The sequence below is a fragment of the Prenolepis imparis genome, unplaced genomic scaffold, assembly GCF_030444845.1.
Source record: "Prenolepis imparis isolate NDT839.2.m4 unplaced genomic scaffold, iyPreImpa1.0 SCAF_10, whole genome shotgun sequence".
In the NCBI taxonomy this organism is placed as follows: Eukaryota; Metazoa; Arthropoda; class Insecta; order Hymenoptera; family Formicidae; genus Prenolepis; species Prenolepis imparis.
Genome location: NW_028141168.1, coordinates 3,385,366 through 3,452,546, shown reverse-complemented (window position 1 = coordinate 3,452,546; position 67,181 = coordinate 3,385,366). Strand labels below are relative to the sequence as shown.

General features: G+C 37.7%; 2 protein-coding genes, 3 long non-coding RNA genes and 2 pseudogenes across 7 annotated transcripts; 6 read left to right on the top strand and 1 right to left on the bottom strand.

Moving 5' to 3' along the window:
- The first annotated feature begins 20,349 nt into the window (after nt 1–20,349).
- On the top strand, nt 20,350–20,889 carry LOC145941444 (uncharacterized). The gene has a single exon (XM_083047556.1). It carries the CDS (start codon nt 20,350–20,352, stop codon nt 20,887–20,889), a length of 540 nt encoding a protein of 179 aa, XP_082903682.1.
- Nucleotides 20,890–22,859: 1,970 nt separating this feature from the next.
- On the top strand, nt 22,860–23,444 carry LOC145941443 (uncharacterized). Its single transcript, XM_083047555.1, has one exon. It carries the CDS (start codon nt 22,860–22,862, stop codon nt 23,442–23,444), a length of 585 nt encoding a protein of 194 aa, XP_082903681.1.
- A 1,754-nt stretch (nt 23,445–25,198) lies between these two features.
- Nucleotides 25,199–39,587, top strand: LOC145941442 (uncharacterized; annotated as a pseudogene).
- A 1,277-nt stretch (nt 39,588–40,864) lies between these two features.
- On the bottom strand, nt 40,865–49,407 carry LOC145941441 (uncharacterized; annotated as a pseudogene).
- A 6,254-nt stretch (nt 49,408–55,661) lies between these two features.
- Nucleotides 55,662–56,390, top strand: LOC145942192 (uncharacterized). 3 transcript variants are annotated; one of them, XR_014426329.1, is made up of 3 exons: nt 55,662–55,765; nt 55,857–56,163; nt 56,241–56,390. It is a non-coding gene; the product is annotated as an uncharacterized LOC145942192 (long non-coding RNA). The 3 variants fall into 3 exon arrangements; XR_014426328.1 differs by having other exon boundaries at nt 55,684–55,957; nt 56,039–56,142; XR_014426327.1 differs by having other exon boundaries at nt 55,684–55,957; nt 56,039–56,163.
- A 143-nt stretch (nt 56,391–56,533) lies between these two features.
- On the top strand, nt 56,534–57,040 carry LOC145941651 (uncharacterized). The gene is made up of 3 exons (XR_014426194.1): nt 56,534–56,580; nt 56,689–56,814; nt 56,907–57,040. It is a non-coding gene; the product is annotated as an uncharacterized LOC145941651 (long non-coding RNA).
- A 691-nt stretch (nt 57,041–57,731) lies between these two features.
- On the top strand, nt 57,732–58,684 carry LOC145942202 (uncharacterized). The gene is made up of 3 exons (XR_014426337.1): nt 57,732–57,877; nt 57,957–58,303; nt 58,538–58,684. It is a non-coding gene; the product is annotated as an uncharacterized LOC145942202 (long non-coding RNA).
- The last annotated feature ends 8,497 nt before the right edge of the window (nt 58,685–67,181 follow it).

Sequence of the window (67,181 nt, the reverse complement as noted above, 5' to 3'; positions counted from 1 at the left end):
TGTTAATGGCTGTTTGCGATAGCAACTATAAGTTTGTGTTAGTTGATATTGGAGCAACAGGACGACAAAGTGATGGAGGAATATGGTCGAGGTCTACTATGGGTGAAGCGTTTGCAGCGGGTGAATTGGATATACCACCTCCAGATTATGTCTTCAAGGGACCTATTTTGCCATACGTTTTAGTAGCTGACGAAGCTTTCCAGTTAACCAATTACACGATGCGGCCATTTCCTGGAAAGGGAGGTTTCACAAAGGAAAAACGTATATTTAATTACCGACTCAATAGAGCGCGCCGTATGGTGGAATGCGCGTTTTTTTAATTCTTTCTTCTCAGTGGAGAATATATAAGCGACCTATCAATACATCGATACAAACGGCAGAAAATATAGTAAAAGCAACAGTTGTGTTACATAATTTTCTTCGTCAAAATACTGAGGATGTTAATTGCTTTCCTGAAACTACTAATAATGTTATGGATATTCCAACATTACCTGAAATGGAAATTGCGGCATTTAGAAATTTAAGCAATGTTGGCAGTAATACTCACACGCGGGAAGCATCTCATATACGAAACATTTTTGTTGATTATTTCAATAATGAAGGTGCTGTTCCGTGGCAAGAAATGTTCATATAAAGTATAAAGTTAATATATTTTCTAATGTGTCATTTTTTTATAAAAATAAATTGTCAAGTACATTTAATTTTTAGATTTTAGATAGGTTTAATGTAAATATGTAAATATCATTAAAAGTAAAATATAATAAAAGATAGAAATATTTGTAAGAGGTAGTAGAGATAGAATATAAAGAAATAGAACCAAAAGAAGTCTCTATTGTTTGGAAATTATTATATTGCTTATAATGTTTATATTGTTTCGTGATTGACGTACTGTTTTTCTACTTGTAATGACATAACAAATACTATTTAATTATTTGGAAAAAAAGTTTGTAAAGGTTCTATGAATTTTATTTTGTCATAGTATTTTACATATGTAAGAAAAAGTATATGCATATTAAAATAAAATATATTTTTATTTTATAAAAAACATGTTTTTATAAGCTTATAAAAAATTTATATTTTAATTAATATTATTTTAAATATAATTAAAACATTTTAAACAAAACATTAATCATAAAGAAAAAACTTATACTAATTATCATATTAATTATAAAGAAAAAAAACTTAAAATTTAATTATGACATATTCATAAAGAACACAACAGTTTATCACAATCGTTGTTTATCTTAAAAGTAATTTTACTTAAAATTTAATTAAGTATAAAATATTCATAAAGAACACAACAGTTTATCACAATCATTGTTTATCTTAAAAGTAATTTTGCGAGAGTAATTATCAATTATGTAATTATTAAGTAATTGAAAGTTAAATAATTACAGTATAAAATATGAAAACGCAACATAAATTTTAAAAACACAACATAAACTTACTTATTCTTACGTAATTAGTCTCCTTTTTCAGAAGTTAATTGCAATAATTTTAATGCAAAATGGAACCCTTCGTTGTCTGGAAAATCGCGTAATAAGTTTTGTATTACATTTATTATGTTACTTATATTGTCTTGTGATTCACGTGATTTTTCGACTTGCAATGATGATGCATCTATTTTTATGGGTTCTTTCATGATGCTTGATAACGTTTCTAATATGTCGCTATTATTGGATTTCTTTCGTCGTTTTTGCATGTGAACAGAATCTTCTTCGACTTCTGATATTTCACTTGTTGAAGCACAATCACTGCTTTTACTTGGAACGTTTGTAGCAGCACTGAAATATAACACAAAATTTACATATAAAAATATAATAAAATATTTTGTTACACATATTATAAAAATTAATAAAAATATAAAAAAACAAAAAAATTGTCAATAAATTATTAATAATTTAAATTTGCTTTTAAAAAATTCCAATAATTACTAAACAAAATACATAGACAATATTTGAATATACTAACCTATAAGAATCCTGTGGATCATGTAGGAATTTCATGTAATCATACCATTTCCATTTGACAGGCTTATTTGAGGCTGAACCACTTTTTTTCTTCATAATATCATTACGGATACGCATATAGGAATCTTTAAGATATCGCCATTTTTTGCAAGCAGCATCTGGTGTTAAAATTCCTATAAAACAAGTTAAAAGCATACTTCGATAAAAGAGATAAATAATTAAAGTAATACATACCTAAATAGAGAGTATTAAACTTATCATTTAATTCTTTCGAGATATTCTGCCAATGCGTTGCAATTACATCTCGAGATCTTTTTGCAAGTGGCAATGTATGATCTCATAATTTTCTCCTCTTTTTTACATTTGATATAAGGAGCTCTTCAATATCTTCTGCAATATATATATATAGTTAGATATATTAATTTATTTTGTATTAAATATATAGATATAGTGATATTACATATAAAATATTTATTTTATCGAACTAAACCTACCCAGTTACCGAGCTGAGGCCGAAGCGTACTCGACCTCTGCTGAGCAAATCTCAGCGCTCGCTGACATCCGGTCTCCTGTTCCGAACGCCTTTCCGGTTTCGAGGTGGAAGCGTGCTCCGCCTCTCCCGAGACTATTTCGGGAACCAGATCACCGCGCTCAATTCTTCTATGTGCACTGGCCCCAACGGGTGGAGCTCCGCCGCCTTCGCCGCGCTTTTCGCCAGTGCACTCCTACACACAATCCATAAAAGACGCAACGGGTGGCCGGAACACGCCGCCCTGCTACGCCACGAACCGCGTGATTACGATTAAAGCCGCAAACAACTGAATTATAAGCGCGCCGCCCGACCGCGCTCTCTTCGATATATCGAAGAGAGCGGCCTCTCGTCGCACCGCGCCGACCCCGCGCCCAGACGCAACGTCAACACGACTGAGCGGCGACGAACACGCACACACACACACACACTCACACACCTACACCTCGAGCTCGTACATACAGGCATTGCGCATCCGGGGAAATAAACCGTGTGCCGCAAAACACAACACCATTGTATTTCCGATTAAGCTCACGCTCGAAACTGATACACGCATACACGCACAAGCGCACACACATTTATGCACACTTGTATATACGTACACCACAGTAAATATACTTCTTATTTTCTTTTATACACCATCGGCGTTCTATACTTAACCCTTTCTCGAGCCCTGATCCCGGTTGACTTATCCGTGTCTCGCGAAAGCGGTAGTTACAAATTATGTAAATTAATTATTTGTTATTAATGTGTTTATATAAAATTAATTATTAGTTACTTTAAGATACATTGCAATAAATTAATTAAACACTAAGCTAATAATAAACAAAATTAAACTGCAATATTAAACGTACTCCGTACATTTATGTTGCAAATATTTTTATATTTTTTATTAAATTAATTATTTAGTATTTTAAGATACATTGCAGTAAATTAATTATTTGTTACCTTAAGATATATTACAGATAGATACATTGCGGTAATTTAGAAATTTAGCAGCGCCAAGTTTTTTTAACTACAATTTTTTTATTTTTTTTATTTTATATTAATTTTTAATTTTTGCATAAGTTTTTAATTTTTAATTTTTAATTTTTTGTAAATTTTTAATTTTTAATTTTTGTGTAAATTTTGTTTTTTATTTTATATTATCTTATTTTATTAAACATTTTAGAATATATATAGTTATTGGAATGTATACATATAATTGTTTATTTTATATTATTTTATATAATTTTTTATAATAAAATATATCTCTAAGATGTATTATATAAATAGTGATGTGTGTATATTACAATTGTGCTTAGTTAATTATAAAATAACTCTATTTTAACTATACCCTACTTTAATTATATTGTAATTTATTAGATATATTTTTTTAAATATTGAAAATAATAAAATAAATAAATTTTAACATAAATTTTTATTTATTTGGCGCAATTTTTTGATATCATTATTTTTTTTAGAAATATTAAATTTTACAGCATAAGTTTTTGTCAATTGACAGAATTTTGTTATGTATATTTTTTTTTTCCTAGAAAATTATAATTATTATTTTGTACAATTAAATTATATTGTATAAAATTAAAGTGACATTATTTTTTAGAGCAGTTTTTTTTACAGTAATTTAAAAACACTGTTTTCTATAACACTTTCACATGGCGTGTGGACTTGGCGCCCTTTTTTATACCTTTTTTTAAAAGGTAAGCTTTTTTAAAGATATACTTTTTTGTAGTATATATTTATTTATACATTTTAAAATAAAAAAACATTTAAACATTAAACATTTAATAAAGACATTTTAAAATAAAGAAGCAAAGAACCCGCCACCGCCCCCGTCATATTTCATCAAAATATAACGGTCCTCTTTGCTTGTGGTATGCGTATTTATTCTAGTAACAAGAAAGTTATTTTTTTGTAGTATAATATTACAAAGTCCTGCTATTTTTTTTTCATAAATATATATTTATATAATAATTGCAACTACTTTCTTCTAACGCTGCAATCCTACTATTTCTTTCATCATAATTACTTTCTTTTTACGCTATCATCCTACCAACTTATCGACAATTACATGAAAGAAATAGTAGGATTAAATAATATTGCAAATATTATATAAATATATACATATATAAGAAATAGCAGAATCTACATTTTACAATACTATTACTACATACATGTCATGCGAAACAATATTACATATAATTGATACATATTTCTTTCATAATAACAATCACTTTTTTTTATTACGCTGCCATCCTATTATTTCTTCATAAGTATGTAATTGTTGAATTTTATATTAATTACATACTTATAAAGAAATAATAGGATGATAGCGTAACAAGGAAAAGTGATTGTTATTACGAAAGAAATATAGTATATCACACATATGTGGTATGTGTATTTATTCCAGTAACAAGAAAGTTATTTTTTTGTAGTATAATATTACAAAGTCCTGCTATTTCTTTCATAAATAAATATTTATATAATAATTGCAACTACTTTCTTTTAACGCTGCAATCCTACTATTTCTTTCATCATAATTACTTTCTTCTTACGCTATCATCCTACCAACTTATCAACAATTATATACTAATGAAAGAAATAACCTGTATGAAGTTAGCTCCCCATTTTTTTATTTTAAATATTTTTTTACTTGTTCCAGGTTGTTCTACGTTTGTTCTATATTGTTCTAAAGTTACATGTCTAAAAAAACGAAAAGAGCGATGGAAAACACAAAAAAACGGTTTTTTTAAGTGGCCCCCCATTTTTTAAAAAATCCAAATTTTCTTGTTGTTCTGGATTGTTCTAATTGTTCTAAACATTGTTCCAAAGTAATAATTCCCCCAAAGTTGTATTTACAAAAATATAGCAAAAATTGTTTTTTTAGTGGCCGCCCATTTTGTAAAAAATCCAAATTTCTTTGTTGTTCTGGATTGTTCTAATTGTTCTAAACATTGTTCCAAAGTATTAATTCCCCCAAAGTTGTATTTACAAAGATATAGCAAAAAATAACATTAAGCGCTCACACGATATTTTATGTTTATAGCTATCGTTATTATTTTCTGACCACCAAATTACATATTTAAGCTGAAAATGAATAGAACAACCAGGAACAACTGTTAGTTTTGCAAAAACAAACATATAAAGGGCACTTTACCCTTGGAGGTAGAGCATTATTCTGTGTTTTTTCACCGATAACGTCACGCTAGCGATACCGAAATGTAGAACAATGGCATTTGAGTCCAGAACAATCAGGAACAACTCTTAATTTTGCAAGAACAAACATATAAAGGGCACTTTATTCTTGGAGGTTAAATAATTATTCTGTCTTTTTCCACCGATAACGTTACGCCAGCGATACCGAAATGTAGAACAGTGGCATCCAGGCTTTTTTTTTAACGTGGTGAAATCTTCATGGATACCCGCCTCTCTCGGGGAAGATTGGCGGGTTATGCCGGACTCTTACCGGCTAGAACAAATGCGTAATGCGACAATTGTCCAGCGAAGCGCTGCAAGTATCTCCCCCACCATTCCTTTTTCCCCACTACAGTAGTAGGGAGAAAGGAATGGTGGGGGAGATCTTTGCAGCGCTTCGCTGGACATTTGACAATTGTCGCATTACGCATCTCTCTATGCCTCATGAGCGAATGATGATCTACTGTTTTCGTTAGCTTTCCGAGCATTTGTGACGTGTGATCTGCATTTCATATCATAAATTACCGGTCATGAGTGACCAATCTTGATCGTTTGGACAACATACTTATTAGAAAAAAATATCGTTTTGCAGCATTTTGTATACAATATTGCCTTCGTTTTCTATCTTTTAGAAAATTGTTTGATATGGCTACGCACGTAAAAAATATCTTGGATATTATTTCATCCTTAGATTTTGATGATATAGCAAGTCCTTGTGGCAAACCCATTGGTCCTAAATCTGAAATTTATCAAAAAATTAGCAATATTACTAAGCGAAATCCTGATACTAAGCACTTAAAGCACGAAAATATATTTACGTAATTTTACAGAAAAATAGATATGGCATATGGGACAAAATTTAAAAATTTTTCAATTTCGAGATTGGTTCATCAATTATCGAATCAGATCAAGATATTTCTTTAAATAAAACCAATAGTGATCTTATCACTTTTAATTTAAACTTGTCTTATAAACTTTGGTTAAAGATAGCTCCCGAAGAGGTATTCTATGCGGATAGTGTTTTAAAGGAAAGAAGGTATAATGTTTTATTACGCAAGGTATGGACTGACGAGTTATATTCACAAATATATGCCGTAACGAAACTACCATGTCCTTTAACTTTTAAACGTTGCAAGATATCTGGAACTGGTATTTTTTTAACTGTATCAGGTCGATGTCCAGAATGTGATTGTATTTTCAAAGGTTGCGTTATTAATAAACCTTTAACGCAAACTGATATAACGATGGAATGTGTAATTGAAAATTTCGACGATTCAATTACACATTTAAAAAAACAACAATTAAAAGGTGAAAGAAGAATTAAAGTTTCCAAAGAAATGGTCGACGCAAATATTTTTCCATGTATGTGGCGCAGAAAGGAAACCGACAAACTTATGAATTTTGGTGACAACGAACCAGCTCATTTACCAAATGTTAATGTTTTACGTAAAGCAAAAGAACAAAGACAAAATGCAGATTTAGGAATATCTGTTAGTGATCCAATAGAAAGTATAAAGCGAATGAAGTATAATATCCATGCGGGACACATTCATTCAATTGGGTTGGATCCATTTTTTGTCCATTATTGGACACAAGAACAAATGGCAATATACCTTCAATATTCAAATTTTATTTGTGTCGATGCTACAGGATCGCTGGTAAAAAAATTAAAGTTACCAACAAATGAATTATCTTTGCACATATATTTATACCAGATAATGGTAGAAACATCAACATAAAAAATGCCCGTATTTCAAATGTTAAGCGCGACCCAAAATACTAATGCGATCATGTACTGGTTTAACGAAATAATTAGAATAGGTTGTACTCATAAACAAAATTTCCCATATCCAAACCAGCTAGTTTGCGACTTCGACAAAGCATTGATGGGTGCTGTAGCAAAATCGTTTAGAAGATGTAAGAGTTTAAAAGATTATTTACAACAATGTTTTTGTTACCTTATTGAATTACCTTATAGTTTACCATCATGCCTCATTCGTTTAGATATATCGCATTATGTACATTTAATTTCCCGATGGAATAAATTTAAAAACGTACATCCACGAGTAAAAACATTTTATATGTTAATCATGGGACACTTAACGAAAGTAACTGATTTTCGGGAATTTGAAAATATCATTAGATCCGTTATAATACTTTGTAATAGTGAAGGCTGTGGACTAAATAAATCTGAAAGTTTAGCTGAACAATCTTTAAAACACTTACACGGTATAATTAAGGGTAATGTGTGTGTGTGTGTGTGCAGCTATAAGTAATATAATAGAAAATAAAAACATTGTTAAAGATATTTCAGCAGCGGAGGCGTTACTTTCTAATGACAAAGGTACTTAAAGTTTTGAAAAGAATACTATTAGTAACTGGTTAAATGTTTTATTCGAAGATTGTATAAATGCAGTTACTTCTACTCCTCAAGGTGAGGCAATTAATTCATATTATGCTCCTGCTATAACCTCTAAAATTAAAAATCTATTGCATTATTTTCCATTATATACGAGTACTATGACAAATGCGTTTAAACTTGAAAAAGTACATGTCAGTTCATCCGCCGTGAAATCGGAATTTAACGATCTTAAGCATCGCATATTAAGAAATGAATGTCGACCGATGCGCATTGATAAATTTTTAAGTATCCATATAAAATCATTCTCAGGAAAAGCGAAATTAGCTGTAGCCAAAAAAGAACTAGATTTGAATTTAAATAAAGAACAAGTAATTTGTGAAATAAAAGAAGATAAAGGAAACGCTTGTGAGACCAATAACAAGGATATTAATCACGAAGAATCATCAAACATTTCATTTCATCAAATCGAAAATTTTGATTTAAATAAAACAACATCTGATGAGAACAAAGAAAATATGTATGATATAAAAATATTTCCAGTTTAGAAACACCGAACCATTCTTCGTTTGATGAATCTCATGATTTGTTATTGGAACAAAATTGGAGAAATAAAAATGCTCCTAAAAAAATTAGACGAACATATCTCAGTGTTCGGCCCGATTGGAATATCACGGAACTTAATGAAAAAAATGTAATTGGTATCAGTATGCTCCAAAATGGAAATTTATGTCCCTCAATAATTGCAGAAAGAGAGAGAAAAATAAAAAATATTTCGTGCAAAATACGTGTGGATTCGACAGTCTTTTTCATATTTTAGCTTCTGCAAGTATACATAATTCATTCCGACAAGTGATTGAATCGAGTTCCACAAAAGCTTTTGAATTTTAAAAATTATTTTTAAAAACTGGTTCGAGTAAATCAACTTACAAGAAAAGAGCAGAATTATTACGTGAAATAAAACATTTGGTAAACGAAAATGTGCCTGGCGTCGTAGTTATTGACGCAGTTTCGAACATTTCTCATCTTTGTGTACAATTATTTAAGGATGATTTCAGCTATTATCTAAATAAAACTTGCACAAAATGTGAAAATGTTGTGGAACGCAAAGGAACCATTTTGCCAATTAATATTGACATATTGAAGCAATTTGGACATGAAAAATTACAGAATGCAATAGATGAATATACTAATACATTAAACAAAAAATGTAACAGTAAGGTTAATATAGACATACAATACGGAGATGTAATATTTATTGAAATTACGGATGGAACAAATCAGAAAACTATATTACGTAATTTTAAAAATGATTTAATATTAAATAGAGCACGATATGAGATAGCAGGAATAATTAATTATGAAGGAGGTACGACTATAACATCTGTAGGACATTACACGGCATTTGTAAAAATTAATGAGTAGAAGGAATTTGATGATTTATGCAAAAAATCAGTACATGTTATAGAAGATACAGAGATAAACCCGCAAATATGTATATACGTAAAAACTTAAACACTTAAAACCTAAAATAAATTGTGACGGGACAATATAGAGTTGTCCGTCACAAGGGCCGAGAGGCTCGATCGGAAAAATTGACGGGATCGCTACTCTGCGATTTAGCGAGAGAGAGAGAAAAGGAAAGCGCTTCGCGCGCGGAGTCGACCGCGATTTCGCTGCCGCATGATTCGCGCTCTTCGGAGATTCGGGTAATGTGTGCGATTACATTATTGTTCGGCGTATTTGGAGTATGTAAAAGGCGGAGGGGATGGTCGGCGGGTCTCATCCGGGGAGGCACTCACGAGGAAGAAGAGTTACGGGACGAGTGGAGGCCTATTAAGAACAGCGAGCACGCCAGGTGAGCAAATAATAATCGAGGGTTAATTACCTTAAGTAAAGGAACAGAAGCTGCCGCTCATATGTAAAATTTAATTCAGGAGCCAGAGAGGGAGGAAGATGGGGAAGGCCACTCCGTGCGCATGTAGCGCAGGAGCCCCGACACGGAGCGACGGCGCGAGATCCGGCGATCGAACCCGGCGGCGGGGCCCGGATGGAATAAAAAATCGACGAAGGAATCGAGGCAAGAGACATCCGGTGCACCAGACGGCCGGGACGGATCCACCGTTCGCTGCTGCGAGACATTCCTCTCGGCACCCTCGCTCCCGACGGATAACACACGACGGCGCATCACGAGAGAAGAATGTTAAAGCGCCCCGGCCCTGCGAACAACCACGGCCGCGAGACAGCCCTGACCTCATTAGCGCCACGCGTGGCCTAATTTCGCATCAAACCACCGGCATGGCTCCTGAGGGCCTCCCTCTCGTCACTGTCCCGAAAACGAAGGTGGAAGCCTACCCGGTGAGAAGACGTCGTCATCCCCTTCGTGTAGACATCAGATAGCCGGTAAGGGTGAGTCGACGGAGACCTCGAGGCCACCGGTGGTTCGTTGCCGATAATCGTGCGTCTTGTAACGACGAGACTTTTGTCAATTCCGTTCGCGACGTAGTTACGGCCGAGGGGTCCGGCGGCTTATTCGAGCCGCTCTATTCCGCGAGTACTCTCTCTCCGACATCCGCCGACAGTCCGAACCGTTAATAATTTAAGGATTACGTCCACGCTGAATAGTTTTTGAGTGTAAGGCATACGTGTTACGGTGCCGCGTAAAATGTTGGCGAGCTCATGGAAGCAAGGGTTGTTACAGTAATTACTAGAGAAAGTTAGTGCGGGAGATTCGTGCGATTAAGCGAAAACTATTGTAATCGACTCCCGACACGACAGAAATCATATTCGCGACCATATTGAAGGAATTATCCTAGCGTATTATTTGAGTTTTATTTTGGTTTGTGTAAAGGTCGCGCGAGTCACGAAATTGCGGCGTGAAATACGATACCTCGCCGCGTGCCGCGGTCTGGTTGCCGCGTGGATAGTGTGTGATTTCGTTGTGACGGCACGCCGCAACTTTAAGAACGAGTAAATTCCGCGATTATATATCGACCTTCAGCGGGATCTAAGGAAGTCGGAATTCATCGGAGTGCGTTACGTAGTAATCATCTGGCCGCTAATTAGCGCCGATGCCGAGTGCCGTATCGACTCGCGCGGGCGGAAGCAAGGCGATTGCCGACGCATAAAGAGATTTTCGTTGCCGGAGTATAGCCAAATTCCGTATCAGAGAAAAGATTTTGTCGGGATATCGTCTTAGAGCCTCGTGATTAATAGCGATCTCGTTGCCTTCGTCCCGCGTTCGATACCCGAAGCGAAAAGATCACAGTCCGAGTAGCGTGCGCCTTCGACGGGGGTCGGTATATTAACCGCCCGACGCCCACCTAATCCTGTATACAGTCTTTGTCTACTCTTTCATAAAACTTTATTCTATTCGTATTATAGTCAGCCTAGTGAATTTCGATAACTGCCCACGTTTACGAACCCAATACGTTCCCGGGAACGAGCTAGTTGGGGAGAGTGGTCACTCTCTCGCCCGCAGTAAAATAACGAAGAAAACTACTTGATTAGACGCAACGGACGAAATCGAGGACAGGAATTGTTTTTTTTTTTTTAGCAGTGCGACTTACGCACCTGGCGCCCTGGCATAGTTGTGCATTACCATCTCCGTAGACAAAATCCTCGATTACGTAATTCGCGTATGTAACGACGGTTACAAAATATATAAAAAATAAAAAAACGTTAAAAATAGCTAAAAAAAAAAATAATAATAATTACAAAAAATAATAAAAAAATAATAGTTATTACTAATCGATTTTAGAATATTATAATTTAGTGTAAGTATAGTCATTACTAATCGATTTTAGAATATTAGAATTTAGTGTAAGAGTTGTTCTAATTGTAAGCTAGACTTTGCGCCGGCGCAAACCTGAAGCATGCTCGCGCGTTTCCGAGTGACATGCAAATATGCGCAAGGCGCAGTGGGGTTTTAGCCGGTAAGAGTCCGGCATAACCCGCCAATCTTCCCCGAGAGAGGCGGGTATTCTTAAGGATTTCCCCACGTTAAAAAAAAAAAAAGCCTGGATGCCACTGTTCTACATTTCGGTATCGCTGGCGTAACGTTATCGGTGAAAAAACAGAATAATTATTTAACCTCCAAGAGTAAAGTGCCCTTTATATGTTTGTTCTTGCAAAATTAAGAGTTGTTCCTCGTTGTCCTGGACCCAAATACCATGGTTCTACATTTCGGTATCGCTGGCGTGACGTTATCGGTGAAAAAACACAGAATAATGCTCTACCTCCAAGAGTAAAGTGCCCTTTATATGTTTGTTTTTGCAAAACTAACAGTTGTTCCTGGTTGTTCCATGCATTTTCAGCTTAAATATGTAATTTGGTTGTCAGAAAATAATAACGATAGCTATAAACATAAAAATATCGTGTGAGCGCTTAATGTTATTTTTTGCTATATCTTTGTAAATACAACTTTGGGGGAATTAATACTTTGGAACAATGTTTAGAACAATTAGAACAATCCAGAACAACAAGAAAATTTGGATTTTTTAAAAAATGGGGGGCCACTTAAAAAAACCGTTTTTTTGTGTTTTCCATCGCTCTTTTCGTTTTTTTAGACATGTAACTTTGGAACAATATAGAACAAACGTAGAACAACCTGGAACAAGTAAAAAATATTTAAAATAAAAAAATGGGGGGCTAACTTCATACAGGTAAGAAATAGTAGGATTAAATAATATTGCAAATATTATATAAATATATACATATATAAGAAGTAGCAGAATCTACATTTTGCAATACTATTACTACATGCATCTCATGCGAAACAATATCTCATATCAGTGATACATATTTCTTTCATTACAACGATACACTTTTTTGTTACACTACCATCCTACTATTTTTTCATAAATATATAATTGATGTAAAATAAGGAAATGAATGAAAGCTAATAATATAATAAATAACGTAAAGATATAATAAATAACGTAAAGAGAAAAGTCATAAAGAATATGCATTTTTAATAATTGCAACTTAAAGCACTCAATGCTATGAGTTATAAAATTCTTATGACTTTCTTTATAATATCTATTATATTATTATTAGCTTTTATATTTATTAACTTTCTCATTTTATACGAACAATTTTTCGTATACTATACAAGAAATTTTCTACTCTTTTAATCATCAAGCGTTAAACGTAACCTATGTACATATGTCAAAACTGACAACATAATAACCTAACATCATAAAGTGACATGGAGTGACATTAACGGAATCTTATAGCGAATGCTTGAACTGGACATTTTCTCGCACATGCGCATTGAGAAGGTCGACGACGATGACCAAAACTTGAGTGAATCAAATTTTAGTAAAAACAAACTCTACATCTTAATATCTTCGTTTATATAATAAGTAGGGCAAAAATAAAGACATTTTCCTTATATAATTGAAACCCAAGCTATCAATTAGGCCTATCAAGAATTCAATTAGTCCAGCCGTTCTATGAGATCTCATAATATGAGATACTCTCAAAAGTCCAACTCGCGTATAGATACACGGACTGCCTCATGGTCGCTACGCATGGGCTCGCTGCGCGTGGTCTTGGCGCGAGACACTACCGTGTCTCTTGATATACAGCTAGCGGAATATTGTACAACTGCGTTTAGATTCAGCGCAGGTATGTATATGTAATAATAATACTGCGAGATTTGGTTCTGGCTTTTAGGGCGAAATATTGAATCTTAGATACTTTATAGCGATTTTCTAGAGTTGTTTTTGTTAGTATAAGGAATTGCTTTAATTAGAATAATTAAATCGTGTATAGATCCTACAGAAGTGATAATATAATCCATAATATCGCTGGTTTTATTTCTGACTTTTTAGGTCAGAATACTGAATATTGATACTTTTAAAACACTGTTCTGGAAACTTTATCGTTTATATAATGTCTTGTATTGATCAAGGTAATTGTAAAACCGTGTATAGATCCTAAGGAAATGGGAAAATAATCTATAATATAGTAAGTTTAGTTTTTGACTTTTTGGGGTAGAATATTTAATCTTAGATATCTTATATTGTCGTTATAGAACTGTTATGGTCTGAATACGGACTTGCATTAATTGGAGCAAGTATAAAACAGTGAATAGATCCATCGGAAGTGATAATATAATCCATAATACTGCTGGTTTCATTTCTGACTTTTTAGGTCAGAATACTGAATATTATATACTCTTAAAACGCTGTTATAGAAATTTTATCGTTTATATAATGTCTTGTATTGATCAAGGTAATTGTAAAATCGCGTTGAGGTCCGAAGGAAGTGGGAAAATAATTCATAATATAATAAGTTTAGTTTTCGACTTTTTGGGGTAGAATATTTAATCCTGCAGAAGTAGGAATATAATTCATAATATTGTGAGATTAGATTTTGACTTTTTGGAGTAGAATAATGAATCTTAGACATTCTTAGTGAAACTTAAGTTTTCATTATATTATGGATCTCATTTGTGGTTCTTAGTATTCTTAATAATATTGAATATGAACTTGAAATGTAAGGCCTTAAGCCTCATTCTCAGGTATATATCTGAACTTTCATTTAATGTATAATAGTGTTAAGGTGTGTTTATAAAATAATTGATTATAGTTGATACTTAATCATCAGGATTGTAATATAAGGTTTTTCATGTATACGAACTGAACTTGCATATATATAGTATAGTTTAGTTTAGTTAAACTTATCATAGACAATATTATTAATTATTTTGCGTTATTGGTTGTGAATGTATTTACAAAACTATTTAATATTTTGTTTGTTTTCTTACAACTCAAGAATGGGCTTGTGTACCCATCTCTGGCGCTGGGGGTCATTGTAATTGTAATGTTTCTCTCCTTTAGTGCTGTTAAAAGTTTTAGGATATTTAGTTTTTAGTTTTATCTATTATTAGGTTAATGTGCACGGGTAAATATAGTATATATACTGTGCGCTCCCTATATCTACAAGACTGGGTTCCCCCTTATTGTATCAAACAAAGAGCGTTGGAATCCTTTGGTAGAACAGGACATCTCTTTCTTTTCTCTTTAGAATTATTCATATTTTAGATATAGTTAGTTATAAGTTATCATAAGCTCTCGCAAAATGTCAGAACTATTAGATATAAAAGATTATATGGATAGGCTCCTCACGCAGGGAACTAGTGCGTAGGAGCTTTTGTAGAAAGCTCTTAGAAGTCTTTATCACTTAGAGTTAGCCCCGGGGATTTGTTATAATATGCATCTCCGTTGCAACATATGTGCTATCACTGCATACGTAAAGTTAATTTATGATTATGAACAGAAGATGGAATGTGCAAAGAATTACCTTTCGCATAGTGTTAAGTTATATGAAGTGCGTGTTAGCGATCTGAAAATGGAGAACAGTATAGTTAGAAGCCTGTCATCCTCCCCTGAGGGATATCCCTTAATCGACATGGACGGAAGTGGATGCCCTCTTCCTCTTCCTTCTACATCCAGGGAAGAGAGGGTGCCTTCATTTCTGAACATCTGGTGGATGTGGCTACTGCTGTTTTAGATCGTTCAGAGGTTGTTCTGTCCAACTTTAGCAGACAACTCTCTGAGAAGAAGGAGGTATTAGAGGAATTGGATGTCAAACTTGACATGGTCATGGACGAGGCTCTTCGGTCTCTGTCAGGCAGTGAACTTAGTAAGATCCAAGGTTCAGCAGAAGATGGGCAAACTCCTGTGGCCGTCAATGATAATCCTAGGGGAGGGGCACCCCGAATTAAAACCCAAAAACTATTGATGAATATGTCAGATAATATTGATCAAACTTCCGAGGAGTTCGGTACCTCGGGCCGGCAGGGTAGTGTGGTACCCGACACTGCCCGGTCGTCAGCAAGCAAGGGGAATCTCTGTATGGGTGCAGCATGCGTGCAGGGAGATTTGGCTACTGCTGTTAAAAATCTTGAGGAGGACACGACATCAAGTTTTCAAGGTGTGGATAAGGCAACTATAGAAGATGAACATCGTTGCCCTTAGTAAGAGGAAAGCTCCCTCTTCTCCGGAGGATAGCTTGACGTTTGGAGGGTAGATGACAACTCCTAGAAGATCGAGGAAAACTAGAGTCATCGAATCTAAAGATGATAGTGCGGATATTTAGACTGCTGGTACTGAAGAAGAAGAATCGGAGATGGAGGCTCAGCTTTCGGCTTCCTCTCCTGAAGAGACAATGGTTAGGAGAAGTACGAGGCAATACAATAAGACCTCTGCAGATTTTAGTGGACTTATCGAATCACGTAAAAAGAAGATAAATAAAGATGGTAATACGGAGGAGGAAGAAGAGATTACGGTGCGGTCTTCATCATCGGAAAGGAGGGAGAGTATAATTAGACCTATTGTGGATGCGGTAGTGAGATCCGGCAAGAAGGACAACACAGACTCTGATCTAGATGAGGTCAGTCTGTTATCTGGCAGATCAGTAGGACACAAAAGATCTGGAAGATACTCTATGGAGTCAAATGAGGATACTGAAACCGAATGTTCACCCAAAAAAGGTAAAGGTAAAGGTGGTAAAAAGAAAAAGGCGAAGGATAAGGCTTCTAAGAACCCGATAGCCAAATCAAGGAGAAAGAAATCTATTCCGGAGGTGGTTTCTAAAGACGAGGTGAAAAATGAATTGGAGTTTACAAGAGGAATGTGGCTAGATATGGATGGTGCCAAGCTTGGTGCCAAGCTCGATGCTTGGACTACCTGGCGGAAATGCAGAGGCAGAGGTCTCTATGCACTAATCTGTCCGGTCCGGTCGATGGCAAGATGAAGAGCTGTGCGGAAGTAGCAGTAGAAATCACCAAGGCTATGATTGAGAGAATGGAGACGGTCAGTGACGTATTTACGCTGCGTAGCGAGAATTTCAAGCTCAGAGAAGAGTTGGACGAACTGAAGCGCAAGGAAAAGGCGCGAGACAAGGAGATGCCGGACCTTCGTAAATTAATTATGAATTTACAAAGGGAGAGATCCCTGAAGGAGGGAGACGAACCCTTTCCAGCTCTTCTCCCTCCTGAGACATTTAAGAAGAAGCCGGGGAGCCCAGAAAAGAAATCCGATAAGGAAGCTAAACGGAGGAAGCAGCGGGAGAATGAGCTCTCTAACCCTGTTCTCGATACCTTGCAGCAAGAGGACTTGCACATGGAGGTGGACTATGATGGCCCTACCAGTGCGAACTATTCGCAGGACATAGACTGCCATAGGGGGCCGGGGGGCACTTCATGGGCCCCAACAGTGATCCCTCCTAAGGGAGACAAAGGGATAAGTAACCCAGTTAAGGACATTAGGACAAATATTAGTGGTAAGTCTAGAATAATAGAAAATAGGCAGTTAGTTCCTCCCTATCCCCCGCCTGGAGTGCAGAGGGCCGCGAATGAGTGGCTAGTGGTAGGAAGGAGGGTAAAACTCCCTCGAATCAGAATAAGACTTAAAATATAAAAAATCAAGGTTCGTCACCTAGTACACCGACCTTAACTAAAAAGCTACCAAATAGGCGCGAAAATAGGCCAAGTGTTAGTTCAAAAAAGCAATAAAGCAGAAAAACCTAGTTATAAGCTTGTTAAACCAGCTGTAATAACAATTACTGTGAAGCCTCGAGGGGCTTCGTACGCGGAGATACTAGCGAAGGCTAGAGAAAAAGTGTCTCTTGCTAGTCTCGGTATCCAAGATACAGTCATTGGAAGAGCGATGAATGGTGCCATCGTCATCGAGGTCCCTGGTCCTGAGGGAAAGGAGCTTGCTGGTAAACTGCATACCAGTCTGTTGGAGGCGATTGGTGATGAGGCGAGAGTCGACAAGCCGGTCGCCATGGGAGAACTCAGGCTGAGGGGAATCGACCCGTCTACAACGTCGGGGGAGATTCGGGCCAATTTGCAGCGACTTGTCGGCTGTTCGTACGATAAACTTAGGATCAGTGGGATTAACACCATGCGCGATGGCATGAGTGTAGCATGGGCTAACTGCCCCTTAGAAACGGCGGTCAGAATTGCTGAGAAAGGCTATGTGACACTGGGTTGGACGCGGGTGAGGATAGAATTACTCAAGAAGCGTCCAATCTAGTGCTTTAAATGCTGGCGTTTTGATCATGTGCGGGGTAACTGTCGATCGGAAATTGACAGAGCGGGATCCTGTTTCCGTTGCGGACTATCTGGCCATTTGGCTGGTAATTGTAATGCGGGCGCACCTAAATGTGTAATATGCGAAGAAGCGAGTAAGGATCATAGGCATAGATTGGGCTCTCCTCAATGCTTAGTGAATCAGGGGTTGCCTAGTGGGAAGAGGGGCGGGGTATTGTTGGCGGTGTCCTTAGACATCTCCAACGCCTTCAACATCCTGCCCTGGCGCCGGGTCGGGGAGGCCCTTAAATACCACAGGATACCCCCGTACCTGGTTGCCATCCTCAGGGACTACTTCCGGGACAAGGTACTGGCCTATACGGACAGAGATGCCGAGAAGCAACGGCGTCGTATGTTGTGCGGGGTTCCACAGGGGTCCGTGCTGGGCCCCATTTTGTGGAACCTAGCGTACGATGTCGTACTTCGGATTGCCCTGCCCCTCAGATGTCATGCAATCTGCTACGCAGATGATACGTTGGTGATGGTTGGGGGAAGAACGTGGGAGGAAGCGACTGCGCGAGCCAACACGGCGGTGGCTCGTGTCGTGCGGCTCATCAAACGAATCGGGCTTGAGGTGGCGCCCCGAAAGATAGAGGCTATGTTTATGCACAACGGATCTCATGCGGCGCCGCCGAAGGCCCGGATCGTGGTGGAGGACACCCCTGTGGAGGTGGGGACCCACATGAAATATCTGGATCTACACCTGGATGGCAAGTGGAGTTTCGGCGAGCACTTTCGTCAAATCTCCCCAAGAGTTTAAAAGGCAGCGATGGCGCTGTGTCGCCTGCTGCCCAATCTCGGGGGCCCTGATGAAAGTGTTCACCGGCTCTACGCCGGCACCGTCCATTCCATGCTGATGTACGGTGCCCCGGTATGGACGGAGAGACTGGGAGCCACCCGCAGAGCAAAAGATGCAATGCATCAGCTGCAAAGACGGGTGGCGAACAGAATCTGCCGGGGCTACGGTACAGTCAGCTGGACGGCCGTTGGGGTGCTCTCCGGAGTACCCCCAGCGGAACTGCTCGCCCGCATGTACGCCGAAGTTTATCGGCGTACAAGGGCGTACCAGCGGGCGGGCATTCCGGTCACGGACGGTGTGCGGCGGGCCTTAAGGGTCCACACCCGGCGGGCGTTGATCGAGGAGTGGACTGAGAGTCTACTTGACCCACGATTGCCTGGTCAGCGCACCGTCGGGGCCATCCAGCCCTGTCTAACAGACTGGTTGGACAGGGCGAGAGGGTGTGTCACCTACCATATGACCCAGGTGCTCACAAGCCATGGATGTTTTGGCGAGTACCTGGGTCGTATACAGAAGGAGCGCACGACACGATGCCACCATTGTGGCCACGAGCGGGACACCGCCCAGCACACACTGGAAGAGTGTGTTGCCTGGGCGGGTGAAAGAGCCGAGCTTGTGGACACAATAGGAGGAGACCTATCACTGCCCGGTGTCGTCAGGGCGGTGATAGGGAACGAAGAGGCCTGGAAGGGGTTCTCCTCCTTCTGTAGCACAGTTATGCTGCAGAAGGAGGAGGCCGAGAGAGAGGGGGAAAGAACAGGACAAAGACGGAGAGAAATGGAGGGAACGGAGGACAGTGAAATGGAAGAAGAGGACGGAGAAGAGGAAGAAGAAGAGACATACGGGGGCGTTCCACCTCCTGGTCCCTCGGTTGTGGGCACGCCTGCTGGCGGGGGGCTGTGGGGGGGCGTCCCAGTAACACCCGCATCAAATTCGAATGCGAGATGAGGTTACCGGGTGGAAGACGGAGACGCATAAGTCTCCAAAATCCCCCCCGGTGGCCTCTCGGGTAACTGGGGGTCGGGGAGGCGGGGCCGCGCGATGGCGGAGGGGAAGGCCGCTCCCGCGGCCTCCTCCCGAGAAGGAAAAGGCGGGGGGCGTGGAGTCGGCATGGGTTTCCAGCATCCTCCGCGCCCCCTACCTAAACGCCCGAGAAGGACACCCGCTGTGGTTTTAGTGCGGTCCCCTTCTGTGCCCCATCACAGGGAAACTTCGGTTCTCCCTGGGATGGGGAGAAGGAATCCCACATAACCCTTGCTCTCTACCCGGAGGGCAGGGGTACCTCTTGGAGGTTTCCACAGCGTCAAAAAAAAAAAAAGGGGTTGCCTAGTGGAATTCAGCCTGTCAGGAGGGTGCAGTCGGAATCGGCTGAGGGGGCCGTTTACAGTAATGTGGTTAATGATTAAATTAATTCAAATTAATTTAAATCGTAGCTGGGCAGCCCTTGATCTGCTTAGACAATACATCGCAGAAGTAAATGCGGGGCTAGGAATAATTTCTGAACCACCGAAGAGCACTAAATGGGCTAACACATGGTTCACGAGTGAGGATAACTTGGCTGCCGTTCTTTGGAGGCCGGAGAGCCTTGGAAATGTAATATGTAGACTGATAATTAATAAAAATAATTTTGTCGTCGTGAAATACGGAGATGTAAATGTTATTTCATGCTACATTTCGCCTAGTACCCGCATTGGGAACTACATTAATTTCTTGGAGGATTTAAGCGATAGTATGGGCAAGTTATCCGGCCCTATACTGATCGGTGGAGATTTTAACGCCAAATCGGTATCTTGGGGTTCTTCGGTCACTGATAAAAGAGGCGAACTGCTTGAAAAATGGGCTGCGACATACGATTTGCGACTACTAAACTCTGGGGTGACTGCTACATGTGTTAGACCTCAGGGCTCTTCGGTGGTTGACCTTACATAGGCTACTTCTGGTTTGGCGGATAGAGTTTTTGGTTGGACGATGTTTGATCACATCGAATCCCTCTCCGACCATCTGTATATCGAGATCAAAATTAAAGATTCGCGATTTGTCAGGGATAGTACCACGTTCATCAAGAAAAGGTGGAATTTCAAAAGATGGACGTGGATCTCTTTAACACAACCCTAGAACTGCTTGCAGATGCGCAAATTAATGATGAAACCAAAGAAGATCCGGAATAGTATGGCTAAGTGGTTAATTCAGGCTATGACAAATGCGTGTAACGGCGCCAAAGGTCTCGATCAATAACGGGAAGCGACAGTATACTGGTGGTCAGAGGGGATCGCTGAGTATCGTAGTATTTCGGTAAGGGCCAGGAGGCGTTGGACCAGAAGCAAACAGAGGGGAGACGAAGCGAATCTCATTCTCAGTAAGAGGAGGGACTATAGACAAGCGAAGAGAGATCTTAGGAATGCTATAAAGAGGGCAAAAAATGAGTCATGGAGGGAATTGGTGGCCTCAATTGACAGGGGGGCCCCCACGGGTGAGGGGCTTGCCATATAAATTGGTCATGAGCAAGCTTCGCAGATCCAGCCCCACCCTCTCTGAGACTTTGAAAGTCGATATTCTTCGTAAACTGTTGGATTCCCTTTCTCCGGCATGTAATACTTACAGGAATGTCCCGGTCCCTGTGGTTGAACGGGTCGATGAACTTAACGTTAATGTTATAGAGTTACGCGAATATGTTAAGAGGCAACCAGCAAAAACGCGGCTCCCGGGCCTGATAATTTAAAGGCCACGGTATGGAAGAAGGTCTCTTATGCGGTTTTCGGTCATATTGTAAATATTTTCACACTCTGCTTAAAAAGGGGGATCTTTCCGACAGCGTGGAAGAAAGCAGTTTTAGTTTTGATTCCCAAGGGTCCTCTAAAGATACCACAGGTTAAAGCTCGTCCAATTTGCTTATTGGATGAACTTGGTAAAACCTTCGAGAGGATAATTGCCACGCGAATTAACATATGGTTGGAGGAGAATCTTGAGCAGTCGCTCTCTAATAACCAATATGGTTTCCGAAGATCGAGATCCACGGTGGATGCTATTATGAGGGTTCGTGAGTTGATCCATCCAATCATGGAGAACGGGGGCTTCGCATTGGCGGGGCTGGATATAGTGAACGCTTTTAACTCTATGCCCTGGCATGTGATTTTAGATGCAATGATTCAAAGAAGAATGCCTGCGTATCTTTGCAGAATAGTAACTAGTTATCTCTCTTCGCGGTTTATCGTCTACAGAGACTTGGACGGGCGTGTTTTGGAGAGAGCGGTAGGAGCCGGTGTTCCGCAGGGGTCGGTCTTAGGGCCACTCCTGTGGAACTTGGAATTCGATTCGGTTTTTAGGCTTAGGACTGAGGAGGGTTGTCATATAGTGTGCTACGCTAATGATACTCTCCTCATTGCCGAGTCTGACAGATTGTACGATTCCATCTTAAATATTAATGTTATGGCAGCGAGAGTAACGCGACACATCACCGGATTAGGCTTAACGGTGGCAGAGGCAAAAACAGAGGTTGTTCTGTTTTGCAAGAAAAAGCCGAGGGTCATGCCCTTGATTAGAGTTGGTAATACTAGAATACAAGTTAGAGATTCTATAAAGTATCTTGGGGTTATGCTGGATAGCCATTTGGAATTTTAAATGTCATCTTGGCTACATAGAAAATAAAGTTGCGAAAGTTTCTAGAGCGTTATATAGATTAATGCCAAAATTAAGAGGCCCGGGTGAGAGGAAGCGCCAACTCTACTCAAGGGTGTTGACCTCAGTAGCGATGTATGCGGCGCCCGTTTGGGGGAGAGCGTTGTCCGCGTCACCGAACAAAATACTCCGGTCATTGCGTAAAGTACAGCGCACGGTGGCTATTAGAGTAATCGCGGCCTATAGAACGGTGTCTTTCGATGCTGCGACCTTATTGGTTCCGTATGCCACCGTGGCCTTTAGAAGCGACCCTTAAAATTAGGATCCACGAAAGAATCAATGAACTTAAGCGTCGCGATGCTTTGACTTCAGAGGCGGTACTTGATATATGCAAAGAGGAGGGAATCCTTCTTACTAGACAATGGCGTGTGTCTCTTAATAGGCCCGGTATCTGGGGATTGAAAACGGTTGTCCCTGTGAGACAACACCTCCAACGTTGGCTCGGCAGAAAATTTGGCGAGATTACCTTCCACGGTGCCCAAATGCTGACCGGACACGGCAGCTTTGGGCACTTTTTATGGAGGATCGGGAGGCGCGACAGTGCCGAATGTTATCATTGTTCTTCCAACGATGACACGCTGGGACATATCTTGGCGGATTGTTCCGCATGGGACAACCAGCGTAACCAGATGATTGCGGAGTTAGAATTGGATCCTCTAGAAGAGGTGACTCTGGAAAGCGTCATTGATCGGATGTTAAGAAAAAAGGAACATTGGACATCCTTTATCGAATACGCCACTTCGGTGCTGAAGACGAAGGAGGAAGAGGAGCGACGGCGTGAGAGACTCTCCCTCTCACCACCACCTTAGGCCCTCCTTTGGTATGTTTCTCTCACTATTAATCTATTTTAACCTGTTTTAATTTCCTAGTTCCTTATCCTATTCTATCCTATACTTACATTTTTCCCTATTTCTATCCCTACTTTACTCTATTTTATTCTATAAAGTGATAACTCATCATTAGTTGGGCAGGTGGCATGAGCGGGGTAGCTCGTGTCGCCATTGCACGTCCAAATAATGGTGGGCAGGGTGCTCTGGCATTGCACGTGGTGCTGGAGTACCCTCATTTCGATTTGTTTTTGGTCGACCAGGATGTTGCCTGCCCTGGTCAGTACTTAGAGTCGCGTTTTTAGTTTGTGCGCGTTTAGCGCAGCCGCGAGGCGGCCTCCTGGAAGTTATGCGCGAGCGGTTCCCGGGGGGCCGTCGCAAGCGGTCAGGATACCACCGGTATGGTTTAGTTGGTAGTCGGTCGGTTAGCGGATGCGTCACCACCGGAGTCCAGCACTACACGAAGCTTCCCCCGAAGTGGAGGGTGTCAATCAAGATTGTGATTCCACACCGACAAAAGAAAGAGAGAGAGAGAGAGAGAGAGAGAGAGAGACTTTCTCGCGAAACTCCTCCTTCTCGTTCGGGACGCCCGTGTCCGGGCATCATGGCAGCACTTATGACGGGGAGTTTAAATAATATCCTTCCAAAGGTCTCTGTTCCCGGCGTTGTGTATGCACTCAGACACGGTGGAGCCGGTAAGCTTCCTTGTCTAGTCAATGTATCTTAAGGTGGATCGGTTTCTGGGCCTTCTGTCCTCTACCATACCCTGCACGACTAGTCTTTCTAGAGTGTTATCGCCTCGTGGCACGAGGTGGCCGAAGTATTTCAATATGGCTTTGTTAATAAACGTACTTAATCTCTCCTGGACATTGAGTTCCGCCAGGATCGAAGCGTTCGTGCGTCTCTCAGTCCATGGCACCCTCATCCCTCATCCTGAACATCTCAAACGCATCAACACGTCGTCGGTCTGTCGCCCTGATAGTCCAGCTCTCCGAGGCATACGTTATTATAGGGAAGACCAAAGACCTTACTAATCGCGTCTTGGTGCGCTTCGATATTCCTTTTTCCCTCAATATGCATGTCATCTTTGCCATTGCTGTTTTGGCGAGTGTGATTCTGCGCCTAATTTCTCCCTCACAGTCGCCGGTGCTATTCGAGCCCCAAGGTATACCAAGCTTTCCACAATCTCGATTCCGTTAATGCTTTTGTAGTTGGATGAGCTTTCGTTTACTCTGTCGATCAGCAATATTTTGCTTTTCGACGCATTTATACTGAAGCCATGTTCTTCACTTGCCTTGCTTATTTTCTTCAGCAGCTCCGCCAGTTCATCTTCAGAAGCGGCTAACAGCGTCGTGTCATCTGCGTATCTAAGATTATGGATTTTCCTGCCGTTTACAGAGATCCCCCCGTTCCAGTCTCCTGCAGCTGTACGGATTATCCATTCTCCGTAGATGTTGAACAAGATTGGCGACAGGATGCAGCCTTGTCTCACTCCTTTCCCGACTTTAAAGGTCTCCGTCATCCGGTCCTCCACTCTGATCCTGACTTCATTGGATAGGTATAGATTGCGGATTAAGCCTACAAGATGTGCAGGGATGCTAAGAGTTATCATAATATTCCATAGTTTCTCCCACTTGACGCAGTCGAAGGCCTTTTGGTAGTCCCATATATTAAACTTTCTCAGCTTTTCGATTTGACGAACATTTATTATTTGTTCTCTCGTTTCTTTCCTAAGCATGAATTCGGCTTGTTTTTGTGGGATTTGTGGGTATATGTATGTTTTGAATCTTTCGTTAATGATCCATAGCAATATTTTGCTCGCATGCGAAATTAGGGCGATTGTTCTTTAGTTAGTATGTTCGCAAAACTTATATAAGACTAAAAGAAATCTTTAATTCAGTTTGTAGAAGGTACAATTTTCTTTTTTTAAATTTCTATTTTATCGAAATTATGATTTGTAAATAATAATTTTGTAATTTTGTATTTTGTAATTTTATTGTTAAGATACATTTAATATTTAAATCTTAGGAACATATTATCTCTAATATATTTTTAAATATTGTTAATATTTTTTTGAAACTTGCTTACATATTTAGCAAATGAGTTTGAATTTTTGTGTTTTTAATTTTAATTTCTTGATTTTATATAATTTGTATAAAACGAATTTTATGTAATACTGTTATATTATATGGCTCATTAATTTTATAGTTTTGTATCAATACTGTATTATACTTACATCTCTTTTTTTATAGCAACCCAGATGCAGCACAATATATGAGTTTTGCATCTATAAGATGTAGCATGCATCGTGAACGTATAAAAAGCCGACCGTCCGTACCTGATACATTAGCATTATCTATACTAATATATAAACAGGTAAAGTTTGTTCCATTGTTCGGGGTAATCTCAGAAACTACTGAACAGATTTGAAAAATTCTTTTACTGGTGGATAGCTTAGATCTTCCTGAGTAACAGCTATGTGCCGTCGTGTTAGCCGAGCAGTAAAAAAAAAAACGTGTGCAAAGTCGTACAAAAATGTGTTTTTCAAGCTCCATATTCTAATTTAACGTTTAATAGCTCCATAATAATAAGCTCCATATGACTACTGATGAAGATGAAACTAAATAGATTGGTATTCATGTTATTGATATTTTATAAGGAATTAAAGAATACTTTGAAGGAAAATATTTTTGGGTTTACAATTCAATGTTATTAATTATTAAATTAAACAAATTCTTTATGTACAAAAATAAGTGTTATTCTATTATATAAATTAAGAAATATTTTTAAGAAATATTTTTATTTTTAGCGGCTCTCAGTATTTAATAAATAAAATAGATGTGATTTTTACAAATCCGGCCAAACATTCTATTATAATTGATTTAAAGAATTAAAAGTTATAATTGAATTATTTAATACACACACACACACAATTAAATTAATTTTTAATTAAATTGTTAGAATAATTTTAGTCAAATTTAAGAAAATTAAAATGACAATTGTATAGGTTCAAATCTATGATTAACATATGATTACCATGCAAATTAATTTCCAGATTAATATCCAAAATATAACCCTGGATATATAATAAAGATTTATTTTGTATTTTAGTGATGTTTAATGTTAATAATAAATTTTATCTTTTGTAAAAACAATTAAAAAAGCTTACTATAGATCTGTTTGAACGCACGGCAAGCATTTTTGAGGATTAAAGTGTTTCTCGCGAGAGCTTTACATTTTCTCAGTTAGTACCGCCATTACACCGATGGCTTCGCGGCGAACTGTCTGTGGCGTCTCTCTTACTGATTACCGACTCCGTTATATATTCGTAGTTACCGACGAAGATTGTATCGATTTATTTGCAACTAACTTCACTTACTATATGTTATTCATTTATTTATTATGACAACGTTATTCATTCTTTTATAAAAAAACATTATTCTTTCTCTGTATTTTGATCCATACAAACGTTTATACAATTATTAAATATTTGTTATAAAATAATTAAAGTCTAGTTATTTCTCCCGAATTCCTCTACATGTCTTTCCGTAGTCAAGAAAAGGAGGCATATAAGGCGATCAAAGAGTTCTTTCTTTTGGGATGGTAACGTGAGAAAAGAAATTGTGCGTATACTTACAATGTTTTTAGAGGTCTAATAATGTTTTATGCTTAATGAGTTTTAATTTATCTCACTTGCACAGGCTTAAGTTTTGAAAATTATTTATATATGTTGATTATATCGAAGCATCTCTGGCATTAGTGATACTGGCATCAGTGATAGAACATCGCGTCGGCATTCGCGCGAGCAGGCAGTACGTGTAGTAGCTCTTATCAAGCGAACATGTAGTAGCTCTTTTTAAGCGAAAATGTAGTAACTCTTTTCAAGCATTCAAATAACATTTATAGCAATAGAGATTCTTTGTTTTCTGTGGAAATATTTGTAATTCGAAATGCCTAAAAGAAAATCACAGCTGTCTAAAAAAAACTTCTGATGCCAGGCGTATGCATTTAAATAGGCTTAATGAAACAGAAGAAGCACGAGAAGCTCGGCTCTCTCAAAATATATTAGCATGTTCTTCTCGACAAGCTATGGAAGATTCTGATGAAAGGGAAATACGTTTACAACAGTCAAGTTTACGTATGTCTAGAAAAAGAAAACATGAATCGAGTGTCGAAAAGTCGCAGCGTGAACGTGCCGCTAACTCCAGAATACGAACTTGCATTAATTTACGCAATTCAAGATCCGCGTTCGCATATGATCCGAACATTAACTATGCTAAACAAACGGATATACAAATAGGTAAAATGGATAGTCTGTGCAAACTGCCATGCGAAAAAATGGATTGAAAAACCAAACAGCTTTTGTTGTGCTGGAGGGAAGGTAATGTTTCCAGAAATTTTAGAACCACCTCAACTGATTAAAGACCTCTTATTAGGGTTACATCCATTATCAAAACACTTTAAATAACATTAGAGAATATAACATGGTATTCCAGATGACGTCTTTTGGCGCTAAAAAAAGTCTGTGAGAACAACTTCATGCCCACTTTCAAGATCCAAGGCCAGGTGTATCATTTAATTGGTAGCTTATTTCCGGAACAAGGCAATAGTCCGCAATACCTACAAATATATTTCATTTCAGATGCTGATCAGCTTTCACTGAGATCTAATATTTCTTCAAATTTGAAAATCGAATTAATCAATCAATTGCAAAGATTATTACATGAAAACAACATATACATTCGCAGTTTTAAATATAATTTTGAAAATAGTTCTATAACTGATAACTTACGATTAATAATTCACGCTGATCGCATCCCACAAAATGAACATAGGGGGCGTTACAATTCATCTACCACGAACGAAGTTGCTGTGCTATTAGTAGATGAAGACAAAGGTCCAAGAGACATTGCGCTACACCAAAGGGATGGACAACTAAAAAGAGTCTCAGAACTACATCGTGCTTACGATCCTCTACAATATCCTTTGATGTTTATTAAAGGAGAAGATGGTTACTACCTTACAATTCCACAGCAAAATTCCCGAAATAAAACCGTATCATGTATGCAGTTCTACGCATACAGATTAATAATCAGGCCAAATAGTTTCAATACCCTGCACTATTTTGGAAATTTATTTATTCAGTATTGTGTCGATATGATGGCTAAAATAATTACGGAAAGATTAGACTTCATTCGAAGGAATCAACAAAAGTTACGAACTGATAACTATTATACATCTATTATACATATATACTATTATACATCTATTATACATATATATCTAAAGGCCCATCTACATAAGACGCAAAACGCGGGTTGCAAGTCGTAGAACGCAAAACTCAAGACAAATATGACAAAAATATAAATATAAATATAACAAGATATATCCTAATTGAGGTTGCTTCGACACAGAACGCGAAAGATGAAATGCCTAACTTCTGTGTATTCTGTGTATTGAAGCATGCGGCCTGAAATACGTCATGCTGCGTCAAATCTTGCGATCTGCGACTTGCGTTTTGCGTCTTATGTAGATAGACCTTAAGAGATGCCGTTAACGAGGATGCAAACGTAAAAGCTGCTAATATTGGTCAATACGTGATATTACCTTCGTCATTTACCGGCTCTCCGCGTTACATGCATGAAAAAACTCAAGATGCTATGACCTATGTCCGCAACCATGGCCGACCTGATTTGTTTATCACTTTTACATGTAATCCTGAGTGGCCAGAAATAAAAGAAGAATTGTTTCCCGGACAGCGCTCTTTTCATCGACACGATATTATTTCAAGGGTGTTCCATTTAAAACAAAAAAAATTGTTGAAGTTGCTCACAAAAAATGAAATTTTTGGAACGATTAAATGTTATATGTACAGTGTTGAATGGCAGAAACGCGGATTACCTCATAACCATATTCTCATATGGCTTGAATCAAAAATACAGCCTGACGAAATTGACAGTGTCATTATTGCAGAACTACCAGACAAGGAAAGAGATCCCATTTTGTATGATATTATTTTAAAAAATATGATCCGTGGATCATGTGGAGAATATAATACATCTTCCTGCATGAAAAATGGGATATGTTCTAAAAGATATCCTCGCAGTTTTATTACTGAGACTAACAAGAGATGATGGTTATCCCATGTATCGGCGGAGGGATCCTGACCATGGTGGATATACTGCAACATTGAATATTCGCGGAAAAACGGTAACTATTGACAATAGATGGATCGTTCCCTACTCTCCCGTGTTATCTCAATATTTTGAAGCTCATATTAATGTTATATATTGCCACTCAGTTCAGGTCATAAAGTATATATGCAAATATATAAATAAAGGCTCAGATCAGGCCACGTTTTCCGTACAAAACAAATACGATAAAGTTGAAAACTATTTGAATGGACGTTATATAAGCACATCCGAAGCTGTGTGGCGGTTATTACAGTTTCCTATTCATGAGAGATATCCGACAGTGCACTTAGCAGTACATCTTGAAAATGGACAGAGGATGTACTTCACGTCAAATAACATGCGCCAAATAGCTGAAAATCTATCAAAAACTACACTTACAGCATTTTTAGAATTGTGTAACTCAGATGACTTTGCAAAGACATTGCTCTATCATGAAGTCCCACAATATTACACGTGGGCCAATAACAAGTTTACTCGAAGAAAACGAGGGCAAAATGTCGAAGGGTATCCCGGGATAAAAAAAGATACTGCAATAAGATGAGTTTATAATATACATCCAAATCAATCAGAATGCTTTTACCTTCGGATGTTACTGCACCATGTCCGTGGACCTACGTCATTTGAATCTTTAAGGACTGTAAGTGGAGAAGTAAAAGAAACATACCGAGCGGCTTGCAGAGACAGAGGTCTTTTAGAAAACGACAAACATTGGGAAAGTACTCTAAGGGATGCAGTAGTTTCTCAATCTGCCCTTAAATTAAGAGAGTTATTTGTTATTATATTATTATTTTGCCAGCCATCTGAACCACTTAAACTATGGGAAACTTTCAAACAAGATCTTTGTGAAGATATACTAAACAGGCCACGTCATCAAAATAACGATTTTACTATGCCATTCACAGAAAATATTTACAATGAAGGTTTGATTCAAATTAAAGACAAACTTTTAGAGTTAAATAGTAAAAACTTAACTGAATTTGGTTTACCGCCATCTAATCATTTAAACCATAATCCTTTGGAAGCAACACTGAGACGGCCATATGACAATAATCAATTAAATGCTTGCATCAAAGAAAATTACCCTAAGTTAGTGCCGGACCAACGTCAAGCATTTAATATGATACTGGATAGCGTCGACTACAACGAAGGAAAGGTATTTTTCATCGACGCTCTTGGAGGTACTGGCAAGACATTCCTCATAAATCTTATATTAGCCAAAGTTAGATTTTCCGGTAAAATAGCTTTAACTGTTGTTTCGTCAGGCATAGCAGCAACGTTATTAAGTGGTGGAAAAACATTCAACTTTCAAATTACCCCTAAACGTATCTGTACAGCAGGAAGCTGTTTGCTCCATACGTAAAAATGGACCACTTGGTAAAGTATTACAAGAGGTCTCTTTAATTGTGTGCGATGAATGCACAATGAGCCATAGGGCACACATGGAAGTGGTCAATCGAACACTCCAAGACTTCAGACATTGTAACAAATTAATGGGTGGTGTAACATTTGTTTTCGCAGGCGACTTTCGCCAGACATTACTTGTAATTGCAAAAGGAACCCGTGCTGATATTGTCAAAGCATGTTTGAAATCTTCGGCAATATGGAGTACTATTCAGACACTTAATTTGCGAACCAATATGAGAGCTCATCTAGGAGGGGGAGATAATGATTTTTCTACACAGACACTGCACCTCGGCGACAGCAATATTCCTAATGATAATGGCTTTATAGAAATTGATCAAAAACTAGGACATGTTGTAAACAGTACAACTGAATTAATTATGAAAATTTACTCTAATGACGAATGTTTATTGCAGAAAAATTACAAATGGTTATGTGAAAGAGCTATTGTATCTCCAAAAAACGAATCTGTGAACGACATTAACGATATCATTTTGAAAAAAATCCCAGGGGAGAATAAAGAGTACAAATCGATCGATACTGTGGTTAACATGGAAGATACAGGACATTATTCCCAAGAATTTTTGAATTCTTTAAATCCGTCTGGCCTGCCACCACATCGTCTGATTTTGAAGATTGGCACTCCAATTATGTTGTTGCGTAATTTACATCCACCGAACTTATGTAATGGTACCAGACTTCAAATCAAAGAATTGCGTAACAATATCATTGAAGCCACTATACTTACCGGCCCCGCAGAAGAACAGTTAGCATATATTTCACGCATACCGATGATCCCAACTGATTTACCCTTTTCCTTCAAACATTTACAATTTCCAGTGAAAGTTTCTTTTGCACTAACCATCAATAAATCACAGGGACAAACTTTCAAATTTGTAGGCATAGATTTAAGAAAAGAATGTTTCTCACACGGCCAACTCTACGTTGGTTTATCTAGAGCAGGAAACTCTAAAAATCAATATATTTTGATATCAGAAGGAAATAAAACAAAAAATATAGTATATTCAAAGGTGCTATAGGTCTATATGTACATAAGTACATATATAATAATATTAAATTCCTCTATAGATCACTTGATAAGGACCTAAATCTATGGTCGAAACGTCGTGATGTTTATTTAATAAATTATATTTACCAGTACGGTCGAGAGAAGTCGCTGTTATTATTATATAATAATATTAGTTTAAGTATAGTGTAAGAATAATAAAAACAACTTTCAATAAATAAAAACATTTTAAAAGCAAACTATAATAAAAAAAAACACAAAAAACTGTACACTACAAAAACACTTAAAAATTTTTAAAAACACTAGAAAAACCTTAAAAAATTTACATATGTACTTTATTAGTAGTTTAAGTACAGTATAAGAATAATAAAATTATAAAATTAAATAAAAACAAAGCTAACCATAATATTGAAAAATACACATAAATAAACATAACAACTTAAAAGAAATTTGTTGACATTTGTTTCATTTATTACAGAATTGTTATTTTCTCATATTTGCCCATCCTCAAAAATCCGCACATACCGAGCGCGCGAAACGCGCGAGGATCAAACGCCAGCTAGTTATATAATATTTTACAAAACTCTAATATAATGCAAAATATTTATAAAGAAAGCATAACTACAATTGATGGAAAAACTGCAGTTATCTTATCAATCGATTATTTATTTCAAGCATTATCTTCTGCTACTGAAATTTATATGGATGGAACTTTTTCTGTAAGTACGACTATCTATTGTAATTAGAAAGTTCTATGTAAATTTTTTATAAAGAATTTTATAAAATATTTTAACAGTAGGCCAAGATATGGTAACATATAAAGCTGTTGAGTTTAATTATAATAATTATTTTACATATCTTTCATAAGGTTCTTCCACGTAAGCCTCATATTGCCCAGCTTTACTCTGTACATATACGATACATGGATACGGTAAGATATTTATTTTAATCATTCAGTTTTTTATAGCATTGTGAATAGATAACGAAAATAAATACCTAGATCTTTTCAGGGTATTGCAACAATATTCATATTATGTGAATCACGGACAATAACTTTGTATAATGCTTTATGGGATAAAATTAGAATTGGTACCACAGCTTGAACAAAATATTAAATTTATTATGAGTGATTTTGAAATGGCTGCAGTCAAATCATTAAACAAGTTTCCTAGAACTAAATTAACTGGATGTTGGTTCCATTTCAATCAAGTATGTATTAAATTCCTCATACATATTACTATTCATTAGTAGTATATTAGACAAACGCGCGCGTGCACAGTAAAAATAATATACTATTAACACATTCGCGACCGCAGACGTAGTCCTGTCATTTAAAAATTGATTTTTATTTGTTTAATGAAGATAAATATCAGATAAGATAAATATTTCATCAATTATCATATTAAAGAATATTACTAAAAAATATTATGAATAAATATTAAATTTTATTGTTAAACTTATTCAATTTTATTATTATATTTGTTAATTTAATAATACATTTTATATTTCAAGTTATTAGTAGATACCATGTAAAATTACTATGTAAAACTAATCTTTAAAAATTTATTAAGCTTGTCATAGTCAAATTATTGTATTTGTTTTCAAAAAAATATATTTAATTAATTTAGACAGCTCTTTCAATTTTAACATTTCCAAGAAATTTTATTAATTTTTTCAACTTGCACTTATAATTTGCACATTTATTTTTTAAACAAATTTTAAACAACAGATAATTATAAGTATAATAATATGAAGTAATATATTGTGCATATCCTTTTAAGCAGAACTTTACGACCCTTAGTTAGCTATAGACATTTGAAAATTGTATGTGGTCCTCAGTTAATGGTCTTGCTCTAAAACTGTTGGCCGCGAATGTGTTAAAAGAATGTATTAAAGTATAGTAGAATAAATTAAAATATATATTAAAATAAAAGAAAATAAAGATATATATATATATACCATGTATAAATATATATAGAAAGATATAAAAATATATATGGGGTGTTACAAAAATCTTTAATTATTTAAAAAAATAAGCATTTGTGAAAAAGTATTTCATATGAAACTTGTAAGGTTTTAAGTAGCGCATTTTTATTATGATCTTTAATAACGTGAAAGTCACCTTTAATTTCTTAAATGAAATCCAATATTTTTTATTGCATATTATAACCTTTCTTGAGATTTTTTTAAAACACTAATGAAATATTTTTCCATTAAATACATTTCAAGTTATAAAGCTTGAATGTTTCAGTATTTTGACACAAAATATAAAATATTTTAAAAACATTCAATTTTTGGTAATCTTATCTTGATACTTGTTATGCATAGAGTAATAAGACTTAGTGTTAAAAGATGAAATCAAAGAAGGAATTAGAGGACAGGCAGAGATAAAGAAGGAGTTGAGAGAGCTAAAGGAAGAGTTGGGGGAGAAGGAAAGAAGATGGGAGTCGGAGAGGGAAGAGATGTGGAAAGAATGAAAGAAATGGAGAGAAGGATAAAGAAAGCGGAGTCTGAGAGAATGACAGGCAGGATGGAGGAGGGTAGGACAGGAGCGGGAGGAGAAAGGGGAGGGGGTTGAAGAGTTAACTGAGAAAATGAAGTCGCTATAGTGGAAGCTGGAGAGGAAGGAAAGGGAGGAAAGAAAAAGGAATATCTTAATAAAGGGATTAAAGGAGGGAAAGGAGGAGATAAAGGATGAGGTGGGGAAGCTGTTAAGTGAGATAGGTGTAACAGGCGCGGAAGGACGGATAGAGGAAGCTACGAGAGTAGGAATAAGGAATAAGAAAGGGTCGGGCATGGTGGTGGTAAACTTAAAGAGAGAGATTATGGAAAAGAAAAAGAGATTAAAGGGGAAGGACGAAAGAATAGAGGAGGATCTTACATGGAAAGAGAGGAAGATGATGTAGAGGTTAGGAGAAATAGCAAGGGGTGAAGAAAGCGAGGGCAGGAGAGCATGGGTAAAATATGGGAGAATCTGGAAAGAAGGAAAATGATGGAAGTGGGATGAGGAGAGAGAAATGTTAACGATGGAAGGAAGAGAGGATAGGGGAGTAGGGGGGGAAATTAGGAAAAGAGAAAGTTAGGAGAGGGGGGAGGCGATGTTAGTGGAAGATGCAAAAAAGGAGGGATAGATGATGGGGGAAGGGAGGGTGTAAGAGGAAATAAAGGAGGAGAAGGAAAAACAGGGATTGAGGAGAGGGGATGGAGAACGAAAAAGTATCAGATGAGGAATGGGGGAGAAAAAGAGGAGGGGTGGAAAGTAATATTCTGGAATGTGGCAGGTTTAAATAATAAGGATGCAGATTTTTGGAAAGCAATAGAGGAAGGGGATATAATATTTTTACTAGAGACATGGGTGGATTCACGGGGTTGGGCTTCTCCCAAGATAAGGGAGAGGTTGCCGAAAGGATTCAGATGGGATGTGCGATACGCGAAGAGAAGAAATAGGAAGGGAAGAGCCATGGGAGGGATTGTGGTGGGGATTAGGAAGGGGATAACAATAGAAGTCACGGCGAAGACAGAGGAGGAAGGGGTTATGGAAAAGATAGTAAGGCTGGGGAAAGAGAGAGAGAAATGGAGGAGTTTATATAAATGGAAATATGGAGGAAAAACTGAATAAGATGAGGGAATGGATGGAAGAGCAAGGGGGGAATATTAGAACAATGGTAGGAGGGGATTTCAACGCGAGAATTGGGGAGTTAGGGGGAAAGGTTGAGGAGGGAAAAATAGGGTGGGAAGGGAAAGGGAGAAGGTCAAAAGATTTGAAGGTAAATGGGGAAGGGAGAATGCTGGTAGGTACGCTGAGAGGAGGTGGGATGGGAGTTATTTAATGGGGGGATAGAAGGAGACGAAGAAGGGAATTGGACATATATGGGACCGAACGGGAAGTCGGTAATAGACTACGTAATTGGGAGTGGGGAGGTGAAGGAAAGAATAGGGAGCCTGGAAATGGGATGCAGGATAGATTCGGACCATATGCCATTGATAATACGAATAAAGGGGGAAGGAGTAAGAGGGGGTGGAGGGAGAGGGAAGGGGCAAAAGATGTGGATTTGGTCCGAGGAAGGGATAAGAGAGTTTAGAGGGAAACTAGGGGAAATTCGAGGGGAGCAGAAGGAGATAGAAGAAGATTGGGGGAAGATGAAAGAAAAAGTATTGGGGATTATAAAGGATAGTAACGGGGCCGGGGGGGAAAGAAGGTAAAAGGAGGGGGTGGTTTGATAAGGAATGTAGGGAAGAGAAAAGGAGAGTGAGGAAAGAGTTGAGGAAGTGGAGAAGATAGGGAGGAGAAGGGATAAATTATAAAGACGCGAAAAGGAACTATGGGAAATTATGTAGAGAGAAGAAGGAAGAGGAGAACGAGGAATGGATAAAGAAGGCAAAGAAGCGAAGACGGAGGGTCAGGCTTGGGAAATAATTAGGAGAGAAGGGAGGGGAAGAAGAAAAGCGGCGGGGAAAGGAATAGAGATAGGGGAGAGTGGGATGTATATTTTAAGGACCTTTTAGGGGGAGTGGAGTCAAAGGTTATGATGGGGACGCATGGTGGATTAAAAACGGATGGGGAAGAGGAGTTAAGCAGGGAGGAGGTGAAAAAGGCGTTAGGCAGGGTAAGGGATAAAAAAGCTGTAGGAGTAGATGAGATACAGGGGGCGGTCTGGAAGTACGGTGGAGAGGGAATGGAGAAGTGGATCTGGGATACATGTGACAGAATATGGAAGGGGGAGGGGTGGATCAAGGAGTGGGGTGAGAGGTTGGTTGTACCGATTTTAAAGAGAGGGGAAGGGAAGGAGGTTTCGGATTTTAGAGGGGTTACGCTGGCGCCGTCGTACAAAGTGTACGCCACGGTGCTGGCGGAGAGATTAAGACAAGACGTAGAAGGGAGGGGACTGATTCCGCCGAATCAAACGGGGTTTAGGAAGGGGATGGGAACGATGGATAATGTGTATGTGTTAAATTATTTATTAAATAGGCAAATAAGTAGGAAAGGGGGGTTGTTAGTCTTATTTTTTGTAGATCTGAAAGCTGCGTTTGATTCGGTGGACAGGTCAAGGCTGCTGGCGGCAATGAGGGGGAGGGGTGTGAGAGAAGGGCTAGTAGGAAGATGTGAGGATGTGTTGGGGAAGGTGAGCTTTAGAATGAGGACAGGTGAAGAGATAGGAGAGAAATTTTGGACAGGAAGGGGGGTGATGCAGGGTTGCCCATTAAGCTCGATACTTTTTAATTTGTTGATTGCGGACTTAGAAGAGGAGATGAAAAAGGGGGTTTGGGGAGGGGAAAAAATTTACACTTTAGTTTATGCAGACGACGTGGTGCTGATGGCGGAGGATGAAGGGGTGATGAGATGTATGTTGGAGAAATTGGGGAGGTATTTAGAGGGGAAGGGATTAGAGTTAAACGAAAAAAAGTCAGAGATAATGAGGTGTAGGAAGGGGGGAGGGAGATTTAAAAAGGTTAGTTGGAGGTGGAGGGAAAAAATACTGGAAGAGGTTAGGGAGTTCAAATATCTGGGATATAATATACAGAGGAATGGGAGGCAGGATGTACAGATAAAGAATAGGGTGGCGGCAATTTTGGGTCAAGTCTGGGGAATAGGAAAGAGGCGTTTTGGATGTGACTGGGAAAAAAGGGTTTGGTTATTTGACCCGCTGGTGTGGGCTGTGCTAGGATACGGGGTAGAGGTATGGGGGTGGAAAGAGAGGGAGCGAATGGAAAGGATACACGATAGATACTTAAGATGGGAGTGGAATGGGGGACGCCGGGGTATATGGTAAGGGAAGAATGCAAAGGGATAAACTGAGAGTAAGGATGGGGAGTAGGGTCTGAGGTTATGAGAGAAGGTTAGAAGAGGGGAAGGGTGGACAACTAGCGAGGAATTGTCTAGAAGAAATAAAAGGTAGGGCGAAGAAAGGGACGGGACTATCGGAGTGGGAGGAAGAGAGAAGGGATTTCTTTAAGGATTGGGGGATGGATATAAGGGAGATAGAGCAGCGTAGGGAGAAGGGGAATTTCAGATGGGAAGAAATAGAGGAGATAGAAAAAGATAGGCAGAGGGAGGAAAAAAGGGGTAAAATAGAGGAATCCAAGTTTAATTGCTGGTATAAGTGAGTTAAAAGGGAGGTAATTCCGATATATCTGAGAAAAGGTTGGGGGAAGGGAGATGGCAGAGGATGGCGAGATATAGGCTGGGAAACGGAATGAAAGGGAATAGATATTGGTTAAAAGAGGAGGAAAGATTATGTAGAGTTTGTGGGGGAGGGGTGGAAAATTGGGAACATGTTTGGGAGGATTGCTTAGGTTGGGGGGAGGAGGAAAGCTGGCAGGAGATGGTAGAAAAAGTTTAAGGGGTGGAAGGGGAGGGGGAAATCTGGCTAAAGGAGTTAGAGAGGGTCAGGGAAAGGAAAGAAAGGGGAGAGGAACTAGAGAAGAATGATGGAGAGGGAGAGGAGAGAGAGTGAGAGAAAGAAAGTGTGTGAGAGGGTGAGAGAGAGGGTGAGAAAGAGGATGAGAGGGAGAGAGAGAAGTGAGAGAAAGAAAAAGTGGCAGAGAGCACCCAACCGGAAGCGGAGGTCCCCTCTAGGTTAAGCATTTAGATTAAGACTAGAATTAAGTTAGATGTAAGCCTAGAATTGTAAGGGTTAGGGGGGGTAGGTAGGCGAGCGTTTTAGGAGAGCGTGTGTGTGTGTATATACTGGAGCGGCGAGTAGTTTATATTTTTGTATATTTTGTATATTATGTTTCTAAAATTTTCTGATTGTATATTCTTTTTATTTTATTGTGTTTAAATTATTCATATATTTTATTTTTATTTTTTGTTTTTTTGTTTTGTCAGTTCATTTATAATTGTGTTGAGATGTAATTTGATGTAAAATTGAAACCCTTAGGGGGCCAATAAAGCACATACCTAATCTAATAAGATTTACTAGTAGTATAGTAATAGTAGCATAGAGTAATAAGAATTAATTTATAAAAAAAATACATAGTTAGAAAGAAAAAGTATGCATTTTGAAAATTATATATATTTTTATACAGAAACTATATTTTTTTTACACCAATTTATTTGCATTATATCGAATTAAATTACATTGTTTTTTTCAGGCTGTACTACGTAAATGGCGAAAACTGCGTCTTTCAAATATTCCAAAAACGATACTTTCAATGACTATGACATTGCCTTTGTTACTATCAGAAATGTTTCAAGAAGCTTTATTCATAATACAAACCGGAGCTGATCTATTTTCTAGTGAACATCCAGATATTTTACAATTCATGTCATAGCTGAGACTTACCTGGTCGAATAAGGCATCAAAAATTAATACCTATGTATTAATTGGTGTTTTATATTATTTAATTCAATACCTATGGTTGTCCTGTAAGTACAATATAGTAGAAAATTTTCATAACATTACGGTGCAAAAGTTAGGAACGACGAATATTAACGTTTGGATATTTTTAGGTAATGTTTATAAGTATTTTCTATACTATTCTATTAAGAGGGAGGAGTAACCCCTCAGACGCGTGAAAATTGTAAGTATATTTAGCCATTTCTTTTTTCGAAAATGATTAACTCAGAAAATTTATTTGAAAGCACTTATTTACATATACATATATGTATAAGAGTAAAAAAATTTTTTGTTAATTTTTTTTAAAACAAAATAGCAATGCAGAAGCCGTTGCACGAATCTCCTAAACTATTTATTCAACTTACTTCAAACTTTCAGAGAATCTTTCTTTTAGATTACTCTACAGAAGTACATACGAATTTTATGATTAATTGAAAACATTTTTGCTACAGACATTTCTAAAAAGAAATTTTATACAAAATACGAAATTTTTAAAATGTTTACTATTTCCACAAAAATTTATATTTCAAAATATCGTAGATTAGGTAGATTATTTCTAAAAAAAAAGGTAGGTTACTTCTAAAAAAGGATTCTTTGAAAGTTTCAAGTAAATCGGATGAATAGTTTTGGAGATCCACCCAATGTCGATTAAAGAAAAGGATTTACCGTGTAACGGCTCCTGCATTTTGTTAAAAAAAATAATAAATAACTAAATAAACAAAAAATTTTTTATTCTTTAATATATATATAAAATAAGTGCTTTCAAATAGATTTTCTACTAACAAGGAATATTCACGAAGTGACAAAAGCCTTTTGAGAAAATGTATATATTTTTAAAAAGTACTCACCGAGACAAATTCAACGGTATATAGGTATCATTGCTGCCCGAAATGAAGTCAAATGTCAAAAATCGGAGGGGTCAATTTTGGTCAAAATTCACTTTTTATTTGTTTACGCGTGTATAACTTGAACTCGAGCTAAAACAATAGTCATATTACATATTGTTCGATTCGGTTTCATGAGCAGAGTTCAAAAATACCATTGCTTTAACTCTAGCTCAAATTATACGCACGTAAACATATAAAAAATAAATTTTGACTAAAATTGACCCCCGATTTTTTACCTTTGATCTCATTTCGGGTGGCAATGATATATACCGTTGAACTTCTCTTGGTGAAAGTACTTATCAAAAATATATACATTTTCCCAAAAGACTTTTCTCACTTCGTGAGTATTCCTTGTTAGTAAAATTAATGAAAGCATTGTTAATTGAATAAATTTAATATATTGTAATGTAAATTTATGGATTTAAATTGATTATCGCTTTATTGAGAGAAATTATAGAGTTATTTAATTTTAACTATTTAACGAGACAAAAAATATGTAGATGTAGACTTATAACTCATTGATTAATCAGTCGTCAAATTATAAATGTTATATTTATAATTTTGTCACAATAGTCATTAATACATAATAGTATCTAGTAGAGTATATGTATAATAATATAGCTTCCAACTTCCTAGAACGTTTTTTAGTTCTTGAGCCAGCTGTAATTCCTGATGAATCAACAATTCCTGGTGTAGATGTATTAACAAATGAGCTATTACCACTTGTTTCTGTAATTAGTATACATATTGCATTATAATATCATTTAATTAATGGGTGTTTCATAAGTGGTGGGCAAAACTTCAGGAATGGATTTCTCATGCTTAAAGAAAAAAAAAAGTTATATCTACATAGATCCGGAAATGATTAGTTTTTGAGTTATTAAGATTTTTGTAACACAAAATTTTTGTCTTATTTCTCGTCTTAGAAGTCCGTTTAAAGCCATCAACGATGTTTTTCAAGTTCTCGGCGGAGTATTATTCTTGTTTACAATTCCGTAGTTTTTTTATGTATACACGAACACTCTGCCGTACGTGTGTCAAGAGCGCTGAAACATATTTTCAAGTTTAGTATCATCTAACGCGTCTCGCAACAAAGATCGGATTAAATATCGAGATCTTTCTGTGAACGATTTTCTCATCAAATTGCAATTCGTGGTTTATCTTTGTTAAAATGCCACTTATTCTTCTTCGCTTATCATAAATTTTCATGAGATTCTTGTGAGTATTGTTTTTAAATGTTTTTAAGTGTTAAGACAATGTACTCAAATGAAGAACTAGCGACCATGCATTTCATTTACGGATTGGCTGACGGCAATGCTTTGCAAGCACGTCGTTTGTACCAGGAACGATACCTAACACGCAGATGTCCGAACATAAAAACATTTGAAAGAATTCACCGTCGTCTGTGTGAACACGGGAGTGTTGCATGTCTGTCTGACAACAAAGGAAGGCCAAAAAATACGGTCCCTGAAGTAGAGGAAGAGATTCTGGATATTGTCGATCAAAATCTTGGAATCAGTACAAGAAGAATAGGAATACAATTGAATGTTAGTCATACATCTGTCTGGAGATTGTTGCACGAACAACAGTTGTATCCGTACCATCTACAACGTGTACAGGAACTTGTCATTAAAAGATTATCCAGCACAAATAGCGTTCTGCCAATGGTTCCTACAGCAATGTGGTACTAATCCCAACTTCTCAGCTTGTGTGCTCTTTACAGATGAGGCAACATTCACAAGGGATGGAATCCAAAATTTTCATAACCAGCATGTGTGGGCAGATGAAAATCCCCATGCGACTGTTCAATCTCATCATCAACAGAGATTTTGCATCAACATCTGGGCCGACATTGTTGGTGATTGCTTGTTGGGACCCCAAGTACTTCCGAACAGACTTACAGGGCAGAACTACAAAACTTTCTTGCAAAATGATTTGGCTGATTTTTTGGACGACGTACCATTAACATTCCGTCGAGAACTACACTTTATGCATGATGGCGCTTCCGCACATTTTAGTCTCCTTGTCCGTCAGCATCTCAATGAAATGTTTCCTGGCAAGTGGGTAGGTAGAGGTGGACCAATTGCTTGGTCCCCACGCTCACCAGATTTAAACCCATTGGACATCTTTCTGTGGGGTTATGCAAAGTCTTTAGTGTATTCGTCTGCAGTGGATAACGTAGAAACTCTCCGCAACCGAATTGTGGCAGCTTTTCAGACGCGTCACGCCAGGAATTTGGGAGCGTGTTCGGGGCTTATTAAGACGACAAGCTGAGGCTTGTATTGTGACAGGAGGTGGACATAATGAACATTTCCTCTAATTGTAAGACGAAAAATGAGACAAAAATTTTGTATTACAAAAATCTTAATAACTCAAGAACTAATCATTTCCGGACCTATGTTGATATAACCTTTTTCTTCTCTGTTGCGAATAGCGCAATTGAGTCTTCGTATTTGGCGCGGCCACCGGGAGACTCGCGCTGCCCGGCCTGCGCGCCAATCGCGTCCTCGTACGCTCTCGCTACTCGCCGGCGTTTTGAACGCTTTTATCTCGCTAGAGCAAACAACGAGGAAAACAAACGGTTTTGTCCCCCGACTTTCGCGAGGATCCTCTATTGTTTATCGTCAGACCAAAAATGATGATCTCACGGTTTGGAACCCTTTCGAAGGTTGGAAGGATAAGGCCGTCTGTCCGGTGCCGTCGAATGCTCACACACTCGTCTCGGAGCCTCTCGCGCTCGCGGAACTCGAGTCTCAGCTGCTGTGTCGCTTCAGCGGATAAATCTTGCTTCCCTCGCTCGCTATCGTTGCAAACTCGATCGGTTAAAACCCACCAGTTTCTTTTCCGAACGCGTTGCACTCCGCGCACTGACTTGACTATATATTTGTATATAGCAATAAACTGTTGTCACTGTCGATTACGTGTTGCGTATTCCGTTCGCTAACTCCTTTCTGAACATTTTCTAAGCATGAGGAATCCATTCCTGAAATTTTGTCCTTTACTTATGAAACACCCTGTATACACATTTTGAAGATGTTGTTTTCAAAAAGATTTTCACAAAGATTTATATAAATAACTATAAATGCGCGCGCGTTCTCTCTCTCTCTCTCTCTGATTCATAACTCACATAAAATTAACATTATTAATATAATTAATAATTAATAGATTATATCTTCATTTATAGCTGTTTCTATATTTTTTTCTGATATCTTTTTCGTTATTGCTGCTATCTTCACTAGAACTTTGAGAATCACATCCATGAGCTGCTTCTAAATGTTGTGTAATATTCAAAATATTACGACTAATAATGGGTTATCTATACACTTCTCTATGTACTTTTTCAGCATGCCCCATGAAATTTGCAAGGTCAGATATTTCAGTGTCAGCAAGCTCCATACTTGCACAAAATGTAGCAATGTGCTTTCTTAACTTCGTGCCACGTAATAAATGTGCAACTTTCGCATTACAATCTTCAGAAAATGTTCTCATGAGAACACAAGCTCTCAAATATTTAAAACGTTTCCAATTATAACGTGGAAGACCAAAGATATATGGATTTTCTGCAAGAACTTTAGCCTTTTCGCGAAAGTGTAGTATTAATTTTACACATTCTAACAAATTATAGTTTAATATCACAGGTACTGTGCGACCAAGTTTGCCTTTAATCACAAATCGCACATATTTTTTGCTGCTTCCTGTGCCTTCAATAAAATTTTTATAAAGAGATCATTATATAGTTGTCTGGATCAATACCTCTGTACTGTTCAAAATCTGCGATTAATATGCGTTCAATTTCACCAGCTCGTTTACGATTGAACAATTGGAATGAGGTTAACGTATATTCTGCCCAGTGTTGGGCAAAATTTATTTTAAATAACGAATAAAAAATAACGAATAAATTCCATTTATTCATTATTAACGCATAACAAATAAACTAATTAGTTATTAATCGCGAATAACGAATAATTTTTATTATCGATCGTTATTCGAAATTTAAATAAAAAACCGAATACATTTTTCTCAATAACTTTTATTTAAATTTGATTTTAATATCACTCGTCTCAAACATACTATCAGAAATTTTATGGGAGCGAGGTAGATTAACCATTGCGGCATATGAAAAAAGTCTCTCAACGGGAGCTGAAGAGGGTATTGGGATGTTGAATTTTATAAATAATCTTCGTACATTGGGGTATTTTGCAAGACAGTCCAACCGTGTATCCTGATCCGATAAATATTGTAGAATCTATGATGAAAATGATTAAAAAATTAATAATCTCTTTAAAGAAAAAATCAAAAACTTTTTCACCTCTAGTTCCCATGTAGGTAACAAATTTTCTGCACTTAGGTCTTTGCTTGAAGTTGGAAAATTGAAAAAGTCATCATTGTGACTTGTTTGGTTAGGATTTTCTTCAACCGTTATATTTGTTTTTTTGTTTTCTAACGTCGCAGTCTCTCTTTTTAACAAATCCAGCAACCGTTGATGGAGCTCGAGACGAACCAAACTAAACCATCTGTTTTTAAATCTAGGATAAGTTAATGCAGCAATAACTGCAGTCTTTGACTCAGGAGTGTCAAATATTAGCAAATTTTGGAAACGGGTAGTCACACTATCGTACAAAGCATTTGCTATGGACTGACAGTACATCCATGATTCACTTTTTAGAGTTTTTAATTTACTTTGAAGAGACAAAATGCAAGGTAATAAAATTCCGAAATAAATATTTTCTTCGCTTTGCAATATGTTTAATGCCTTAGTCACAGGTTTCGTGAATTTCAAATATTCGGCTATATACTCGAATTCATCTTCTTTAAGGTAATTTTTTATATTCAATTCCTTCACCAAAATAGCCATCTTGTCTTTTGAATTCCATATTTGTTTTAGGGAATCAAACAGCGAATTCCATTGTGTTTCTCCTGGTCTGCTAAGTGTGTGACCTAAGACTTTCAAGTTTTTTTGCGGATTTTGGACTTTGAGAGGCCCTCCATAAAATATTGCATTATGTCGTAATTTCTGCATAAAACTTTCCTAATTTGGCATGCGCACGCAATGCGCGATTGAAATCAGCTGCAGCACAAAAATTGAGTGTGTGACTGCTACATCGGATATGGTTCGGTAATGTTATCATCCAATAATCGGCTGATGAAATTGCCATCTCTTCTTCATCGTCATCTTTATTGCTATCTGTATCCTCTTCTTGTTCCTCCTCTTCGACCAAACTTTCTTTTTGATTTTCATAGGCAATGAGACCTTTTTTTTACACCAAATGCCTCAAAAACTTTTACAAAATTGCTTCCGTTATCAGTAACGGTTGCCACTAATTATCTTTTATTCATGCCATATTCTGAACTAATTTCATTCATCATCTGAGCAATTCTGTCGAACGAATGAGTCCCTTTAAATCATCTGCAAGCGAGAGCTACAGATTGTCTTTTAAGTTCTCCGGTTGTTTTAGCCAGTGAGCTGTAACCCCGAAGAAGCTACGTTTTCGGGACGACCAGACGTCAGCAGTCGTGCAAATATGTGCTACCGATTTTAATTTTTTCTTGATATCCTGAACATGACAAGTGTATAGTTCGTTTATTTCACGTCCAAGTTACGTCGAGAAGGCACTGACAATGAATTAAAACTTTCAAACATTTCTTTAAAATATGGATTTTCAACTACTCTTAAGGGAATCAAGGAATGTATTACAAATTTTACTATTTTTTCATTTAATGTTTTTTGACATTTTTCTGTTTGTTTGCTCACAATTGTCCGGGAAACATTTCTAGAAGTCGAATCTTTTTCTCTTTTTTGATGACATTGACATTTGTAGTTTTGATATTCGTCAAAAGTTTCTCGGCCATGGCGACGTTTTAAATGCGATATAGAATTGGATGTTAATTTTTTATTTCCTCTTATTTCAACAAAGTTCGGCTCACATATTACACACGAGGCTGTGATATTGTTTGAGCCATCAGTACCTTTAGCCTCATTGCAGACTATCTTAAAAAATTTACCGTTCAGAATAGTAAGTCCTGCAGACGATTCATTGTCACTGTCGGAATTGGCGTCAGTTTGTGGCATTGATGTTTAGTTTAAATCTAAAGCCGAAAATCCAAAGCTACCACGAGTGCTGCTTTCGTCATCTTCAATGCTCATTGTCACAATAGAAAAAAACGGATTACCAATAAAATAAAAATAAAGTTAAATGAATAAATGTTCTGCAGTCGAGAATTTTAAACAGCTGTTAACGCTGCTATGGTTGTGGTTAGACTAAAAGGAAAAGGACTAATAGCGAGACGCTACCGCGTCTCCTGATAAAAGAAATGTAAATATCACTTTTTTGTTTGGTGACCTCTAAACTAACATAAGTAAACAAACTAGATTTTCTAACGCCTATGTGTCGCTGTAAGGATTAATAGAAATTGAAAACAATGATTACGAAATGTTGGACTTCCTTAAAGGTTAAATAAAATATTTAAACATCTTTCGGTTCAAAGTAATTATTTATACAAAATAATATTTATTTTATTTAGCTATGTAACGTCGCTTTCGCGAGCTCGGACAGTGAGTCGGGATCAAGGCTCGAGAAAGGGGAGATGTAAGATACAAAATGTTTAAATTTAGAAAACGATTTATTTATTGCCAAACGAGAAAAGTATTCGCCTATAGGAGGTCTGTGTGCGCAAAACGCGGACTAACGCTTCGTGTGTATTTGTGTGTCGGTATATGTTTGCGTGTTTGCGTATCAGCTAGGAGTCTCGCTTCCCACTGCGTCTCGGTGGGATGCGGGCGGTTCTGTTGTTCGTACGTCTCGCTCGCTCTTACAAGTTCTCTCTAGTGCTGTCAAATTACGCGGTCGATGCCGCGGTCGGGATTTTGGATAAATCGTACGCGGTGGTACGCGGAATCTCCGCGCGGTGCGGTAAGTTTCGCAGACAGGTTTTGTTCCCTTGTACTTTACGGAGCGGCGCGGTTCTGTGGGAACGGACGTATGTCGGGTGACGAGACTACTCGTCGGAGGCGGAGAACTCTCTACCCCGGGGAGATTTCCGATGCGTGGAAAGTTGGTCAGGACTCGCGAGATCGTGGTCGAGAACGCTCGACGGAGGCGGAGGACGCTCCACCGCAATCGGTCGCGAGTTGCGAAGCGGGATCGAAGCGTGGACGTTGAGATCGCTCAACAGAGGCGGAGTACTCTCCACCCCGAGTCCTCTGCTTCGGGTGTCTAATGGAGCTCTGGAAGGTATCGAGGTTCGGTGTTCAAGTCAGAGCTGGATCGGAAAACGGATGAGTGAGACTCTGCTAGCTTCGGCTTATATATATAAGCGTCGGCGGCGGTTCGTTTGCGCCGATCATAATGGTGGGGAGGGAGACCGACTTTACATTGTTTAGGTTGCCGTTGGTCGTCGGGTCCGCTCGGCGCGTTTGTTATTCTCGCGATTTATACAGTAATACAATGTCGGACAATGTGGGGGGGGGGCTTCGAGCGTCGTTATAGCTATTGTTCCGTATTGTACTGAAGACATGAAAGGGCGCCTGTCAATCACGTGATTTATGCGTGATCGCGCCGCTGTATAGTTGTCGCAGATCCAGGATCAATTCGATAATCCTGGCACCACCCTTGAGCGGTATGCCGAACCGCGAGCGATCTGCCCCGCTCCGGATGTCATAAGCTTAGTGTATTCGCGCATGATCCTGCCGACTAGCTAATCTCGCAGTCGATTGATCGCGCTGGCCATTAATCATTGGCCGATGAGAATTCGCGAGCTAGGACTTCCGTCTTCTTCTCCGTGACGTGCGTTTGCAACGTTAGAACGATTCGTACCGCAGGAAGTATAACACGTGTGAGCTCTCGCAAAACCGCAAAGTCGCAATTCAGTCAAATCTCCGTAAATAGTTGTCGTGCTTCATTAAACGTGATGAGCGGGATTGTTTTCGCATTATTGTGAATCGAGACAAATCAGTAACGCGTGTGACTCAGTCATTATAATCGGCGCCGGTTAACGACAAGTGCAAAGACCGGCGGCCATCTTCGGCGAATCGCCGGCAGAGAGGCTCGAATCGACCATCGATCGAGTCTGACCATTCGCGAGATCTAATCATTCGGAGTAACCCGCTGTGCTCCGCGACTTACGGTGATAAATTAATTGACTCAAGGTGTCGTGCTATTTTCCGTGCGGCATTTTTCGCTCGCATTCGTTCGCAAGGAACATTCTCGCAAATATCGTGCTCATGTGGATCATTATCCGTACATTTGTACATTTGTCCAATCTACATTTCGTTCACATTTGTCCAATGTACATTTCGTTCTTGACATTGTCATAAATAAATTCTGTGTCGTTTAAACCACCGTGCCGAGTTTATTCATTAACCTGTCCGCGCGCCGTCTCCCAATCGGGAGAGAATCTGCCGCATTTTCATAAAAAAATAATTTTTACTTCGAATACAAAATTACGAATAGAAAATAACGAATACATTAATTCCTTTTTCGAATAATGAATATCGAATAACGAATAAGGAATTTAAATCGAATAACGAATAAACGAATAACGAATAACAAAATATTCGTTATTCGCTATTCAATTACAAAATTCGAATTACGCCCAACACTGATTCTGCCAACCAAGTTTCATATGTGTATTCATTTGTTAAATCCTCAAATGCTTTCTGTCGTTTACATTTTAAATACATGTACAATTTAGCTATGTCATCCAATGATGGAAAATCATCACATTTTTGTCTTTGATGTTGGAAGCGTGTTTCCATAACTGTTTTGTTAACACTGGTATCGTAATCTTCTGTTAATAATTCTAAAAAATCTTTGACTAAACCTTTTTTTTCATCATCCTGACGTTTTATGCATTCTGTAATAAATATATGATCAACTTCTTTTTATTAATGTTCCTAACATAGCTGCTGTAGTAGGTTTAGAATAAATTCCTACTTCATCATTTAAACGCGCTACTTTGTGTGTGTGTGTTAACTGTACTAATAACGTCTTTATAAAATTTTGGATGATGTATAGATTCAAAATCAATTATATTTTTATTACTTTCTTTAATAGTTAATAGAAAACGACCCAACAGTCTTAAATGCGCGCGAATCATGTCATGTTGAAGTTTATATTTAATAGATAATTTGTTATCATATAAAATAATGAGCTTATTATATTTTATTACGCGATACACATCATCCTCTCTTATCACAGGTAATATTATAGATCGTAATTTTTTATTAGCTGCGCTATTAAGTCTACCTAAAATTGAACGTCCCAAAATTGTTACAGCTTTAGCATGTTTGCTACTACGACCAGTACATCAATAAAAATGTTGGCGAAGTGAAATTTTATAAAAAAAAACCATAATATTTTACAGGATAAAGTAATCTTTAACTTCCTTATTTCTTGAAGCTTGTGGTCTTTGACAGACGATTAAATCGCCTTTGCCGACATTTATGTCAGTGTTGTACTGAAAATTTCCTTTGCGTCTAATTGTATCTATTACTAGCGTTCTCCCGTCACGGCTTCGCCCGAACTCTTCATGTATAAAATTCGAAATTTATAAAAGTTTATTTACGACAGATTCATCAACGCTAAGCCATTCACCATTTATGGCGAGCAATTTATTTTAAACAATTATAATGTTAAGATTTAACATCCAGATAATTTTTTTAGCTACTTAAGGACCTCTTTGTAGATTACGTTGGTAGTTTTTCCCTCAGGTGTCAGGATTACCAGACTACTGGGTGAACTTATTCGAGAGCAGGCCACGTACAATTGTCCATGTGAGAAGCAGCTCTCTCTTAAGTCAATCCTTGCCACTTTTAGCGACTGTCCTTATGACTTATTTATTGTCATAGCAAAGCAGACTTTTAATGGGAACTGCAGCCTTTTAAATTCAAACGGGTAGTCTGACAATGTGAGCGGTATACGTGGTATGAACACTAACTCTCCCTTAGCACAACAGGTAAACACTGTTGCTTCGATTACGTTTCTTTGGAGGGTTTTCACTCGTAATCTGGTGCCATTGCAGAGTTTTGGTGGGCTTAGATTTCGCAGTAACATCACTGGAGTCCCCACTTTAAGAAAAAGTTTATATGCTGGGAAACCAGGAGGGTTAAGACTGTTAAAAAACTCCACGGGGTAGTGTACCGCATCGTCTGTTTAAACTACCGAATCTATAGACCTGTACTCCATTTCTTCCCCTTCGAATGACTTAAGTAAATAATCATTAATGATGGCTGCCTTATCGTTCTTAAGGGTTAGAATAGCACGTTCACACAACCAGTCCATAGACTTCTCCTTAATATTAGCGATATCAGGATATATTCTAGCTGTGAGATCTGCTATGGTCGTTACTATTGAGCCTAAACCTTCATGTATAGCCACTTTTCCTTCAGACTCAGGATATTCACCGTCTCCTATTTTCAGTAACAGTGCGCAAAATTGCCCAGTGGAGACATCACCATTTAAGTGGACCCTTATATTTTTTCTGAGAGAGAGTTTGCAGATGAGTGGCCATAGACGCTTTCATGCATGCACTGACCTCGTCAGCTCGAGTTCCTCTAGGTACTACTGGCAGCGTCTGCCGAAAATTCCAGCAAAAAGTACAGTGACTCCCCCCATCACTCTATCGTTGTCCCTAATGTCTTTAAGGGTTCTGTTCAGTGCCTCAAAGCCTCGCTTGTGCGCCACAGTACTTTCATCCCACACAATTAATTTACAGTCCCGCAGCACTTGAGCCATATTGCTTTGTTTTGAAATGTTGCATAGTGGAGTTGCTGCGTGGATGAGATTAAGAAGCAACTTGAAAGCAGCATGGGCCGTTTTGCCTCCATTCCACAGAATAGCAGCAATGCCAGAAAATGCAACAGCTAAAGCAATCCCACGATCACTTCTTACCTTTGCGACAAGCAAGTTGATAAGAAACGTCTTCCCAGTACCACCAGGAGCATCTAAAAAAATTACTTGCCCAGTACTTGACTTAACGCGTTCAAGGATCTGTCGATAAACAGCAGACAGCTCATCTGTCAACAAATTCTCGTTATCTGATACTGTGCTAAGGCGTTTGTATCGTAGCTAGTCTCCCTCAAATAGTCCTTATTGCTCAAAACTTCAGTTCTTATTGGTTGAGGTAGGCCGTATTGTGATAAGCCCTGTTCTTCCAAAGTCAGCACTGCGTCCTCAATCCGAATCAGGCATCTGGTAAATACAATACTCATCATGTGCTGCACACTGCTTTGCAACTCTCTTCAACTGTCACTTGATATCATCCGAGAAATTCTCTTTATGCTTTTCCCAAAGACTCAGAGAGGATCAGATATTTGGCAAAATACTATCATTACTGTAAAGAGCTCCCGCATTTTGAAAGGAGAATTACACAGGGCGGCTTCCTCTAAGGCAGCATCCCTGTGTTTATCATCTTCCAGCAAGCCTAATGCTTTACATGCAGACTAAAATGTGAGATGGAGGACACCATTCACAGTTTTCAGATCTGAAAAGGACGTTGGACCTCTGACCTCATGTAGCAATAGACGAAGATGATAGCATTCAGTGTTGTTTGGGTAAACAGTATACATATACCCTTCCTAGTGCACTGTCCTTTTTCACTCCTGGCCAACCATCAACAGGCTTACTCTGCTTTTTCCGCGTAAACTTATTATTTCTCCAGACAAAGTAAGAAGGAACTTCAGAGTATAGAAGAGTTCTGGCGAAATCGTCTACTTTGCATAGGTCAAAGAAGGCCAAAAGTGTAGTCTAAGGAGGGTTAGCAATCTTTTCGGCTAAGTTATTGGAAGTGAAGTACACACGTTGACCATTCTCAAGGTGAACAGCGAAATGGATAATAGCAGGGTACCTCTCATGAATAGGGAACGCCAAAATCCTTCAACAGTTTCTGAGCTGCTAATGTACCTGCCACTCTCAGACATCTTTACTTTATCTTTCTGATTCTCTAAAAAAAAAACGGCTGGTCACTGCCTTTATTCACGTATTTGCAAATATATTTTATAGATTTGACAGAGTTGCAATATTCTACATTAATGTGAGCATTGAAAGCACGTGGCAGAACAGCGTTGTAGGGAACCACCAAGCGATTGTCAAGTTCTATTCCATTAATTTCTACAGTGAAGCCACCAGTCAGCTGGTGACCTCCTCCGATACTGCGGGTATCCATCATCTCCTATTTGGGTATTTTTAAGAAGCGGTCGGGGATATCTTTTGCTGCAGTGACCTTCTTTCATGCATGGCGAATGAGGATTTAAGGTACCGCAAGGACCATGAATCATATTGGCTTTAACGACAGGAGAGGATCTTGCTTAGGGTCAGGTATTTTGGCACATATGACATTGTCGGTCATATCAGAGGAGATGCGCTGCTCTAGCCATATCAAGATGTGGATATGAGGTAGACCACGCTTTTGCCACTCTACAGAGTACATGAAACATCTTACTGTACCAAACAAATTGCCCTTATTTAACAGATATATCAACTTTTTAACCTTAAGTCGGAACACTCTAGCTATGATATCATGGCGATCGTGAGCCTTTTGCCCTCGCAGCAATGCATCTATAATTTCCTTCCATTTAGGGTTACATGTGAATGTAATAAATAGATCAGAGCGACCGTGCTTGCGGACGTATGTCATGGCATCTTGAGTTCGCTCATGCATGTATCGAGGTCCTCCAGTGAAGGATGAAGGGAGCACCACCATCTGACCTATCTGTGCAGCGTCAGCATCTTGTCGTTCCACGGTGTCTCTCAGATGAATGTAGCTTTCCGCTCTTAGCTGTGCTTGGTTGTTCTTTATGTAGTTCAACCTTTCAGTTTCTATTTTGGCGTACATATCTACCAAAAATTGACTAAACAGAAAGCGGAAATACACTATGATATTTTCCTCTCCTTGCTTGATCATAATGCGATGAGCATAGAAGCTTGCTGCGGAGACTGTTTTATTTAATGGCACCTTGGTCTTGGGATCATACTGAGGCAGATCAATGGGGTATCAATCCTCGCCACGGCAGAACAAAAGCGGATACTGCAGAGCATCGATCGGTGGATCTCGCTGATACGTCGCAGTATATTATCGTGACTCTGCAGGACGATGTCTCGCTTCTCAAACTGCTGACCGACTACCACTAAAGCTACTTCATTTGTTGTTGGTGCGTTAAATCGACCTCTGTGAGAGTCAGCAGGTCTTCTGTTTGCATGAATAACGACTTGAAAGTTTTTATAGGTTGGAGACACCTTGTCGAGGGTAGTCTTCAAGTTCTTTATATAGCTGTTGTGGTCGTGTAGCACCATCTGGAGTTGTTTGACCAATCCCTGTTTAACATCAGGAAAGTTGTTGCATCTTAAACGCACTTCTCTTTCGTCCTCGCCCACGAAATAGATTTGCAGGAACTGGGCTTCTTGTTGAGACGCGGGCAGCAAACTTCCTACCAAGTGATATACTTGCCCTTGAACTTTAAAGATTAGCATAAAGCCGTCCCCTACAACCTGCTTGGCCCTAAATGATGTCATTTGGAAGCAGCCGTTATATTTCCGCATACGGTCCATAAAGTGGACATGCTCGGTATGATAATTCACCAACAGACTATGCAGAGGTTCGGGAGGAGGCTCAAGAGGCAGGAGCTGTACCTTGCCAGAGCTACAGCACATACCTGGTGTTTCCTCCTTCCACGTAAGGGCATTACAATACTGGCACTTGTTGCTCATTGTCCCTAAACTTAAAGTGCTGTCTGTCTCATAAGACACTTCATGATCATATGCCATGCCGCAATGAGCCTTGACCTTCCACGGAATTTGTCGCCTTTCTTCTCGTCTTCCAGGATTTTTAAGATCATAGCGAGACTGAGCTGCTCTGTGCATCTCGGAGTGATATTGCTGGTACCTTGCCACAGCAACACGGTTCACTTCAGGATTATTCTACGCATAATTTCTTGCTGTATCCTTAAGTTGTTTCTTTCTTTTATTGTTAGTGTATCTGACGCGACGTTTACCAGTAGTCTTCTTAGGAAGAGAAAAAGATGATGACTGTAAAAATTGTGAGTTTATGTTGGGCTAAGAGAGCAGCAAAGTTGTAGACACTTCTTCAGACTCATGTGGCAGATAAGCATCAAAATGGCCGTTCGGAAGATTCTGTGTAAAACGTAGTCTCAACACGGAATGTCTTTGATCACCAAAACTTTCATAAAGCTTACTATTACGGTAAACTTCGAAAACAAAACTCAAACTGTTGCCCAGCTGCCACCAGCTCGCACAACCCACCATAAGTGAAAGGACGTGACATGTCGTTAAAATATTCAGTAAAGTCAGTATAGTTATTTCCCACACTGTCGTGCGTCATAATCTTCTCTTAGAACTCTTACCAGTTATCTACGACATGACGGACGATTAGCTCACGTATCTCTCTAGCCATAAGCTGAGTACCATACATAAGATAAGAGAGGGCCCGAAACAGGCAAGCTCCGTCTCCTATTATGGTAACAATAGCGTGAGGAATAATATCTCCATTAATATTTAAAAGTTCAACTTCCATATTCGAGACAATTCAAAAGTAAACTCTGAAATCTAGCTGTTGCCCGCGGCTTTGTTCGCGTGGATTTTGGGATCAGGTACAATTGTTTTTAAAAGGAACATGAGATTTTTGTTCAAACGATTAAAGATTTAAACCAAAGAAACAGAAACAATAATTGAAATGAAGTAAAAAATCAACGGTATCCAGTATATAAATCAAAGAAACAGAAACAATAATTGAAATGAAGTAAGAAATCAACGGTATCTAGTATTTAAACCAAAGACTATTTAAACCAAAGAAATATATATATATATATATATATAAACAATAATTGAAAGTCAGTCAGTCAGGACTTCTTCTTTTATATATATAAATAATCAATCTCTTTATCAATTTCAATTCTTCAAAAACAAAACAAAATTCTTCTTATTCATATAAACTATGTAACACCCGAAAGAAATATGAGAGCGTTTGATTGCCTTATAACTTCTTGTGATAGTTTCTTGACTACGGAAAGACATGTGGGTATTTTATGTAAAATAACTAGACTTCGGATGTATTTATAAATCTTTTTATAACAAGTTAGATGTGTACAAGTGAATGGTTTTTATAAAGAATAATAATTGAATAAATGTTATAAACAAAATACAATCTGTTGTTAAGCATCATTAATATATAACTAGAAGTTAGTAACAAATTAATTGAATGAGGTTGGTAACAATAAAAGTTCCTAAAATAAGGCAGGAATCGGAACAGGAACGCCACAGTACTCCCCTCCCAGCGACGTACTACGTTGCGAATTTAACTCTTCTAGGACCAGAGTATGTTCTGAGTGTTCCGCATGAAGTTGTAGTAGCAGTAGTTTGATTCATTGTCGAACTAACAGGTGTCGAACTCGGTTTAGAACTCGTAGAGGGAGATTGTACGACAACTAAATCAGTCTCTCGTGGTAAGAAGGCTGGCTTAAGGCGTTCGGTAGTGATATTAACGTTCCTTCCTGAAACATCAACAGTGAACAAATTATCATCAATTCTTTTAAGAACACGAAACGGTCCAGAATAAGGAGGTTGCAGGGACTTTCTAACAGAGTCATCGCGAACCCAAACATGAGTGCAATCAAAAAGATTCTTGTGAAAGAAAGGTGTCTTCTTAGAATGATGTGCAGTAGGTCTTGATTTAATTTCTCTCATATAAATTCTGTGTTTTTCAATAAATATTTCAGGATCAGATGGAAAATCCTCTTCAATGAAAAATTCTCCAGGAATTCGAAGTATGGAACCATAAAGCATTTCTGCTGATGAAGCGCCTAAATCTTCTTTGAAGCAGGTGCGAAGACCAAGTAAAACAGTGGGTAAAATTTCTACCCAATTTTTATTAGAGTAACACATGATGGCACTTTTTAATGTACGATGCCATCTTTCCAGGATTCCATTTGAAGCAGGATGATACGCAGAAGTTCTAACTCGCTCGCAACCTAATAAGTTGGTGAGAGCTCTGAAAAGTGCAGCTTCGAATTGAGGTCCTTGATCGGTAGTGATAGTATGTGGAGCGCCATATCTTGCAACCCAATGTGAATAAAAAGCTGTGGAAACAGTCTCTGCAGAAATCTCAGTCAAAGGAATTGCTTCAGGCCACCTGGAAAATCTGTCGATCATAGTAAGACAGTATCTAAAATTTTTACAAGGAGGAAGCGGTCCAACAAAATCAAGATGAATATGTTGAAAACGATGATCCGGAACAGCAATCTTCTTGGGAAAATTCTTGGTATGTTTACTTACTTTCGCTCGTTGACAAGCAAGACAAGTTCTAGCCCATTCTTTAATGTCTTTTCTTAAAGACGGCCAAATAAATTTCTGTTGTATCATCTTACAGGAAGAACGTGCACTAGGATGAGCCATTCCATGAACAACATCAAAAATTTTCCTTCGGAGTTGATAAGGAACATACGGACGAATATTTACAGTTGAACAGTCACAGAATATGGGAGTAGTTGAACCGGTGAGAATGAGTTTCTGTAATTTAAGAGAAGAATCAGTAAGAAGTAATTTCAATTCATCATCTTCTTTCTGAAATTCTGCTAACTCTTCTAGAGAAACTATAACTGGCATCAATACGGATTCAACTCTTGAAAGAGAGTCTGCGACAACATTATCTTTTCCAGAAATATGTTCTATATTTGTTGAAAATTGAGCAATAAAATCCAGATGACGAATCTGCCTGGGAGAAGCTTTATCCAACTTCTATTGGAAGGCATAAATTAAAGGCTTGTGATCAGTCCGAATAATAATTTGTCGTCCTTCCAACAAATATCTGAAATGTTTGATGGCTAGATAAATTCCAAGAAGTTCTCTATCATAAGTACTGTAGTTTTTTTGAGTACTATCAAGTTTTTTGGAAAAGAAGGCAATTGGTTTATTAATTCCATCTATTTGTTCCAGAGAGGCTCCGACAGCGAAGTCAGAAGCATCGCAAGAAAGGATAAGAGGCACAGTAGGAGCAGGATGGGATAAGGTTGTGACTTTCAAAAGTTCTTCCTTACATTTATCAAATGCTTCTTCAGATTCAGCAGTCCAGATAATTGGTCTTTTGTCTCTCTTCTTACTATCTTTGAGATAATCTGTAAGTTTTGCTTGATAAGCTGCTGCATTTTTTAAACATCTCCGATAAAAGTTAATAATCCCTATAAATCTTCTCAATTCATGTACTGTTTTAGGCTTTTTATAATCAATTATCGCCTTAACTTTTTCAGATGTTGGTTTAATTCCTAGCTTGGAGACTAAATAACCAAGGAAAGGAATTTCATCTTTTCCAAAAAGACATTTGGACAAATTTATTGTCATACCAAATTGCTTGAGTCTTGAGAAAATGATATGAAGATGTTGAGCATGTTCTTCTTCATCAACAGAAGCTATAAGGATGTCATCTAAATAGCAAAAACAAAAATCAAGACCAGACAAGACTATATTCATGAGACGCTGGAAAGTCTGAGCAGCATTACGTAATCCAAAAGGCATTACAAGAAATTCAAAAAGACCAAACGGAGTAGTAACAGCTGTTTTAGGTATGTCTTCTTTAGCTACTGAAACTTGATAATAAGCTTTAACAAGATCTATTTTAGAAAATATGTTTTTTCCATGTAGAGAAACAGTAAAATCTTGGATATGAGGAAGCGGATATCTGTCAGGAATCGTTGCCGCATTTAAAGCACGGTAATCTCCGCAAAGCCGCCATGTGTTTGGTTCACTCTTGGGAACCATATGAAGCGGGGCTGCCCAAGAACTGCTAGAAGGTCTGCAAATTCCTTGCTCTACCATGAAAAGAAATTCTTCCTTCGCACACTTCAATTTCTCGGGTGACAATCTGCGAGGAGTAGAAGCAACTGGTGGTCCTTTAGTGACGATATGATGTTCGACTTGATGGATCTTCATCGTGGAAATCGGAGCAAAACGTGTCAGCTCAGGAAATTCAGCTAGGATCTTATTAAAAGGTGAGGCAGGAGAAGTTGTACAAACAGACAAATGATCAACTTTAGATAGTTTTCCTCTAAATGTTAGTCCGGTAACACTATCTAAAAGCTTTTTATTTTTTATATCTACTAAAATAGCATAGTAACTTAAAAAATCTGCACCTAAAATAGGTCTTTGTATATCTGCTAACACAAAATTTCCATTTAAGGCTCCTCCGCAAACCTAGATTTAAAATTAATGTTTTCGATCCATAGGTATCGATCTTGGTTCCATTGGCTGCAAAAAGTTTGAGAGAAGAAACTTGAGTTTTCTGTACAAACTTTTTGGGAAGAAGTGAAACATCTGCTCCCGTATCAACTAAAAAATTTATACCAGAGGACTTATCTGAGACAATGAGACGATTATGAGGTAAACCGTTATCCATCTCAAAATCCAACGGTGCAACTAGTTTTCCTTTTCCGCAATGGATTTGGACATATCGCAAGGAATAGTGCATTTAAACGCTTTGGCACCGAATTTTTTATGTTAAAAACAAATATTTTTGGTCTCTTTATTATCTTTACTATCATTTTTATTTCTAGAAGATGATCTAAATCTATTTCCTTTGTATCTGAATTTAGATTTGCTACGAGGACGCCGAACTTCTAGAGCAGCAATTCGTTTTTCAAGAACCGCAAGACTAGAGACTTTGGCAGCTTTTTTATCTTCGGAAGAAGCAATTGTCGCAACTTGAAGGCAATTATCGCGTTCCAAAATTTTATCAGCTAATTCTGCAAGTTTAATCAAAGGACTTTCTTCGACAACAGCCAGAGTGGCTTGAACTTGATAAGGTAATCTTTGCAACCAAATTGAATGTAAAATGTTGTCAGAAATAGCACCGCCAGCTAATTGCTTAATCTCTCTTAGTAAATCTGATGGCTTTTTACCATTTAATTCAACTCCAGCTAATAATTGGCGTAATCGTTTTTCCTCCGAATCAGTAAATCGATTAATCAATAAGTTTTTAACATGAAAATATTTATCTTTTTCAGGAGGGCTTTCTATAATCTCAGAAACTGCAATTAAGGCTTGTTCATCAAGATGTCTAATCACGGAGTTGTATTTAATATCATCGGAACGAATCCTATATAGAGAAAATTCACTCTCTAATTGAGCGAACCATAACTTAGGTTGCTTATGCCAAAAATTCGGCAACTTGAGAAGACGGAATTCGTTGGAATGGATCTCGTGTGACTGACCTTGTAAGTGCTGATTATCACCAGTAAAACAGAGAGATTGAGACGCAGTAGCCTGATGCTGTCGAATATCCATATCCTCTTCATTAATTGGAACTGTTGCCGTTGCAGGAGTCGCAATCGAAGATCGATCCAAGGGCATCTTGAATTTCTCCTGAAGTACACGAAGTCCAGAAACTTGGAATCCTTGAAACTCGACAACTCGAAGATCTAGTCGGTTCGAAGCTCACAAGGAGAAACCGCACAAGGATCACAGCAGAAAAACTGGGAAAACTCGAAGTTCTCGTAGATCACTGATTTTAAATATGCCGTATAATCCAAAATAACGGGGTCACCAATTGTGGGTATTTTATGTAAAATAACTAGACTTCGGATGTATTTATAAATCTTTTTATAACAAGTTAGATGTGTACAAGTGAATGGTTTTTATAAAGAATGATAATTGAATAAATGTTATAAACAAAATACAATCTGTTGTTAAGCATCATTAATATATAACTAGAAGTTAGTAACAAATTAATTGAATGAGGTTGGTAACAATAAAAGTTCCTAAAATAAGGCAGGAATCGGAACAGGAACGCCACAGACAGTTCGCCGCGAAGCCATCTTTCGGCGGAATTGCGGTACTAACTGTTCTCACATAAAGCATTCGTGAGAAATACGTTTTAATACTTCAAAAATGATTACCATGCATTTTCAGACAATAAATAAATTTACTTAAAACACATCTATATATCTATATTATATAACAATAAATAATAAATAAACAAATGGTACACTTAATTATATATTAGAAATATATAGATAAATAAACAAATGGTAAAATGAATTATATATTAAAATATATTAAATATATATAAATATTAAACTTTTTTATCAATTTTTAAGAAGAAATATTAAATATTAAGCAGCAACTAAAACTCTACTTTATAATAAAAATTTAAAATATAGATATTCTTAAAAAAAATATATAAAAAAATAACCCTCTTTTTTCAACTTCGTTAACTGGATTTTCGAAAAATTCATAAAACACATGTTTCCTTATTTTTAAAGAACTAAATACCAATTTTCACGTTTGTAACATCTTCGGTTTTTGAGATATAGGTATCCTCATAAAAAGTCTTAATATTAGTCTATATATGACACGACAATATAGTAATATATTTAATATAATTCTTGCAAGGAAGAAGAAGAGCAGCTCTACCACTGGCGCCAAGCGCCCGGACTCCGGCGCATTCTCGCCTTCGCCTTACGCCAAGCAGTGATGCCAATTTCAGGTCGCGCAACGAGGAGGGTGGTGCGGCGTACGTGTGAGCCGGCGCGCTAAAACGCATGAAACACCCCCCACTTTACCCTCACTCCTACCATTTGGCGTGTTGCGCAACCTGAAAATGGCAAGCCTGGCGCCAAGCGTCCTGACTCCGGCGCATTCTCGCCTTCGCCTGGCGCCAAGCGCCCTGACTCCGGCGCCAAGCACCCTGACTCCGGCGCATTCTCGCTTTCGCCTGGCGCCAAGCAGTGATGCCAATTTCAGGTCGCGCAACGAGGAGGGGGGTGCGGCGTACGTGTGAGCCGGCGCGCTAAAACGCATGAAACACCCCCCACTTTACCCTCACTCCTACCATTTGGCGTGTTGCGCAACCTGAAAATGGCAAGCCTGGCGCCAAGCGTCCTGACTCCGGCGCATTCTCGCCTTCGCCTGGCGCCAAGCGCCCTGACTCCGGCGCCAAGCACCCTGACTCCGGCGCATTCTCGCTTTCGCCTGGCGCCAAGCGCCCTGCAACTGGCACATTCTCGCCTTTGCACGGCGCCAAACGTCATCGATCGAGGACCTCCACGACCACCAGGACCAAGACCTTAAAGAAGCACAGCGGATCCAAGCGTCCGGTGTCCGACGCCCAGCACACGAGCTCTCCTAAAAGACCAATGGGCTAGGCGGTACAGCAGCTCTACTCCCCGATACAACCCAGGCTGAACCTGAGTTACGACCGCTATCTCCAATTACTCTTTCCTCGGTCGACAACAGCGGCCGAGAACACCTCGTGTCCGCTGGTAGCGGCGCCGACGCCATCGTGTCCGCTGGTAGCGGCGCCGTCACCATCCTCGTGTCCACTGATAGCGGCGCCGTCGCCATCCTCGTGTCCGCTGCTAGTGGCGCCGTCGCCATCCTCGTGTCCGTTGATAGCGGCGCCGTCGCCACCCTCCTGTTCGCCAGTAGCGGCGCCGTCGCCATCTTCATATCCGCTGATGACGGCGCCGTCGATTTCCTCATGTCTGCTGGTGATGGCGCCGTCGCCTTTCTCGTGTCGGCTGGTAATGGCACCGTCACCTTCCTCGTGTCCGCTGGTAGCGGAGCCGTCACCGTCGCCACTTTTGTGCATGTTGGTGACGGTGACGGCGCCGTCGCTGTCGTCTTCCGTTACGGGATGTATCAATCACTTCTTGCTAAAACAAAAAATATACAATTATAAAGAACACTTATGTATTTTATATGTAATAAATATATATACATATATATATATTGTTGCGTCCCCTCGGATCTGCATCCTCATCCTCGGGATTATTCCGTGTTTGTTTCCGGGAGATCGTCGTCAAGGGAGTAGTTTATCAACAACTTCCGCGTTACTTTTGTTGTCGACGCCATGTCAGTCTTAGTCTGGCTGTCAAACGATATTGACGTGCTACGCGACTACAGATTATATCCCAAAATATTCCTAAATTGTATTCTTCTTTGTTTTTTCTCAAGGGACGTTCATTCCATTAAACTCAATTCTGTGCAATCCTTGTCTTATTTATTTCGCGCGCGAGTGACTGTGAGTGTTTGTGAGGAGATATCTTACGAGATATCTCAAGAGGCGTCTGAGGGACGTAACAATATATATATGAGAGAGAGAGAGAGAGAGAGAGAGAGAGAGAGAGAGAGAGAGAGAGAGAGAGAGAGAGAGAGAAAGAGAGAGAGAGAGAGAGAGAGAGAGAGAGAAAGTGAAAAAATAAAATACGTCTGGGCATCGTGCGTAGCTTCTTATTCCTTCGAAGACGAACAACAGACTGACTGATCGCAAGCTCGTGCGAGTACGTGCGTTGTTGCAGCGCGGCCGATCATTTTTTGTAGATAAGAGATCGCGCGACACACACACACACACATTTTATCTCTCGAGTGTCTTTCTCGCTTTTGCTTTTGGCGAAGTAGCATTGCGCCAGAATTTTTTCTTATGTATATTTACAAATATATAACTTGTGAAATAAAAATTAAAAACAATATATATGGCTAATTTAAATATATATATATATATATATATATATATATATATACACAGGGTGTCCGATAATAGTCACGCCAACCGTCGTGTACAGACTCCTGGGATCATTTGGAGACGATTTTTCCTCAGCAAAAATGTCGAGACACCAATAATTTTCGAGTTATAAGCGATTGAAAATAAAGGGTTTTACGCAAACTAAGCCTTGTGGAAATAAAATAATAATAAATTCACATTCTTCAGTTAATTTTAGGTAGAGTTTACTTTAATAGAATTTTAATTTAAGGCTTAGTTACAAAGATACATGATGGCAAAAATTGAAAACATGCAAAAAATAATGACCTCCCTCGTATATATATATATATTAAAATTAGTCGTGTCCAAAAATATTATATTCTCAAAAAAATTAACTTTACAAAAATCACCACATCAAAAATATATTTTTTCAAAAATTATATTTTTATAAATTATATTAACCGAAATAGTACTTTATTATTATCAAAAATAGTCTTCTCAAAAATTATATTTAGCAAAAGTAGTACTTTATAAAAATTGTCAAAAAATATTACTTTTTCAAAAATTATATTTTTATAAATTATATTAGCCAAAATATATTTTAAATAGTACTTTATTATCATCAAAAATAATCTTATCAAAAATTATATCTCTAAAAAAGGGAAAAAAGGGAAAAAGGGAAAAAAAGGGAAAAAAGGAAAAAAAGCGATGATAGACAGAATATCAGCATTATTTCACTTCTTATAACCAAATTTACATACAACGCATCAATATATCGTTAAAATGATGATTGTCGTTACAATATTATATATAATAGACATTAACATTGAAGAAGACTGCGTACAGTCGAAACGTTTGTTATTATTTTTCTACATAATGTAAAAGAGTGAATAAATAATTTACTTGTATAAGATTTATATAATTTTGCTCGTTAGTTGGCCTTTTATCATATCAATATTATTATTAAAAATACACGAGTGCAACTAATTTTAATTTCATTCTTATTTTATATTTTTATCTAATTTATGTTTATATTTTTTATTATATATACTTTAATACACGCTGGCCTTATAATACGTTCGTCCAAATTTGAATTTAGATATCATTTGTTTAACTTTAATTTCATACATAGAACATATGGAAAGAGTACAGTAAATTTATTAAGATATTGGTTAGATGTGAACTATGCGCTGATAAGAATCAGATCTAAATTAAGATTTTTAATGACTTGTAAAAACCACGATATTTTTCCGATGCACCTAAATAATATTTGTAAAAATAAATTTGTATTGAACCATCATAGATCGGTCAAAAAACTTGAGGGATTGCTGTACCATTTCAAAACTAACGCGAGAAACATTGAAATTTTTTATTTACACAGACAAATTGAGGTACAACTTCAACAGAATTTTAAGCTTACACAATCATTAACCGACATCATCCCTACATACATTTGGGAAAAAATCCATAGGCATCACGCACTATCCTTACAAAAATACCATGAAAAATTACATATGACACATAAAAAGAAATTTAACTGGTTAATGAATAAAAAAGTATCAAATTATATTAACAACATAAAACCAATAAAGCTACATTGTGTTATAGATAAAAAACATCACAACCCATCAGGTTTTCACAAAAACATCTCGCAACAAATACCAATGACAATATAAATTTACATTTAAAAGCTAACAATTTTATTAAGGAAATTAACCATCCCTTGATATCAACAAATAAAAAATGGTTCATCAACCTTTCAAACATAGACATTCCGCTCAACGTGTCTAATCTTTTACAATTGGGTAGCAATTTTGGCCTTCCCATAATCGACAAAAAAGAAGCGATTCATGAATTCATTAAAGACATAGAAAATAATGCCAAACGAAATAATTTGACAACAATCCGAAATATAGCCATTCCACAATTTTCACAATTATTAAACACTAATTACAAAAGAGACCATATACAACAAAAGCTGCTTCTAATGAAAAAGGAAGTTTTTAAATTTTGCCACAGTAATCCAAATATAATATTCACACGCGCAGACAAAGGTAACGTCACGGTTGCTATGGACAAGATAGATTATGTGAAAAAAGTAGAGAATCTCTTGAATGATAAAAACACATATTCCATTATTAATAAAAAAAATCCGTGTTTAAAAATAGAAAAAGAACTTAACAACATGCTAAAAACATGGGCAAACAAAGATTACATTTCTAAAAAAGAATATTACAAATTATTCTCGAGCGATTCTCTCCTACCCAAAGCCTACGGATTACCAAAAATACACAAAGAGAACACTCCTTTCAGAATCATAGTTTCTTCCATTAACACAGCACTATATTCATTAGCCTATTTCATACATAAAATTTTACTTTCCAGCCTGCCGGCTGCAAAAAGTCACATTAACAATAGTTTTGAGATGTACAGCATTCTATCTGGAAGAAGGATCGAGGATAATGAAGTAATGATTTCGCTGGACGTAGTCTCACTTTTCACTAATGTTCCTCTGGATCTTGCTATGGATAGTATCAACAACAGATGGGGACACATCACTAAATTTACAAAAATACCACAGACAGAATTCACACATGCTATCAAATTTATTTTAACTTCGACATATTTTTTATTTAATGACATAATTTATAAACAAACGTTTGGGACTCCCATGGGGTCTCCATTATCACCCATGATAGCTGATTTAGTTAAGCAAGATCTTGAGAATACAATATTTAACTCTATGGACAAAAAATTTTCTATTTATTATCGTTACGTTGATGATATAATATTGACTACTCCAGCGAAAGACATTTAAAAAATAACGAACATGTTTAATGAATATCACGATAGATTACAATTTACGGTTGAACAGGAGAGGGACCGGAGTTTGAATTTTTTAGACCTATCAATCAAAATATTAAATAATACAATCTACATAGACTGCTATCATAAAGAAACATTTTCCGGCAGGGTTTTATCATATTATTCTAATCATCCCCAGTGTCATAAAATTGGAATAATTTACAATTTAACAGACAGGTGTTTATTATTATCACACCCACAATTTTATAAGAAAAACATTGAAATAGTAGTCAATATTCTTTTAAGCAATGGTTACCCTCTAAACTTGATTTTTAACATAATTAATCGCCGAATAAAACATCTTATTTCCAATGAAATTATATTAAACAATCACAACAATACATCAACACAAGCTAAACTCTCAGAAACAGAAGAAGAAACAAAAAAACTTTTAGTTATTTCTTATATAAATAGAGTCTCGGAAATGATTGTCTCTTCAATTAAAAAAACCAATGTAATGGTAGGATATCGTTGCCTAAATAAGTTTAATAAAATCATAAAAGCTCACAAAGATAAAAATCAGCAATCTTATAATTCCAATGTCATATACGACAAGATCAACTGCAATAATTGTGAGACATCGTATGTAGGTCAAACGAAGAGACAATTACAGACTAAAATAAAAGAACATAAAAATAATATCAGAATGGATTCAAAGAGACACTCGGTAATATCAGAACACATAATTAAAGAACAACATATATTTGAATGGGACAATGTTAAAATCATGGATTTCGAAACTAATTATCATAAAAGAATGAATTCTGAAATGTTACACATAAAAGAACAAAAAAATGGATTAAACCTAAATAAAGACACAGAGTTACTCAGCGATTCGTATTCTGATATACTTGAGAAATTAGCAAACCTACAAAAAACAAACAAACAGGACAAATAAACTAAAAATAATAAAAGAAACTTTGTCTTAACCTAGGATATATAAACACACACATAATAACCGACGCTCATAGTGTGATGGAAATAAGATGTATCTAATCTCTGACTCGGACAAATAAACTCATCTGTGAACAGACACACATGTAAGTTTTTTAACATTTAAAAAACATACAAAAGATCGCATAGTATCAAAAAATTATTCATTCCATATAGTAGCTATATATTATCGAGAACTATGACAATTCCACGCCTTCAAACGATGGAACGGTAAGAAGTTCTCCACCTCTCCGTTGAGGAAAAAAAACCGCGGAAAAAACGTCAAAAATTCACAGATGGGAGAGAAAAAAAGGGAAAAAAGCGATGATAGACAGAAGATATCAGCATTATTTCACTTCTTGTAACCAAATTTACATACAACGCATCAATACATCGTTAAAATGATGATTGTCGTTACAATATTATATATAATAGACATTAACATTGAAGAAGACTGCGTACAGTCGAAACGTTTGTTATTATTTTTCTACATAATGTAAAAAAGTGAATAAATAATTTACTTGTATAAGATTTATATAATTTTGCTCGTTAGTTGGCCTTTTATCATATCAATATTATTATATCTCTAGTTA

Bases quoted from the DNA above. Each gene is read 5' to 3' on its own strand.
- LOC145941444 (XM_083047556.1), top strand. From the start codon at position 20,350: ATGTGGTTAATGATTAAATTAATTCAAATTAATTTAAATCGTAGCTGG.
- LOC145941443 (XM_083047555.1), top strand. From the start codon at position 22,860: ATGCCACCGTGGCCTTTAGAAGCGACCCTTAAAATTAGGATCCACGAA.